Below are 72,089 nucleotides of genomic sequence, written 5' to 3' on the forward strand. Positions count from 1 at the left end.
CGTAGCCTCATGCTGTGCTCACCAATGGATACCTCCAGTCCCTTCCCTTGTTGCGATTGCAGCCAATATTGTGGTTGCGTGGCTGACAAAATGTGGAGCGTCGAAGGCCGTAGTTTATCAATGGCTTTTTGTGACCTCGTAGTCAAGGGGTTCCTTGTCAGTGGCTGCAGCCATCACTGCTCACCTCCCAGCCGCGCGTTAATTAGTGTTACACATCATCCAGCCTCCACAAACTATTTTACGGTATATGGCGGACGGTTCTTTGGGTAAAACTTTTCTTCGCTCTCCCCCCTACCTGGTCTAATGTCAAATGGCGCCTGGGAAGAATGATTGTTGGCAAGCCTATGACTTATCTCAGTTTTCTCTGATTTCGTAGTAGTCATTTCATGAGGCGTATGGAGAGGGCGGAGGGGGAAGATAGGGTGATAAATTTGTCCGACTCTTACCGGAACCTGTTCTCTAGGAATTTCCGTAGTAAACGATCCCAGAGCACAAACGCATCGCTCTTGTTGGATTCTCTCTATCGATTCTGTTAATCAGACATGGTAATACTTAAGAATCGGCCTAACAGATGTACTGTCAGACACTTTTTTCGTGGAGAAATTGCATTACCTTAAGATTCTCCCACCAAATCTCAGCCTGGCATATGCTTACTCTAGATCGCTCCGGATGGTTAGCGGTAGGTTCGTTTCGGGAGTTATGGTTTTCTAGTGATTTGTCGCCAATAGTGTAATCCACCAGCATTGGATTTGTTTGTCTTTCTTTTGAGTCATCAGTCATCCGACTGGTTTGATGCAGCAAGCCACGATTTCCCCTCCTTTCCCAACCATGTTATCTCAGAGAAGCGGTTGCACCCTACGTCCTCAATTATTTGCTGGATACCCTCTACGCTCCTTACAGTACCATGGAAGTTATCTCCTGGTGCCTTAAAAGATGAACTATCATTCTGTCCTTTCTTCTTGACAGTGTTTTCCATATGCTCCTCTCCTCTCCTACACTGCGGAGAAGCTCCTCATTCCTTACCTTTCAGTCCACTTAATTTTCAACATTCTTCTGTAGTGCCACATCTCAAAGGCTTTGGTTTTCTTCTGTTCTGGTTTTCCCACGGTCCATGTCTCTCTACCATCCGGTGCTGTGCTCGGAACGTACATTCTCAGGAATTTATTCCTCAAGTTAAGACTTATGTATCATACTAGAAGCCTTTATTTGTCCAGGAATGCCTTTTCGATAGTGCTACTCTGCTTCTTACGTCGTCCTTGCACTGTCTGTCATACATTATTTCGCTGCCTATGTAGCAGAATCCCTTAACTTCGTCTACTTCATGATCTCCAATTGTAATGTTAAGCTTCTCGCTGTTCTCGTTTCTGCTCCTTCTCATTACTTTCGATATACTCTCAATCCATATTTGTACTCATTATACTGTTAATTCCGTTCAGCATATCTTGCAATCCTTCTTCAGATCCACCTATGATAACAATATCAACAGCAAATCTTATGACTGATATACTTTCACCCTGAATTTTAATGTCACTCTTGAACCTTTCTTTCGTTTCCATCATTGCTTTTTCGATGTACAGATCGAACGTTAGGTGTAAAAGACAACATTCCCCTATTACGCCATTAGAATCCGAGCACTTTGTTCTTGATCCTCCAGTCCTATTGTTCCCTCTCGGTTCTTGTATATATTGTATATTAACCATCTTTCTCTAACGTCTTGTACCGTTCCACATGCCGCACGCTTTTTCCAGATCGACAAATCCTACGAACGAGTCTTTATTTTTCTTCTGTCTTGCTTCCACTATCAACAGTAACGACAGAATTGCCTCTCTGGCGCCTTTACCCTTTCTAACGCCAAACTGATCGTGATCTAACACATCCTCAATGTTCTTTTCCGTTCTTCTGTATATTGTTCTTGTCAGCAACTTGGATACATGAGCAGCTAAGCTGATTGTGCGATAATTCTAGCACTTACCAACTTTTACAGTCTTCGGAATTGTGTGGATGATTTTTTGTCGAAAGTCAGCCTTCATACATTCTAGACACCAACACGAATAAGCGTTTTGTAGCCACTCCTCGCAATGATTTTAGAAATTCCGGTGGAATCTTATCTATTCTTTCTGCCTTATTTGATCTTAAGCCAGGGGATCATGATGATCTCTCTACTGGCAAAAGTTTCTGAAATAGTCCCCCATTCGGATCTCTGAGAGGGGACTGCCAAGGGGGTGTTGACGATGAGAAAGAGATTGAATAAACGACGGAAGGATAACGTTCTATCAGTCGGGGAGTGGAATGTCAGAAGCTTGAACCTGGTAGAGAAGCTAGAAAATTTGAAAATAGAAATGTGAAGACTCGTTCTAGATATAGTAGAGGTCAGTGAAGTGAAATGGAAAGAAGACAAGGATTTCTGCTCTGATGAGTATAGGGTAATATTAACAGCAGCAGCAAAAGTGAGTTACTGTGAATAATTCAGTGAGATAGTTGTTCTGAACAGAACCGACAGCAAACCAACACCGAAAACGATAGTACAAGCATACGTACCGAAGTCACAAGTTGAAGATGAAGAAAGAGAGAAAGTATTTGAGGATACTGAAAGCGTAATACAGTACATAAAAGGATATGAAAATTTAATAGTCATGGGGGATTATAATGCAGTTGAAGGGGAAGGAGTAGAGGAAAGAGGAAAGGGACATAGGAGAATATGGGCTTGGGACAAGGAACTGGAGAGGAGAAAGATTAATTGAGTTTTGTAATAGCGTATACTCTGTTCAAGAATCACAAGAGGGGGAGGTATATTTTGAAAAGAAGTGATGACACAAGAAGATTTTAAGTTAGATTACGTCATGGTCAGGCAGAGATTCCGAAATCAAATGCTGGATTGTAAAGCATATCCAAGAGCAGATATAGATCCAAATCATAATTTAGTAGTGATGAAGAGTAGGTTGAAGTTAAAACATTTTTCAGGGAAAATCAATGTGGAAAGAAGAGGGATACGGAAGTATTAAGGAATGATGAGACACACCTGAAGTTGTCAAAGGCTGTAGATAGAGCAATGAGGAATAGCTCAGAAGGAAGTACAGTTGAAGAGGAATGAACATCTCTAAAAAGGGCAGTCACAGACGTTGGAAAGAAAAACTTAGATACAAGAAAGGTAATTGCTATGAAATCATGAGTTACAGCAGAAATACTTCAGTGGATCGATGAAAGAAGGAAGTACAAAAGTGTTCAGGGAAATTCATGGGTAAAGAGATAGAAGTCTCTGAGTGGAATGAGAAGTCTAATGAATACAAAATAGAATTGAGAGTAAATCGTAGAAAGTCGAAAGTAATGAGAAGTAGCAGAAATGAGCACAGCGAGAAACTTAACGTTAGGATTAGTGGTCATGAAGTATATGAAGTTACGGAATTCTACTAGTTAAACAGGAAAATAACCAGGAGGCAGGAGGACTTCAAAAACAGACTAGCACTGGCAAGAAGGGTGTTCCTCGCCAAGAGTATCTAACATAAGCATTAATTTGAGGAAGAAATTTCTGAGAATGTACGTCTGGAGCACAGCATTGTATGTAGCGAAACATGGAAAGTGAGAAAACCGGAACAGAAGAGAATCGAAGCATTTGAGTTGTTGTGCGACAGAAGAATGTTGAAAATTACATAGACTGGTAAGGTAAGGAATGAGGAGGTTCTGCGGAGAATCGGAGAGGAAAGGAATATATGGAAAATACTGACAAGATGAAAGGATAGGATGATAGGAATCCTTTAATACGTTAGGGAATGACTTCCATGGTACTAGAGGGAGATGTAGAGGGCAAAAACTGTAGAGGAAGACAAACATTAGAATACATCCTGTAAATAATTGAGAAGATAAGTTGCAAGTGATACTCTCAGATGAAGAGGTTGGCTAAGGAGAGGAATTTGTGGCAAAGCAGACAGAAGATTGATAACTCAAAAAAAAGTCTTCCAAAGCTCTTATAAATTAAGATTCTAATACTGGACTTCCTATCTCTTACCTGTCGACTACTGTTTCTTCTTCTATCATGTCATCAGACAAGTCTTATCCTTCATAGAGGCCTTCAATGTACTCTCTCTAAGTATTTGCTCTTTCCTCTGCATTTATTTGTGTATTTACGACCAGTATATCACATTTATTTACGTTGAACGTTAAGTTCCAGTTCCTGCAGCAACCACTGATTATCTACAAGTCCTCCCGCAATTCATAACAGACGTCTGGCACTCCCATCTTCTAATAGTCAACTGCATTGTCTTCGACGAACCTGACGCAACATACGACGTTATTTACCATATATGTAAACCAGGGCCACCCAAGATTTCGTGGTGCTGGCCTTGAGCAGGCACGAGTGCCTCAGTACTCAGCCTTGCAGCACATTTCCTCCCCCCTCCCCCCCACCCACACACACCATGCTGTCAGAGCACAAGGAGGGGAAAGGGGAAAACTGCGAATGCACCACAATTAAATGGCAGTGCAGTGCACAGTATATGGCTTGGTTTTATATATCACATTTATCAACAATAAATGTTATACAAAAAACAATTTTTCAGTATTGTTTAATCAGATTTGAAGTGCTGAAGACATTATATATGTAACTACAAAAGGCGGGGTTTGGCACAATAGTTCAATTTTTGGGACACCTTCGGATTCGCCAAAAACTGAGCCATTTCCCCAAAACCCGCCTTTTTTTTAGATACTACAATATATATTTTCAGTTCAAATTCACTACATTTTTTTAAAAGGAGAATTTTTTATGAAATGTGAACATAAGAAAATAAGTTTGATATAATTTCTTATAAAAGGGGAATGTAAGAGAATAAATAAAATGAAATATGGCAATGCATTCCTTACCTAAAATTTTCCTAATTCTTTCTTATTCAGCAGCGATAAGATTATAAAAAGTTTATAAAAAACTGCTGGTTTTTTATGTTGTTTGAGTGATTTCTTGAATACAGTTCTATCACAATCACAAGTAACTCTAATTTTCTTATACTGTCTACTATATTCTATAGACTTTCTACAAGACCCACCTTTTCTACGTTTATCTTTGTAAAATTCACTAACATTCTTTTTATCTGCATTTATATCACATTGCTTTAGCTGTTCCATTTCAAGAATATAAAATTCAATAGGAAGAAAATAAAATCAATGAAAATAAATTCATTGCCAAAAAATACAAAACCTTTGGCGCCATTTGAAGTAAATCCTGGAGGGTTTTTTTCTTCTTGTTGGTACCCTCTTCACTTCATTTTCACCATCCAGGTTTTTTTTGCTGGAAGTCGCTATTGTTTTGTGACTAGTTGCTTCATCGCCCATCCATCATCATCTTTTCTTCTTGCTGCACCTTGTCATATATCTCTGGAATAGATGGAACAGCTGCTGATGACTGATATTGCTATCTTCTTCTTCTTGATGGGCTCGAGCAGTGAAAGACGATAGCAAATTACGACAGAATGTGGCCAGCTGAACCAATTTCTATAGTAATTCACCTTTTTGCTGCACAGGGAAAAGCAATTTTGTGTAAAAATTGTATATATAGTTGGTATTCAAGTGACAATGCATGATCTAAAAGCGCCATTTTTAATCAACTAATTTTTGAGTAAAACGTGAATTATTTTGTCAAAACATACTTTTATTTGAAGAGTCGAATTTGTAAATAAAATGTAACGATAGTTAAGATACTCAAATTATCATTAGAAAAAAACGTTATCAAATTTAAGGCCAAGAATGTTCCCTATTAATTTAAATGAAACAAACAGGGCTGCCTTCTGTTAACAGAATTTTGTCCTAAATTTAACTTATACTGAATACTGTGAGTCACTGTACTAGCACAGCAGAATGACTAAAGAGGTTGTGTGCTTCTAAAATCACTTCCTCATGCTGGCTAATTGCCTAGTCGCTAGAGAGCAAAAGTTGGAATTCGTTCTTGAGATAATACTTGTTGCACATTGAGTGAGGTCAGTTATATTTATTACAGGTCAGAGGCAGAGGGTGGAATCAGAAACAGCTAAAGCAATCTTAGTCAGACTCGTATCCAGAACTCGACACATTCACGAGCCACTGAGAGCTTCATTTATGCAGAAGATTGCAAGTTAATTTCTCAATGAAATATTAACCGATTTTAAAAATTCAAAATGTAATGCAATCTACATCAAAAGAACTATCTGGAAAATAAATAATCAAAAATCTTTCAGTTAATATTAAGCGATATATATCGTGGATATACAAGTGGATAGAGTAGTTTTTAAAAATTCAAATGGCTAACAAAGAGCTATTCAAAAATTTTCATGAAGTATTCTGTGTTTTGAATCATATGTAACGTTATTCATCGTATACATTACTATATATGTGCTAAAGTGTCTGCAGGAATTTTATCATTAAAAGTTTCATGAAGTTCCACAGTTGTTTTCTATGAAGATACAAAATTTTTTCTTCAAATCATGTCAACCACATTAAACGGATAATTTGTTATGAAACTAAATGGACTGATATCTACATCTACTTTCAGTAGAGTAAATCTTTTAAAATCGAGAAATGCATCATATGATTTGAGAAAATTGTCTGGAGGATAAATATTCCACGTCTCCTATGCGAAAATTTTGTATACCTATATTTCAAATATATATTCTGCAGTTTAACATGCTCAGTCAATTAGCTGATTAATTTTAAGATTTGCCTGAAATATGTTGTTGTTGTTGTGGTCTTCAGTCCTGAGACTGGTTTGATGCAGCTCTCCATGCTACACTATCCTGTGCAAGCTTCTTCATCTCCCAGTACCCACTGCAACCCACATCCTTCTGAATATGCTTAGTGTAGTCATCTCTTGGTCTCCCTTTACGATTTTTACCCTCCACACTCCCCTCAAATACTAAATTGGTGATCCCTTGATGCCTCAGAACATGTCCTACCAACCGATCGCTTCTGGTCAAGTTGTACCGCAAACTTCTCTTCTCCCCAATCCTATACTTCCTCATTAGTTATGTGATCTACCCATCTAATCTTCAGCATTCTTCTGTAGCATCACATTTCGAAAGCTTCTATTCTATTCTTGCCCAAACTATTTATCGTCCATGTTTCAGTTCCATACATGGCTATCCTCCATACAAATACTTTCAGAAACGACTTCCTTCTTCTAAAACGCTTTCCTTGCGATTGCCAGTCTACATTTTATATACTCTCTACTTCGACCATCATCAGTTATTTTGCTCCCCAAATAGCAAACTATCTTCACTACTTTAAGTGTCTCATTTCCTAATATAATTTCCTCAGAATCACCCGACTTAATTCGACTACATTCCATTATCCTCGTTTTACTTTTGTTGATGTTCATCTTATACCCTCCTTTCAAGACACTGTCCATTCCGTTCAACTGCTCTTCCAAGTCCTTTGCTGTCTCTGACAGAATTACGATGTCATCGGCGAACCTCAATGTTTTAATTTCTTTTCCATGGATTTTAATACCTACTCCGAATTTTTCTTTTGTTTCCTTTACTGCTTGCTCAATATACAGATTGAATAACATCAGGGAGAGGCTACAATCCTGTCTCACTCCCTTCCCAACCACTGCATCGCTTTCATGCCCTTCAACTCTTATAACTGCCATCTGGTTTCTGTACAAACTGTAAATAGCCTTTCGTTCCCTGTATTTTTCCCCTTCCATCTACAGAATTTGAAAGAGAGTATTCCAGTCAACATTGTCAAAAGCTTTCTCTAAGGCTACAAGTGCTTGAAACGTAGGTTTGCCCATCCTTAATCTAGTTTCTAACATACGTCGTAGGGTCAGTATTGCCTCACGTGTTCCAACATTTCTACAGAATCCTAACTGTCTTCCCCGAGGTCGGCTTCTACTAGTTTTTCCATTCGTCTGTAAAGAATTTGCGTTAGTATTTTGCAGCAATGTCTTATTAAACTGATAGTTCGGTAATTTTCACATCTGTCAACAGCTGCTTTCTTTGGGATTGGAATTATTATATTCTTCTTGAAGTCTGAGTGTATTTCACGTGTCTCATACATCTTGCTCACCAGATGGTAGAGTTTTGTCAGGACTGGCTCTCCCAAGGCCGTCAGTAGTTCCAATGGATCGTTGTCTTCTCCGGGGGCCTTCTTTCAACTCAGGTGTTTCAGTGCTCTGTCAAACTCTACATACAGTATCGTATCTCCTATTTCATCTTCATCTACATCCACTTACATTTCCATAATTTTGTCCTCAAGTACATCGCCCTTGTATAGACCCTCTATATGCTCCTTTCACCTTTCTGCTTTCTCTTCTTTGCTTAGAACTGGGTTTCTATCTGTGCTCTTGATGTTCATGCAAGTGGTTTTCTTATCTTCAAAGGTCTCTTTAAGTTTCCTGTAGGCAGTATCTATCTTACCCCTAGTGAGATAAGCCCCTACATCCTCACATTTGTCCCCTAGCCATCCCTGCTTAGCCATTTTGCACTTCCTGTCTATCTCATTTTGAAGACATCTGTATTACTTTTTGCCTGCTTCACTTCCTGCATTTTTATATTTTCTCCCTTCATCAATTAAATTCAATATTTCTTCTGTTACCCAAGGATTTCTAGCAGCCCTCTTCTTTTTACCTACTTGATCCTCTGCTGCCTTCACTACTTCATCCCTCAAAGACACCCATTTTTTTCTACTGTATTTCTTTCCCCATTCCTGTCAATTGCTCCCTTATGCTCTCCCTGAAACTCTGTACAACCTCTGGTTCTTTTAGTTTATTCATGTCCCATCTCCTTAAATTCCCACCTTTTTGCAGTTTCTTCAGTTTTAATTTACAGGTCATAACCTAGAATTGTGGTCAGAGTCCACATCTGGAAATGTCTTACAATTTAAAACCTGGTTCCTAAATCTTTGTCTTACCATTATGTAATCTATCTGGTACCTTTTAGTATCTCCAGGGTTCTTCCACGTATACAACCTTCTTTCATGATTCTTAAACCAAGTGTTAGCTATGATTAAGTTGCGCTCTGTGCAAAATTCTACTAGTCGGCTTCCTCTTTCATTTCTTATCCCCAATCCATATTCACCTACTACGTTTCCTTCTCTCCGTTTTCCTACTACCGAATTCCAGTCACCCATGACTATTAAATTTTCATCTCCCTTCACTACCTTAATAATTTCTTTTATTTCATCATACATTTCTTCAATTTCTTCGTCATCTGAAGAGCTAGTTGGCATATAAACTTGTACTACTGTAGTAGGTGTGGGCTTCGTATCTATCTTGGCCACAATAATGTGTTCACTATGCTGTTTGTAATAGCTTACCTGCATTCCGATTTTCCTATTCATTATTAAACCTACTCCTGCATTACCCTTATTTGATTTTGTTTCTATAACCTTGTAGTCACCTGACCAGAAGTCTTGTTCGCCCTGCCACCGAACTTCACTAATTCTCACTATATCTAACTTTAACCTATCCATTTCCCTTCTTAATTTTTCTAACCTACCTGCCCGATTCATGGATCTGATATTCCACGCTCCGATCTGTAGAACACCAGTTTTCTTTCTCCTGATAACGACATCCTCTTGAGTAGTCCCCACCCGGAGATCCGAATGAGGGACTATTTTATCTCCGGAATATTTTACCTAAGAGGATGCCATCATCATTTAATCATACAGTGAAGCTGCATACCCTTGGGAAAAATTACGGTCATAGTTTCCCCTTGCTTTCAGCCGTTCGTAGTACCAGCACAGCAAGGCCGTTTTGGTTATTGTTACAAGGCCAGATCAGTCAATCATTCAGACTGTTGCCCCTGCAACTACTGAAAAGGCTGCTGCCCCTCTTCAGGAACCACACGTTTTTCTGGCCTCTCAACAGATAACCCTCCATTGTGGTTGCACCTATGGTAAGCCTATCTGTATCACTGAGGCACGCATGCCTCCCTACCTACGGCAAGGTCCATGGTTCATGGGGGGGGGGGCTGAAATATAAGAAATATGAAATACAGCATGTCCAATTCCACAGAGTAATAGCAATTCGTGATAACTAACTCTAAATTTTTCTTGCTAGTTGATCAGGAACTTCTACAGTCTGTGGTTCATAAAAAGGTGTCGGAATTTTTGAATTTTTCAAAATATTTTCTCATTGTTCTAACTCATAATTTGAATTTCCATCGATTCTATGACAATTTTTCCTTCTTAAGGAAGAATGTCTTTTATTTCAAATCCAGTGTCATTATAATCAGACCATTGAAGAATTATATCTCCAGAACTTGATGACCTTGCAAAAAGTACTGTTAAATCTCCTTCCCACATAATTTCCTTATAATCTTTGAAAAATCTACCAAGCATTAGTAATGGAGAAAGTACTTCATTTCTCTTACTCCTTATTTTTCCATTACTAAGAATATTTTGGCAGCATAATTTCAATGCTACCTAATTTTTCAAATGATTTAATTTATTTTTGTTTAACATGATCTTTAATTGCATACCTAGGATGTACAGATCCTAGATCAGCAACTAGATTTGCATAAAACCATGGATTATTTTTTCATCAATAATCATAACCTCTTGATTATTATTATAAGTTTGCTTGTTGTTTATTAGACCTACAATCAACTCCATTTGAAAGAAATAGTTTTTATTAGGTTTGAAAAAAATAAGTAAATTTATTTCATTTGTGATTTTCAGTGTATGCAGGATTATAATGTTTAAGTATTTTTACTGAATTCCTTTTATTACCATTAATATTTTCAGCTAGAATGCTCATACCACATGAAATTCTATTTAATTTTATTGTTTACTTCAGGCTCTTTGAGCATAGGATCTGAAATTCCATAATGAATAAAATATTGTGACCTGGATGGTTCAAAAAATTATATTAATTCTGACACAGTCAAAGATGGTCTTAGCTGTCATTGATGAAGCATATTAATATCATTAATCAACTGTTCTTGAGTATAGTTATTCAAAGTATTGAAATAGTTGAGATGACAGACAATCCTAAAATTTTCTTTCATTCTTATTGAGCTTGAGCCTTTGTCCCACAGACGAAATCAGTGTAACCCAGCTATCTACATCTAGTGTAAACATGAAATAGTACGAACATGTTTCAAGTGTCTGCAAGTCATGTAACTGAGGAGGGACGTGGGAAAAAGCCCGGTATTCACCTAGTGGGATGTGGGAAACCACCTAAAAACCACATCTAGGCTGGGCAGCACACCGGTCCTCATCATCAAGCTGCCAAGTGGATTCGATCCGGGGCCGGTGCGCCAATCTAAGTCCCGGACGCAGCGCATTAGCACTCTCGACTAACCTGGCACATTCTCAAATTTTCTTTCATTCTTTCATATAAATTAATTCGATTAGAACCGTACTGAAGTCTCAACATTTCTTCACAATTTGGATATCTGTCTACAATTCCATATAACTGTCTTTGCAAATTTCTTCTTTCTATTCTAGTTGACATAAAAATCATATACACATTCATCAATGAATAATTTTAAAAGAACAAACATGTATCTCAATTTAAAACTTCAGCTGGTGTAACTACATGTGTTTGTATTTCTCTTATTAATTCATCCTTCTGACTGATTTGTGGTCTTAAGTTTTGAAAATCTTCTCTTCTTTCCTTTAGGACTCACATCACCATTTCCTTATCAATATGTAAATCTTCAATCTGTACTTATAAATTTTCAATTGTTGATTGTAGTTTATATTCACCATGTATTCTGATTGAAGGTAAAACCTCATGTGCTATCCATTTTTGAAATTGTTTAGCTGCTGGTAATTTTGAACCTGTAACTTTGAAATGCCATAATGAATAAAGCACAAAACTCATTTGTTATCAAAACTTTTTTTATTGAACAAAGTCATAGACTTGAAGGTCAGCTTTTTCTTATTCAAGGAAAACAGCGACAGCTAAAGCAGTCTTAGACTCTGTCAAACGTCTTTGAACCATGATGATCACATTGTATTTTTATGTTTGGAATGTCATTATTTTTAACAAACTCAACATAATTAATATTTTTTATTTAAGGTCTGCAGCAATTAAATTTTTAATCCCTGGAATTCCAACAGAATTAGGTGATCGATTTATTCGATCACTGACCTTATTATAGAAAATCTGCACAGGGATAATACTGTTATCATGGAATTCCATATAGTATATTACACTCCTGGAAATTGAAATAAGAACACCGTGAATTCGTTGTCCCAGGAAGGGGAAACTTTATTGACACATTCCTGGGGTCAGATACATCACATGATCACACTGACAGAACCACAGGCACATAGACACAGGCAACAGAGCATGCACAATGTCGGCACTAGTACAGTGTATATCCACCTTTCGCAGCAATGCAGGCTGCTATTCTCCCATGGAAACGATCGTAGAGATGCTGGATGTAGTCCTGTGGAATGGCTTGCCATGCCATTTCCACCTGGCACCTCAGTTGGACCAGTGTTCGTGCTGGACGTGCAGACCGCGTGAGACGACGCTTCATCCAGTCCCAAAAATGCTCAATGGGGGACAGATCCGGAGATCTTGCTGGCCAGGGTAGTTGACTTACACCTTCTAGAGGACGTTGGGTGGCACGGGATGCATGCGGACGTGCATTGTCCTGTTGGAACACCAAGTTCCATTGCTGGTGTAGGAATGGTAGAACGATGGGTTCGATGACGGTTTGGATGTACCGTGCACTATTCAGTGTCCCCTCGACGATCACCAGAGGTGTACGGCCAGTGTAGGAGATCGCTCCCCACACCATGATGTCGGGTGTTGGCCCTGTGTGCCTCGGTCGTATGCAGTCCTGATTGTGGCGCTCACCTGCACGGCGCCAAACACGCATACGACCATCATTGGCACCAATGCAGAAGCGACCCTCATCGCTGAAGACGACACGTCTCCATTCGTCCCTCCATTCACGCCTGTCGCGACACCACTGGAGGAGGGCTGCACGATGTTAGGGAGTGAGCGGAAGACTGCCTAACGGTGTGCGGGACCGTAGCCCAGCTTCATGGAGACGGTTGCGAACGGTCCTCGCCGATACCCCAGGAGCAACAGTGTCCCTAATTTGCTGGGAAGTGGCGGTGCGGTCCCCTACGGCACTGCGTAGGATCCTACGGTCTTGGCGTGCATCCGTGCGTCGCTGCGGTCCAGTCCCAGGTCGACGGGCACGTGCACCTTCCGCCGACCACTGGCGACAACATCGATGTACCGTGGAGACCTCACGCCCCACGTGTTGAGCAATTCGGCGGTACGTCCACCCGGCCTCCCGCATGCCCACTATACACCCTCGCTCATAGTCCGTCAGCTGCACATACGGTTCACGTCCACGCTGTCGCAGCATGCTACCAGCGTTAAAGACTGTGATGGAGCTCCGTATGCCACGGCAAACTGCCTGACACTGACGGCGGCGGTGCACAAATGGTGCGCAGCTAGCGCCATTCGACGGCCAACACCGCGGTTCTTGGTGTGTCCGCTGTGCCGTGCGTGTTATCATCTCTTGTACAGCCCTCTCGCAGTGTCCGGGGCAAGTATGGTGGGTCTGACACACCGGTGTCAATGTGTTCTTTTTTCCATTTCCAGGAGTGTATTTGTAATTCTTTTACAAAACTAACATAATATTTCTAAGAAATGGCGACCCTAAATAATCTCAACATCTGCAAACTGAGATGTAGAGCAAAAGAATTAGGAGTTCAGGGTTATTCTAAAATGACAAAACAACAACTTATTAATCATCTTTGTTCACAAAGAACTAGGTCACTTTTGGTGAATGATCTCATTAATAATCATAATATTATTATTATGATTATTAATGAGATCTTTTTAATGGAAAAGGAAATATATTAGATCATGCATTTTTCAAATTAAGAATAATGATCCAATAGAGATAGATATGGATGATGATGAGTTATGGTACCTATAAACTGACACAAATACACCAAAACATTTGACAAATTTACTTTAAGTTTTGGTTCACAAATTAGTCTCTCATTAGATTTATATCATTCAGATGTTTATGAATCAATAACGTATTCATACTATAATCTATTCAAATTTTCTAGGGTATAAGATAATATCACAAACAACTGTACCAGTTCAGCTGCCATCAACAAACCTTCTATACCAAATGAACCAATTGAGTCATTATGTCAAATGGAAAAGTTCAATCATTTATTTATTGTAAATGAGGTTTTATATATTTTTCATAAAACTTGTGTTACAATAGGTGATAGTAAGCCACAATGGATAACCAGTTGGTTAACATTTTTACCCCAAAAGTTCAATAAAATAGTTTGGATTATATCAAAGACCAAATGGCGAAGATTTATTATTTGTTGACAATATGATATATTTAGCAAATTTACAAACATTGTAATTAATTTCAGGACACAGAAAAGCGATCTCTGTTACACGATTATGCAAAAACTTTTTATTAAATGGTGAAGTTAACTCTTATTCAGGTGGAACATTTTTATTCTTTAATGATCTTCGTATGCAGAGTTAGATGAATGTAACTTTGCATATAAATCATGAGGAGCTATAAATAGAGAATTTCCAGGATTGACAACTAAATGAATTCTGCGTTTAGGTACATGGATTGTTATATTTTTTCATGAATGATAATTTCTATGAATATAATGAATTCACATAAAAGTTGTTAGAGTTTGAGCAAGTATGTTGTCTTTATTTGGTATTGACTGTAGAAAGTTCCTAAGGTAATGAATATATTGAAAGGTACATTAGAGAAATCACAATAAATTGAGTTTCTCACGAAAATTAATAAATTTTTTCTACATAAATGGAACAGCTTCAACAACAACTAGAGCAGTCCTCTGTGAAATCAAAATTTTGTAAATATTGTAAGTCAATTGATAGTTTTACTATTCAGAAACTTATAATAATCGTAATAGAACGATGTGTAGACAGTGTGTAAATAATTATCTTGTAAAAATTATAGTGAATATCGAATTACTTGTGTCTGTGTGGAAGATACTGCTAAATATTATAAAGATCATTTACAACCAATTCCAAGTAAGGGAATTGCGAAAATATTGTTGTCGATGAATAATGTTGAATCTGTCACTAATTCATTTACAAAGAATGTAAATATTGTCAATAAATTAAGGGAAGCTCTTTTTCTGTAAATCCTTCACATGTAGATAAACGTGTCAGTAAATGGAAAAAAAGTACTTGACAATATATGTAATTTAAAAAATTAGAAAAATCTTGTACTTAACTTTCAAATATCTATTAAATAAGTAATCAGAAGTCTTGAAATTTTGAACCTCATTTTTTTAGGAAGTAATACTTATTTCCTACAAATAGAAGGACCAAATGGAGCACACTCATGCTAAAGACTGCTTTGGCAGTCGCCAATTCACAGTTGATTAACTTTGTCATTAATGTGAAAGAAATAATTTGTAAGGTTATAGTAAATTAATTAAAACTGATCTAATTAGATTTATTAAAACATCTAAATCACACACTGAAAATGGGTTCTGCCCTAAAGAGCAAGCTTTGGAAAAAGTTACCTTATCATAAAATTGAATTTGATGATGATGTTTTCGAAACTAAAGAAGGTAAAGCAGTGGAAAAATATTTCCATTCTCTACCAATGTGTTCATGAAAACAGAAACAAGAACTAATAATAAAAAATTATTTCTGTTTTACACTGATTTATTTTAAAAAGCAAGAAACAGAAATAAAGTTAGAGATTATCTAGTTGATACAGCATTTACAAACTGATTACAAACTATAAATTAGGAAATAGTATAAACTCAGTTGAACCTAATCAATTCTCGACTGCAGTGAAACCGAAAACTATGAAAATTGTGAAAGATAATCTAAAAATGATTCGTGGACTGAAAATAAATTTTAAACTTTTTTTTGAGCACCAAATGCATACCAACAGAAATATTATGGAATTCCAGATACAAACATATAGAACCAAAAATATGAAAAAGTGATAATAAAAAAAATATATTGGTAAACAATATATTTTATCAAGAAGGGGTGATTTTCAAGACCGTGGATCAGGATAGGTAGTAAATATAATTATTGAATTACAGATGGCAATGAATAGCTATGTTCCACTGAAAGGATCGTCTTACATTGAATTACCAGATAAAATAATAATGTGGAAAAGCTTGTGTTAATGTCAAAAATAAAGATCAAAATTGTTTCCTGTGAGCAATGAATCAGTATTATATCCTATAGGTAAAAATTCAGAAAGAGTAACAAAATATAAAAAAGTTGGTCTTGATCTTGATGAGAAACTTGAAAATTTTTAATTTCCTATAGTGGTAAATCATATTCCAAAATCTTAGAATAGAATTGATGTATCTAACAATGTTTATTCGTTTGACGAAAAATATCAAGTGTATTCATTAAAAATTACAAAAAGTAGCAAAGCAAAACATGTAAATCTCCTTTATTTCAAAAATGAAAATACTTCACGCTATTGTTATATAAAAAATTATCTAGACTTGTTTCTAGCCAGATAATAAAGGATAAAGAATCCAAATTTATTTTCAATTTGTGTCTACTCCATCTCAATAGTAAAAAAAAATTATATCATCACACAAAGAATTGTTTAGTTAACAAACCTTTGAAAGTAGAAATGCCAAAGAATGGTTTAGAACTTCGTTTTAAGAATTATAAATGTACACAAAGAGTTACATCTGTAATCTATGCCGATTTTGAAAGTTGGTTATTAAAAATGGATAACTGTCAACCAAATCCAGAAAGCTCATCTACAGTGAAACATCAAAAACATGAACCAAGTGGATTCTGTTATTATATTAAATATTTAATGGATCTTATAAAGATCCTTTTGTTTATAAAGTACCATATTGCCATAAAAATTTATTGAATATATAAAAAAAGGAAGTCGAAGGAACTGTAATATTTTATTCTCAGATTGAAGAAATGAGTCCTGTAACTTCTGAAGAGCAATCAAGACACACTAAATCTAAAATTTGTACACTGTGTGGATGTCGTTATACAAGAAATAATAAAAAGGTTCATAATCATGATCATGTGACTGGAAAATACATCAATCCACTGTGTAGTAATTGTAATTTTGTTCCAATTTATTCACATAATTTATCTAGATCTGATTCTCATTTATTTGTAAACGAACTTGTTTATGATAGTAAAGACATAGAATTAATACTAAACAATGAAGAGATATATATCAGTTTTGGAAAGAAGACAGAATCATTGAAGATGAAATTTATTGACACATTTAACTTTATGGTATCTTCACTTGACTAACGTACACCAAATCTGAAAAAGAATCAAATTAAAAACATTAGTAGATTTTAATCAGAAGAGTTATTCAATCTACTGATTAGAAAAGACATATATCCACATGAGTACATGGATTCTTAGGAAAAATTTGTAAAGGTACAATTACCAGAAAAAGATGAATTTTACAATAAACTGAATGACTGCAAAATAAGTGATAAAGATTATAAACATGCAAAATGAGTTTGGAAAAAGGTAATATTGAAAATCTTGGTGAATATCGTGACTTATATCTTGAAAATGATGTAGTGTTGTTGTCTGATTTGGCTGAAAATTTTAGAAAAACTTGTATTAAAGCTTATGATTTAGATCTGTTTTGGTGTACAAAATAACCTGGTTTATCTTTTGATGCAATGCTTAAAAATTCTTAACAACCACTTGATTTATTACATGATTATGATATGATTTTTATGGTTGAAAAAGGAATAAGAGAAGGAATACCCCAATATTGCAACTGATAAATAAAAGCAAATAATAAATACTTGAAAGATTTTGTTGATAAAAAATACCGAATTATTTAGCATATTTAGAAGCAACCAGATTATATGGTTATGCTTTGGGTCAATATTTACCATTTGGTGGATTTGACTGGGATGAACCAAACAATTCTGATTAGTCTGAAGACCTGAGTTTGAAGTGTGATTGTACAACAATAAGTGAAACTTCAGATTCTGCTAAAATTGGATCTATTTTTGAAGTAGATTTAGGACATCCAAAACATTTACATGATTTGCATAAAGATTTACTACTCACTCCTGAAAATAAAATTGTGCCAACAACTAAAGAAAGCAAATTGTTAACTACTTTAGAAAACAAAATAATTATTTAGTTCACTACAGAAATCTTAAACAGTATGTATCTCTAGGAATGAAGCTGACAAGAATACGCCGAGTTTTATAATTCAGTGAAACAGATTGGTTGAAGAAATATAGAGATCTGAAAACTGAAATGAGGACCAAGGTTACAAATGACTTTGAGAAAGATTTCTATCAATTGATCAATAAGTCAGTGTTTGGAAAGACAATGGAAAAATATTGGAAACAGAGTAGATGTAAATTTAGCTCCAGGTAGAGAAAAATGTGGTAAACTTATAGCAAAGCCAAACTTTAAAGGAAGAACTATATTTAATGAAACCAATATGAACAAGACATAAATCATATTTAATAACGTTACCTAAGCTGAAATGCGTATACTCTATTTAACTAAACAATTAATAAGTGATTTTACTATAGAATAACGAAACCAAAATATGGAGAAACTATTGAGTTGTGTTCTCAAGATATAGACAGTTACATTTACAATATTGAAACTGAAGATTTTTATGAGGACATGAAATCAGTGACTAATTATATTCATGCAAGTGATTACCAGACAAATACTATTTATGGATTTTCAACAAGTTTGAGGAATAATGAAAGATGAATGTAATGGGAAAATAATGGAAGAATTTTGTGGCTCAAGAGAAAAAAATGTATGCTAATAAAGTTGGTGATAAAATAGAAAAAGGCTGAAATAGAATAAGTATAGTATATTATAAAGATTGTTGGTTTAACAGCAGAGAACAGTACAGAAAAGTAATATGATTCGAAATGAAAAGCACGCAATATGCACAGTTGAAATAAACAAGATAGCATTGAGCTCTCGTGATAATAAAAGATATGCTTTGGAAAGCAAAATAGATGCATTACCATATGGACATTACTCATTATTATTATCTTCATAATAATCAGGATAATCTTCATATTCATGATCATCTTCTTCTTCTTTAGAAACTAAGGAAATTAATTCAGATGTATTATATATCATTTCTACTATCTGTTCAATAGTATAAACCATTGTAGGATTATTGTCATTGTTTTCTGAGACCATTTATAAAGGATAAAATTTAATACAAAAAATTAAAAATAATAATTTCACTATAATATTTTTTCTGTATCACTGGAGACTCTAATCAAGAAGCTCAACAATGCAAGTGTCTCAGAAGAATTTAAAAAAATAAGCAAGTTAGAGATAAATGTTTCATATATTGTTACTGGATGCGAATATTTAAATACTAGATATGGAGAAAAAATTTGCATGGAGCTTGATAATGAGCTTAAGATTATTTTATGAGATAGATTTTCTAAATTAATTACTAGTTGGGATTTTGAATTGACTGAAAATGAACAGATGAAATTGAGATATTTGAGGATGGAGAAATTTAAAAATTAAAATAGTGAATTTCATGATTCGGCATTATTGATACTGTGAATTTTTTAATTTTTATTTAATTTAAAATGTTTAAATGGACTATACCATACAGCTAAAGCAATGCAGTCAAAGTATGGATGTAAAAAATGTGACTGAATTTTATAAAGGTATACATCCAAATGATTAAAGTTACATGTGAATGTGGTAAAGCTGTAAACAACCCTTATTTAAAAAGACATTTACGAACTGCTGTTCATAAAAATGGATTGGCACTAGTGAATAATTTTCATTAACAAATTCATTCCATTTATTTTCTACATGCACATTTTATAAGAAAATATATTAAATTTATTTTCTTACATTCACATTTTATAAACAATTTTTTAAATTTATTTTCTTACATTCACCTTTTAAAAATATAGTGAATTTGAGCTGAAAATATATATTTTAGTAGCTAAAAAATGTGGGTTTTGGGGAAATGTCTCAGTGTTTGGTGAATCCGAAGGTGAGCCAAAAATTGAGTTATTGAGCTAGAACCCGCAATTTTTTAGCTACTTATATAATTTTCATCTGGTACAAACAGCCAGCATACAGACAGAGCTGACAATTTCACTGTTTTCATAGTGAAGTTGCCACATAAGCATAACTGATTTAGTTTCGTAATCGACTAATGGTCTTTCACACAGATATGCTGATCTAGATATTGTAGTACTTCTGCAACGTAATTATGGTGGAACTCTACCTGAGGAATGTAATGTAGATGTCCTGGACAGTTTTAACGTAAAAGGATTAGTCGTTAGAACAGGAATTACATTCCAGGTCATTCAGGGCTTTCAACTGAATCAGCAAACGGTTTTGCAAATAGCCCAAGTACAGGTGTAAGACTGACAGTGTCGTCAGAGAATTTAGCAGACTATTCTTGTAATTCTTTCAAGGTCGCAATGAATTCTTCAAAGCTCTTGTTTTTTTTTTTAATTGACACTCAGCTTAGGAAACTGAGCTGTGTTTGTTAGAATGTGTCACTTGCATAATGCGATTTCGTTCTTAAATGCATCCCCGTCAAACTAGGAAGAAGTTGTTTTTCACTTTGCAATATCTTACTGCGGTCAGTGTGCAGTCACACAGAATGAGAGGTCTGCAATCCATTTTGGATGTTCGCATTGTCGTTTCCGCAGTCCTGTTTAGCTCTTAAATTCAACAATAGCAAGTTTTAAAACGAATAATCTTTCACGACATGCCCGTGACTTAAGCAACGTAGTTTGGAGTAAATCATTAAGTCCCCATACTCCGCGTCCAATTTCATAGAAGACTGTTGCAATTGGCAATAGAATAGCTCCTGCGACTTCGTTAATTCTACTATTCATGCCACCAATTTCTCCACGTGCTGCATGACTGCATATTAAGCGAAAGGGCTTATTGATGTACTGAACAATGAAATCTGTCTGTCGATCGTTGCAATTCATTGCTGTTTCATTGTCAATTAAATCTTTAAATTCTTTATGCGTGCTATTATAACATAGTTTCATAGCAAATATGTTGTGCCCGTCATTTATGTGACTGCTTGATAGATACTGACAATTCTCATTCCTGTCTTCTGTCACTCCCTTTCATTTTTGAAAGCTTGTTACTATAGATTGCCAGACTATATCTTTTTGTGCAAACATCCACTGAACCTGTGAATGTCCATTATACCACGACCAGCGAATGGCGCCACGATTCCGCCAAACTGAATAGAGTTGTGCCGACCGAAAAATGCCACATCGCGATACTAAATCAGGTATCGTGCTGAACCAAATACCTACAAAGCAGTAATGGCCTGTCACACTTACCTTGGGGACCACTTAGAATATCATCTCATGTGTCGTTTTTGTTCTGTTAACTGGTACATGTGCCGTTCTGTCTGCAAGGACGCCATGAATGCAATCACGAATCTGGTCCAATGCACGGTAAGCTCGAAGTTTGTTTACTAAACGATAGTGCGAAGCCGTGTGAAAAGCCATTGTGAAGTCAAGAAATTCGACATCAATCTGGGCGCCCTTGACTAAGTTATTCCGGATCTCATGGACGAATAGAGCGAGTTGAATTTCGCATGATCTATATTTAGAGATTTCACACTGCTTTTGATAGAGGAGATGTCTCCAGAAAGTTTACAATACGTGAGCACAGGCATACATTCCATAATTCTACAACAGACTCACTTCAGCGATATAGACCCATAAATATGAGCATCTGTTCTGTGGCTCTTCTTGAAAACAGGAATGATCTGTGCTTTATCCAGTCGCTAGGTACGCTTTCTTGCTCCATCTACGTACGGTAAACTACTGCTAGAAGCAGACGCCAAAATTACAATGCTCCAGCCAATTGGACAATTCAAATAAACAAACATCAATGGATACGCGCTAAGCTGCTTCTAAATGTCAACGAGGTTTGTTTACTTAACTTGTTACTTGCATTATGAAATTGAACTCTTTTACAGTGTTAAACTGTTAGAGTACCAATGAGACGTTTCGTCAAAATTGTGTTGGGGTTCGTCCGCAGCTCGTGGACGTGCGGTAGCGTTCTAGCTTCCCACGCCCGGGTTTCCGGGTTCGGTTCCCGGCGGGGTCAGGGATTTTCTCTGCCTCTTGATCACTTGGTGCTGCCCTTAGGTTAGTTAGGTTCAAGTAGTTCTAAGTTCTAGGGAACTGATGACCATAGGTGTGAAGTCCCATAGTGCTCAGGGCCATTTGAACAATTTTTGTGCTGGGGTTCGGCAGTTATGTGTGGTATCTGCCTACCTCACTTACGACTTCAGCATCGAAATGCCAGACGAGAGAGTTCAATGCCCTTTATGCATTAATTTAAAAAATAGTCAATATTTCCAAAGCGTGGTCATTTGTATTACCACGGAAATACGGTCACAGTGAGACTGCAGATTAGATATCCAAAAACTAACTATATTTATTATTTACAGTTCGTCAAGTTAGGATTAGTTGTAGGACAATCGAGTTTTTAGTTGTAAGGCAAGAACGTATTGAACAATATCGGCTTACTGTGAACAAAGTTCTTCGTGAAGCAAAGAAAAACACTATTAAACAGCTGATGCCGTGAGAGTAATCAGTTCTCTGAACATTAACGGCAAACAATGGATCACTGGAAGCTTATTTGTATCTTAATCCCCCCCCCCCCCTAACGCTTTTGGAGGATACGTCAAATATAATTGGGAAAGTGCTTGGGAAGTGCACCAAACTACCGTAATGTGCACGGCTCGCTAATCGAGTGCAAGACTGGCGAAATAAGACAACTAATCAAGCAGCCCAAGGAACGCTGTAAATTATGAACTGCTCAGATGACGTACAGAACTAATTGTGAAATGTAAAACTTACTTTTACCTCAGTGAACTTGCGCCCCAGCGCACAAGTCAGCACCGAAAGCAAAATGGTCCAGATGGCGGCCTATAATACGGCCTATATTAGCTGCCACCGACGTCAGCTTCACAAGACCTCTCCACGCCGGGTTCCGAAACGGATTCCACGTCTTCTCCTAACTTCCTCGAAAAATTCGATCTAGAAGGTAGGATCTCTAGGAATTGCCACAATGACTAGCGAAAACTTCGCTTTCTTATCCAGAACACAGAGCAATTCTACACAAATTTTTCTTGGTTCACCGAAAGCATTTCAGTATGCAGAAGTTTGATATAAACTCCTAGTCAGGTTTTACTCACTGGTCGAGTCCTTCACTCCAAAGTACGGTATCGGTGAAGATTCACATGACTCGTTAACCAGATACTGGAGGGAAAGCAACAAGTTTTGCCACCGTAGACTAGCGGCGGAATGTCGTTGTTCCCTTCTGCGTTCTGTGTACCGGAAGTTGAAGTGGTCACACATGGCAATTCTCTGAGGGCTAGTCCTTTCAAAGGAGAAAACTGTATTCGTAGCAAAAGCGGATGGCCATAGTCTTACTGGGACCGCTGAACGACCAATCAGACCTCTAACTTTACACCATGGCTAACAGAAGCATTCCTTCTCAAACATAATCAAAATGAGCAAATAAAAAGATAAACTTCTCATAACGACTAGGAATTGCAATGTCACAATGAATACAAGTATAAAGTTGTAACTTTTTGCAACTTATAGAGTTGCAAATAAAACACCTTTCAGCAGTCTGGATTTCCAAATTTTAATTTTATTGGGTTAGCAGTTCCGGCTGTTCAAAGATCTAGCGGTACCAGTCACTGAATGCTGTTCCCTATTTTGACGAGATCAGAGGCTGGAATCTCACTACACTTCTGTCAGGGGGTCTGAAGATGCCATAATATATCACCGAAACTGACAGCCCAATAAAGTAACAATTTTGAAATTTAGACGGCTGAAATATGTTGATTTGACATTCTATACTAAACAACCGAGGACCCACAAAAGATGGACATACATAGGCTTTTAGCACGATAGTATTTCTTTGTAGTAATAATGTTTGCAAAACAACTAATGCATTAACTGACATCTATTCTCCATGGTAGATGGCATGGTGCTGCTGAAACTTTACTGGTTTGTAGCTTTCAGCTTATTTACTAAAATGCTATAATGAAAATTTTCATAGATTTAATCTGTACATGAAAATTATTATTCATACACAAGAGGTCGTGCGTCACCATGCACTATGTAAGTGCTTGGATGCTTTCGTTAATTAGTAAACGTTTTCTTTTTACAGACGTTTGTGGTTACTTCTCATAGCTAGACATGCATATCTGAAATAAAATCTCAGCCTGTCAGTAGAGAGACTGTGATGCCATACCGTCGAGGGACGTTGATAAAACGTTAGAATTGATAACAATAAGGAAAATGAAGTGCTGGAGATTGAAAGTTAATTCAGAAACTCCAGTAATTCTCAAGTTGGCAGGATAGGATATTAGTATCATGTGTGATGTGAGGACGGCTGTGAGATGACTAATATATAGTGATGATACATAAGCACATAGATATTTTCCCCTGATTTTTTGGATTTGGCAGCTAGTAGCATTAAAAAATATTAATAAACACTAAATGACATTTCCTTGAAAATCAAGTCTTTCTAGGAACTTGAATGCTTCCACGACCAGGAAAGTGAAGATGGCTGTAACGAGACCGCAGTGCCTGGCTACTTAACGTTGCAGAATGGTCCAGTTAGAATTACTACAAAAGACACAATTTGGTTGGCTATAGAAAGTAGTGCGACTTTAATCTGTTATCTGTTCTGTGTGGGAGGTAAAGTCTCAAACAGCACTCAAAGGCAGCAGTGGATCTCTGTTTTGGGATTGCCGTGAAGAAGTGAGAACGAGTTGCTGTGATAGGCACAGGCAGTCTGCGGGCCACGTGTATGAACAGTTCAGGCACCATGCTGTAGCAGTATTTGTGACTGTTGAAACCCCGTACGTTTAGAGAAGACTGCTGGATTTCGATATTATTATGACAGCTTGAAAGTACGACTGCAGTCAAACACTGCAGTCATTCATGCTGCTGCTCAGGACACTCTAAAAGATACTATCATTTGATGCAACATATCTATCGCTTGCCTTCATTTACTGGTACAAGGGGCGAACATTAATAAAACCCACAAACTGCAGGGACGGATTCCTGATTGGAAATGAGTAAAAAAAAGATGTTATTCATATATGTACGTAAATCCATCGTTGCCACGGTAGATGACGCTGACGAATGAAAGTTCCTCTGACAACGTGCCTTCTGTTCCTTGTGTGTTGCACGTTGTGCGATTGACGCAGCGTACTGTAAGAAGAAGAACGGTCCGGTGTTTATTTCGGGAACAAGCCGAGATGGTGTTTGTGTACAGCCAAGCAGATGGCAAAGGACGAGAGGTAGCACGGCTATACCAAAACAAGTACCCTCACAGAGACCAACCACATCACACAAAATTTCAAGCCCTTTCTTGGCGTTTGTGTGATCGTCTTCTTTTTTAGACTGACGAACGTAGAGGGATGTGGCGGACTGAACGTACAACAACTTGGGAGGACTGATTTTTACAGCATATTGAGACGAACGCCAGTGCAGCTCCAAGCTGACACTTCGGTTCTGTGGATGGGGATCGAGGACTTTCAATCCATCCTCTTGGATGGACGTCCCAGATCACGTAAGAAACAGATTGCCCGATCGCATGGTCTAGCAGGTAACCATTGTCAGGGAACAGCCACCAGGCGGCAACAGCGTCACACCCTTACTTGTGGAATCAACCACTAGATGGCACCCCGTTCTGTGAATTATGTGGCAACATCGGCCGAACGCGGGCGGCTCTCCACTATTCGGCGTCTGGCTAGGCGCAAATTGAGACGCGTATAGCGCGTGTGGCGCGACGCAGCGCAGCGCAGCGCAGCGCGCTTTTTTGTAACATCACAGGTTCAAATGGGACAGCGCAAATTGCGACGCGACATGCGCCTGCGCCTGGTCGCGCGGCTTTGTGGTTGCGGCACAGTTTCTCGCGTCGCGTCTGCCTCGCTAGCACCGTGGGAAATTTGAGGCGGGGAGCGGGAAAGTAGCCCGACCAGTAGGAATATCCTAAACGAATGTTATGATTAGACATATATAATTTGTTGAAATGTACTGCTGACAAAGGCAGACCTACTTTCATGACAATGTTTTTCGAACTTCAACTCACAAGGCACACATGGCTAGTTTGTGCATTCCTGTTGCGCGCATTATCGTCCGCTGCTGACAATACACTGACCATTGTGTTGTGCGACAGATCAATTGTTTATTTTTCTCAATAACAACTATTTTATTCGCGATCACACATTGTCAGTTTGGCAAGCCGTAGGTGCGTAACCAGTATCTGGGATGTGCCTATCATTTCGCCTGAAGGAACGATCGTCATTATTTTAATACTGCTCAGATCACGACAAGGAATAAAATCCTTTGGTAAGTTTCCATCCCAATCGCTCAGTGTTAAAAATACGATGGGTTACTGGGATTCCACCAAAATTCCAACATAATTAGCAATGTATTTTTGTGTGTGTTGTTAGCCTTTTCTCATTCTAAGAAGCATCACCGTTTGTGAGTAACAGCCACATTTCTCTTGGTGACTGGTTTAATTGTACTTCCTTTGTCGTAGTGTAATTTGCCAAACTCATTTCACAGCAGCTATTGAGACAGAGTCCGAAACGATTGCCTCATTAAACAAGTAATTGGCAATCACAGAGCTCAATAAGTTACGAGAAACCTCATAGTAACATAAAAGAAGAAATTTCGTGTTTATTTTCATACTAGGAAGCTCTTGTTTCACTAGCTGTCGATAACTCTGAAAAAATTATTCACTGGAGTGAAATAAATAAAAAGCGAAGTATAAGTACTGATATATTGCTGTAGATAAGAAGCTCAAATGGCTCTGAGCACTATGGGATTCAACGGTTGTGGTCATTAGTCCCCTAGAACTTGGAACTACTTAAACCTAACTAACCTAAGGACATCACACACATCCATGCCCGAGGCAGGATTCGAACCTGCGACCGTAGTAGTCGCACGGTTCCCGACTGCGCGCCTAGAACCGCGAGACCACCGCGACCGGCTAGATAAGAAGGTTCCGTGTGTTTAAGAGTTGGCAAAACACTCTCCTCCTTGTGTGCTATCATTCGCCAAACTTTTCTTTCGATGTCTCAAGCCGTTTAGGAGATATGAGAGATGTTGCGAGTATTTCATTCTCGTGGGCGTGAGATCGGAAGAGAGTGCGTTACGTGGGATCCATTTTCTCGAGATCGGAGGCAGATACAGACCTCCTCCCAAGTCTAAACAAAAATTCAGAATATTAGCTAAATTTGATACGGAGCAACATATGGTGTAATACGCACCAAAGGAAAAATCATAGCAACCCCTAATTTTCGTTGTAAACTTTTTGAGTTTTGCGTAGTGTCTTACTAAAATGTGAACATCACTATAAGAATGGTCATTAGCGAGGTGATGTGCACTTCGCCACGAAGATGACATTAAACGCTACAAGTAAGCAAAAATCATATTTCCAGTCAATAGTTTCCGTAAAATCATTTGAGGAAGATAAGAGGTTGCTCGCGCTTCGGTTCTGTCAGCGCAGAGCGTCGCCAGTCGGCGCGTGCTAAGTGTGGTGTACGCGTCGCAATATGTGCTGCACCCGCGCGACCCGTGCAGCACGTCCGTGTCGCGCTGTAGTGTCGTGTCTCGTCACACGTGCTGTACGCGTCTCAATTTGCGCTTATCCAGCTGTGAAGTACAGCTGTTTCTGACATACCGGTGGTAGTGGATCGAGTCGTGATGCCGAGGGCCTGCGAGCATATCAATTGTGTAAGGAGTAGACGAACAAATCCTGAACTAAAAATGTTCAGATTTCCCGTGAAAGATAAAGAAAGGTTACGCGAGTGGATTTTAAATTCAGGTAAATCAATAAATTAGTTACCAGTAAGAATTAATAAAGAGCCCTAAGCATTCTATCCTATCTAAATTTTGTCGATCTTATATTCTGATATAACGTGGCAGCCCTTCCTGTACATGAATCATACCATATAATTTTTAAATGAAATCTTTGCTGGGATTTGGACTTTTTTAAACTGTTTATTCACTTCACTATCGTAATTTTGGCTGTAGAGGCATTTTTGTGTACAGTGTGAAAACTGAAACCAATATAAGGTATGGATAACAAAATGCAAAGCATAGTGTGGTAACATTTGGTAGACAATTTAAGAAGCATTACCTAACAAGACCTTTCCCTTTGTACTTTAAAATGGCTTTAGAGCTGAACTCGCAAAAGTGAAATAAATGAATAATAGCTATCATCTAACTGCTAGGTCATCGGTCCCTCTAAATCGTGGGATATACTAGAGCGAACGAAGTGAACGAATGTAAAGCCTCGTTTACACTGCTGCAAATGAGTATTCATAGATAATTCGCCAATGTTCACTGCCATGCGTTTATACGTGGGAACAAGCGTTTATACTGGAATGAAGGGAAGAGCATAAAAGAAAACGAGCATAGCTTGCAAACTACAGACGCTGCCTATTTTAATTTTTTTTTATCTGTGCGCTAATAATCCTCACACAGCTTTCACTTGAAAACAACGCTACTCATAGTAACAGGTCTGCGCGAGTGCGGATATCCCCAGTAGTAAATGTGTTGCAGATAAAAGCGTACGTCTGTTGCGAATATTTGCGTTTTATCTTTAAACTGTACAAAGTAAATTTGTAACATAATTATGGTTTGCCCTCTGTGGCTCTTCAAAGTTGACACCGCCAAAATAAGCTCGAAAAACACGCTTTCATTTGCATATTACCGCGTTTGCAGCCCCCTTTTAACAACAATCCAAAATTCATCGTTTTGCGCTACTATTATGTCATTTAAGATAAGTTACATGCAAAGTAAAAGAATTTAAATTTGAAATGACGGTCTCTGACATATGTCCAGCCTTAATTCGCATCACAACCGAGTGCGGACATCAGCAGACAAAAATTCAGGCCAGGCACAAGTCTCTTTTCAGAGCAGTGGTGGGTTAAACTTCGTTACAACGTTAATATCTCAGAATGCGGATAAGCAACTTGGCACATGTGGATAATGATGTTGTGGATGCGGTGCACATACGGACGGCGGCATTTTTCCTGTCCGCGCAGACTTCTAGTTACAGCTACGATGTAAATCTTTGATATTGAGATAAGATTATTTTGCCCGCTGGTTTTGAAAAAGCAAACAAAGTGGCGTAGGAAAATAAATATGTTGGTGGCTTAATCTGTTACGCAGATGTGAAACGCTCGGAAGTAGTGCCAGTGCACTTAACACTGAATTGCAGCTCCAGCCTTCTTTAGATTTATTCCAGAATTTTGCACATACTGTATGTCGGTTGACGCCTTTCGCTGGCTCCTCATTACACCTGACGAGGAAATCTACTAGCAGCAACATAAAGCAGTTCGCAAGAAGACGAGTACTCTCCGTGCTGGTAACGCACAAGGGGGAGAAGAGGCAAACTTCTTTTGATGCTTTGCTTAGAAGCCGACAGCCAGCTGAACACTAACGAACACTACCGAATGCGTACCGAAAAAGACTGAATGTTATTGTCTTGCAGTGGTGAATGGAATTAACACTACAGAATCAGCATTTCATCACGAAAACACTTGCAAACATTGATGTTATGCTTTCGCTACTTAATTGTTTCTCACTGTGAAAAGCTAAGCACTAAAGGGGAAACAACATTATAGGCAATGTTTGTTTTAATTACGAAGCAAGTAATTCGCTCAGTGTTGACCAAGCTTAAAACGCCATAGGACCACATTCCCACAATTAATCATAATATTTAAAGTCCAAAAAAGGTTGCACACAAAGATCTCTCTTAGCAAATACTTAATGAATGATTCCTTCCTATCATGCTAATGTAGACGGATTACTGAATGTTTTAATGGTATATACATATATGTATTTTTCTGATAGATAGTTATTGTTACAGGCAATGTCAAATTGCTGGATATGGACCCAGAAAAACTGCAGAATAGACTGCTGTGTGATGTCCATTTTGATGAAAAGTCATTCATAAACAGTATGAAACAACGGCTTATACACATAGCCGTTCCTGTAGTATTTACATCTGACACTGGTTCTTCAGCAGTATATGAGGGAACTAGTCATAAGAATAGTTTGTCATCACCTGAAATGAAAGTGAACACACCAAGGAGAACATACAGTGCAGCTAGTCACCTTCTGGTAGAAACAAATGCAACACCACAAAAGTGTGAACCATTTCCACACCTGAAAGAAATCATAGAAATGCCTGCGAGAAAAGTTAAAAGAAAACTCTGTATGCTACGTCATGATGATGCGGATGCTCCTAGAAAGCAAAAACTCAAACAGAAAATACATAATATGAACAGATCAATGAAAAACAAAACTTCCTACTCGTCAAAAGTTAAGAGTAGCTTATTGCATTGTAGGAGCTCAAATAATATTGCCCATGTGTTAAGCAGTTTCTGCTTCCCATCTGATTACTCCAGGGCACTGGCTGCAATGCAGTGCAAGAGCAAAAAACGTTCGTGATCTTCTATCGAGAAAAATCTCTCTCTGATGTTGTTTCACAAATCTCCTGCAGCATATAAATTGTTATGAAAATTGGGTATAGTATTTATTACCTGGACTGCCCACAATTAGACGATGGATTGGCGTCACAACATTTCTACCAGGGTTTAACAAAAACCTTTTTAGTCAACTTAGCAAGACATTTGAGGCACAAACTTATTTAGAAAAGGCATGTGTAGTATCGTTTGATGAGATGTCGATAATGCGTCATCTGGAATATGCAAAAAATCTCGATTTAGTAGAAGGTCTAGAAGATTTTGATGATAGGGGAAGGAAACCACTTCCTGCAAATTATGCACTTGTTTTTATGATTAGAGGCATCTACAGTAACTGGAACTGTTTCATATTTTTTGTCTAATTCAGGAGTAAAACATGCGGATTTATTGGCACTCTTACAGTAACTAATTATTTTATTTGCAAAATGCAAACCTGGAGGAAAAGTTAGTCGTTTGTGATCAGGGAGCTAGTAATCGAAGTGTTGTGAAGCATTTACATGTTACGCCTGAAAAACGTTATTTTATTGTAAATGGACAGAAGTTGGTTTATATTTATGATGTCCCACATTTATTCAAAAGCATACGAAACAATCTGCTTATTGGCGACTTCATTTTCAACAATGCTGTTGTTTCATTCGAAGATGTCAGGAAAACATATGACATTGATAAGAAGAACAAAAAAAGCAGAATGTTGGTAAAACTCACTGACAGTCATTTGCAACCTGATTCATTCCAGAAAATGAATGTAATATGGCTGTCCAGGTCCTCAGCCACTCTGTTGCTGCAGCTATCAGAACTTTTGTAGCGACTAAAGAATTGCAGAGTGATACAGCAGAGAGCACAGATACTTTTATAGAATTTATGAACAATTTGTTTGACGTTTTGAACAGCAGGACAACATTTTCCTCTAATCCATATAGGTGTGCATTACCAGAACAATGCTCAGTATTAATGGAAACGCTACAGAATGCAAAGGAAGTCTTAAGTACCATAAATAAAATTGAAGAAAAGACTGGTATAATAACGACACCACCATGCATTACGGGTTTAATCCAGACTGAATGCTACTGCTCAGTTTTTTCTTGAGGAACAAACTGTCGGCATTAAATTTTTACTGACCAGCTGATTGAATCAAGATGCTCTTGAGAATTTATTTTCTGTGTACCGTCAGAAAGGAAGCTACAACCTTAATCCAACAGTTAGAACACTAAGGTGCTTGTTCCGAACAAGCACTATTAACTCACTAATGAAGCCTTCAGACGCTTCAAATTGTGAGAATGACACTGACAAGATGCTGTTACTGAACAACTGTGTGTTGCAAAACGAAGGTGATGAATCTCAACTGTTGGAGAGCTCTGGAAACGTCGGAATTCCGAACACCCCTGGTTCCTCTACGGATGAAGAAGGGAGTACCACCGAGGCCGACGAGTATTTGTCTTCCTCACAGCAAGACCTTTCCTCTGAACAGTGTTCAGTAGCATACTTTGCTGGCTACTTGGCACACATGTGCATCGAAAGGTATGTTTGTTTGAGACGTAAGGAGACACTTACATGTAGCAGTGAGCTTCAAGAGAAGAGGGAATTATTTATTCTCCATAAAAAATACACAACTGAGAATTTGTGTCATTCTTCAGTGGGACTCAGCGCTCCAAGTGTTGAGTTTAGCAACATTATTGAAATGTCTTTACAGGCATATGAGTCCTGTTTTTTACAGTTTATTTGTAAGAGAAATAGAAAGTTTAGGATTGTTAATTACATCAAATCAAAACTTGAAAACTTTCACTGGTTGGACGATGTGGAATGTGGAGAACACAGACTTTTCATTTTGAATCACCTTGTGAAATGCAAATTGTATTACACTTGCAGAACTATGTTCAAAGACAAGTGTAGTAGAATTGTCTCAAAACTGAAAATTATAAAAAATATGTAGTTTATTCATATTGTGTTTAAGTACCAAATAAACAATTCTCCATTAGGCTGCACAAATAAGTTTCGTTGCCTTTCCTTGACCACTCTACCACGTCTAACTAGAAAGAAGTAATGTGTTAAATCTGAGCAAAACAGTACTGCTTGTGACAATAGTAGATGTGCTGACCGCAAAGTTAAGATGTTTACCATCACAGAATTTTTTTCACTCGCTTATTTAAAGTTTCACAATATTTATTTGTTTGGAGAATATCGTTGTTAAGTGCGTAAATGAAACTATATTCGTTTACAACTAACAGTAATCAAATGCAAAATGTGGTTATACTTAAGAACGCTTACAGAAATATTCAGAAAGGAAGCAAAATCTGTTTCTTAAACTTATTTACAGTCTCAATGTGAAAAATATATTGTCGTTATAACTCACCTAATCCCTATACATACTCTATGCAAAATAAATAATTATGCCGGTAATGTCAGGACGCGAAACCCACTGCTCAGTGCAATATTTGTCAGTAAATTAACGGATTATATTTAAAAGACGTTGAGAAGATTTTGAAAATTTTCTGCACGTGGAGATCTTTTTTACCACCGTAATCCGTATCAGAAGAGCTGTATATCAAAGAGGAAATAGACGGCATGGAAGGCGAGTGTAAAACCTATTCGACTGCAATACAGTCTGCATTTAAACAGTAACTCACAAGAAATATTTGTGTGTTCCTTTTCATTTATTTCATTTCGCATATGATTGTGAGAAGTATCCCTACAGTAGAAATAAACTTGGTTTGTAGAATTACAGTAGCTAATCTACATTCTTCGATTGAAAACTCGGGAAAAACCATAGTCGATCATGGTCTACAGTCAGCTGTGTGACGAATGCAATTCGCGCGCAGCGCTCTAGCGAAACACAAATCAGCGCCACCGAAGATACAGCGTTGCCAATTCCGCGACATGGACAGGTCAGCATTGTAGCATCGCCTGCGACATCTCTTGACCGACGGGAAAACAATTTTTACGGTTGCCTGTTCCGCCGTGAGGTCGGTCAATTTGTTTCTTACGTGATCTGGGATGGACGCTAATACAGCTCAGCGCCGGCCAACTCCGGCTCCGGTAAGAACGCTTTGCAGCAACACCGTGACAGGGATGGGCAAGCATGTTAGCCCACTGACTTTATGAAAGTAATGATTCCACGGTCGGTCCCTTTGCCTCGGTAATATGCTTTCCCTGACTTACGCCATCCTCTCGTCTTGCTATAACTGCCTACTTGTTTAACTTCGTGATACGATAACGATGATGGGAAATCGTCGTAATCAAACTGCTGCAGTAATCCACCAAAAACCTTGGCAATAATTACAGTCATTAGTTTGGCCAGCTATGTACTACTTGAATCAGAACTGTTTATGATGAAAGTTTAATTTCTTTAACATTCAAGATGCCAGTTTTGGAATAAATTATGAATATGTTTTATTCCTTGCTTTTCCTTTTCTAGTTAATGAAACCCATATAAACAGGAAGAATTAATAGAAAATCAACTGAGACCCAATCACAGTGCTTAACGCTCACAACTTCTGTTCTTTAAATTCCACTGCAAATCTTAATCAGGCAGCAGTGTCTACGGAGAAATGCTATCTTTTCATAGCAGCATCAGTCATACCATCAAGGTAAATACTTGACAAGCTCGTTCACTCAAATAAACTAAATAACAGTAACATCTAAAGTAAATGCGCCACAATGCCAGCTCAAACAGCTATTAACTGAATCGCCAGAAACTGTATTTATCTGGATGACCTTAAATTTACAGTAGACCAAACATTTCACCCTTTTACGTTAAGCAAGCACAGGTGTTTCCTGCTGTAATCTTTCGACATGCAAACTGATATTTTAGAGGCGTAAAATTCGTGCGGTCCAAGAGCCGGTGTAACGCAGCCATTTCTCAACGAGTTTTTGCTGATATACGTAGGCTGAATATCATTGTTACGCTTTTCTGACTTCAAGTGTTTACTGTCTTCCTGTTTTTAGCGTAAGGCGTGAGAATGAAAGTGTGTTTCGAAATGTGAAAATGGAGAACAAAATTCGTTCTTGTGAGACAGCCAGTGGAACTGTAAATTTCCATAAAGTATAAAAAAAACTATCTTCAGTATCTTATGATGAACTTGGAGCAGTGTATAGCAACGAAACCTCTGCGGCAGAAATAAAATGAGTCGTATCTCTTTCACGGTAATTCTCTCAGACCCCTTGGTTCACCAGCCATGCATACATAATTCAGCAGATTTCTTGCTCATCGGGCGCTCCGCCAGAACCAACAGATAGCGGCAGGGCGGGAAACGCTATAGTGGTCTCTGCTCCTGTACAGGGTGTCCCAGGGAGTGTTCAGGGATATCACAGGAACGATCATTAGAAGCAAAAATCTTCATATGGACGTGTCCCTGTGCTGGATGGGTTACGAAATAGAACGCATAGTTTCTAGCACTCACGTACATATCTTAACCACCCAACATCTTTGACGTTTTATTCTGGTCCACACTATCTCGTTCTTTCGACTTCTTTGTTCGGGAGGTCTTTTTTCCATTAAACTAGCATGCTGAACGTCCAGTTGCTCGTGTTTTGCAACTGAGGTAGTGGGAAGGTGTAACCTCCCCCTCACTTATTGACCTCAATGACAGTGAAAAATTAAACCACGTGTACCTAATAGAAATTTGGGAAAAGCAATCGTCACTGAAGTTAATTTCTCGGTAAAGAGGGAGGAAAGGGTTACATCTAAATGAAAGGACAAATGCAAATGAAATTGGTGGAAATTAATTTTGAGAAAAGGGTAAAATTAATAAAGAAAGTAAATGTGCGGTCGTTATGTTAACAATTAATTGGCGTTAATTAGATATTTGAGATTTGGGGAAAATTACGGTCGCCAAGCCTATGGACAACTACTACTATAACTGAAAATGAAAGTTTAATGCACATATAATTAGCACTAAAAGCGTGGCAACTGAAGGTTGACGCGTGTTGTGTGAAAACTGAATGTTTGTCAGAAGTAATAAATTTCGCTACACTCTGACTTAATTTAGTAAAAGAATTAATAAAACCGGAAAATTGAAAGTTAATTTAGTGACTGAAATTAATAGTGAACTTTGTTTCTGAAGCATTACGAAATTCAATAAAATAAGATTATTCTTGGGCTACCTCAACAATAATTTCAAAAGCTACTTGAATCTACGCAATTTAGAAATTAGTGATTTAGCTTTGAACTTGAATTAAATGATTCTGAACAATTAACAATAGTAAAATTTTGTGCGTACCAAGCTGAGCTGCAGTCACAGGTAAGCTAAAATATGGTAAGAAAACTCGCACTCTTAATTTGTGCTTGTGTAATCTAAGTATTGTAGCCAGCTATGAATACTTTAACTGAGCTTTAGAATTAAAGTAGTGAAATGGAATGATATTACTTTAATGCTGGCGTTTGAATTTCAACAACACTCGTGTTCATTCCAGAAAGGAAGGGACCCTACTTGATAATGCAATTGGGACAATGAGCAACAATGGTTCATGCTAAGTTGCTGTATTTTTGTGATTTGAACAGTTTGAAAAGCTGAGGTCTGCCATACAGTTCTAAAACGTGCTTCCAGTCTTCCTTGTTGGTTGATTGAAGGTTTGAAGTCGTCGATCGAGGAGGTGGCGACAGTCACTCATTGTCCACTGTTGCTGTTGCAGAAGCTGGATGTTGGCGCGCCTTCTTCTCGACACGGTCTCCAGCCGAAACGGGCCCTTGATGTGCGCCAGCTAACGCTTCCCGTCCGCGACACCGTGTCAGAAACTAACATAGCAAGTCGAGAGCAATTACATGCTCCCAAACCCCGAAAGCGTGGCAACTCGCGGGAGCGTCACACAACACACCTCTCCACCGCCCTACTCTAGCCAGATCCTTCTGCCCGCGCTCCATGCGGCAGAGTTAACACTACCAACGATACTAAACACTTTGGTTCTTCACATGACCTATCGATGTAATCGTTCGGTAGCATAGTTTTCCCTAGGCCAGACCCAGCGTAAAAATACAAATAATATTTACAAAACAAACCAATTATACATTGACATAAATGCATATATATATATATATATATATATATATATATATATATATATATATATATATATATATAATAGTAAAACAATTACAATATATAAAGGAAAGAAATGTTATATCTTCAGGTAACAAAATAAGGAACAAATTTATAGTACAACAGATGGAAATAGGAGGATATGCATTTCTGGCGTTACAAAGGGATAAATAGAGTATTATACAGAAGCATCGGTTAACTGTGTTCGTGCACGCGCTAGCTAAAATACGCAGATACGGTGTATGTTTACGGCGTTCGTGTTGGTAGCGTTCCTGCTGCTGTCGGAGAATATCTTCGACACTTCCCGACATGGAGAAATCCGGCTCGTAGAAAGTTTACCAGAGTTATCAGCACATTGCATGAAACAGGTATTTTTCCAAGTTTCACGTTTTCTTATAAATGTGTAGTTAAACAACCTGTGCTGGAACATCAACATATTGTAGAAATGGTGCCGCATAGTCTTATTATCAGCATACGCAAAGCTCGGCACACATTAGTATCTAGTGTATATGAGTATGGCGAACATTACATGCGGAAAACTAGTATCCGTTTACATATAGCGTCTCCACAATTTTCACCCTGGTGACATTGAATATTGTGACTTGTTAAATGACAGTCATTTTGCTTCCATTAATACTATTCAATGATGAAGCCACGTTTACACAAACTGGATTCTACAACACACGGAATAAACATCGATGGTCGCAGAACAATCTATACGCTACAGTGGAAGCAAATTTCCAAGTTCTTTTTGCGACCAGTTGAAACTTATTTATTAAGTTTTTACGTAAATTGAAATCACTGAGAGGGTGAAACTTCTACATTATTTAATTTTGAAACTGATGGGTGTAACTGAGCCTAACTGAGCTTACCTTCTCTTTACGTATTCTTATCATTTCAACACTGACCCACAATATCCTAGTGCAACGCAGTCCGACTACTCAAAAATGATAATGTGACTTCAAATAATTAATACAAAAGAATAGCCATGAATTAGAGGAAATCCTAACAATAACCTTCACATTTCGTAAGTCACTTACCTCACAAAAATCTTCATTCCACGAACTACTGCAATACAGCAGGCCCCAATACAGCCAGCTACATAAAAGATTCTCACTACTGAAGGTTCTAACTACTAATAACCATGTGGTCAGCAAAGGAAAGATTTTGTTGCAAACAATGTATTTACCTTAAGAATGTGACAACCAGTTCAAAGATTATATAATCATTGGTAATAAGTCTGAGTGATGGATGTACATTCAGACCATCCACTCATGCTAATACTGCAAACATCTAACACTGCTAAGTGTTAACCTTTAACCTCCATCACTACTGACTACTCACTCCCAACTTCCACCAGTGCTGGCTGTTCACCTCCAACTGTCATCACCGCTGACTGTTAACTTCCAACTGCTAGTCTGACCAGCCATAGAGGCTCCACATAGTGCACACAGCACTGTCAGAGTTATTAATGCAGAGCGCTACATAGCGCTGCCAATATACAAGCACATAAACAGCCTACTTATGTAGACACCCTGCTCCTCTCAAAAAAAAATTTTAGAAAATAGTTTGGGCAGTGGCCGAGACTAATTTGTTAAAAATTTTAATATACTATTGGTCAAGAAATAAAAAATTCACCTCACAGTCCCTAAAGACAGTCCTAATTATTTATCAGAAGAGTAGTCTATGACAGTTTTATGCACAAAGTCTGAGCAGTAAAAGAAAATGCACACGTAAGTAGTGGGCCTCCATGCAATCTTCAAGAAGTAGAGTTGTCCTCCCAATGGAAACACAGTGCTGACTCTTGACATGAAGATTGGTAATGGGCCACAACAGAGTAAACCCACAGCAGAGTCAGTCTAAGTCCTGATGAATATTGGTAGGTAGGCCACCACAGAGAGCAGACCCACAGTATTTCTTGTAGAGATTATGGTAGTAATGGGCCACCAAAGGTGTGGACACATTGTAGTCCTTGTAGAGATTATGGTGGTAGTGGGCCACCAAAGTTGCAGACCCACTGCGGGTGCACAGTCACAATTGAAGAGTCTTGCAGATAATATGGCAAGTCCATAAACCATCACTTGTGCATTCACTAACCTTTTTTTTTACAATATCCTTAGAACCAGCAATGCTGTTAACTAGTCTCTTGCTGGATTATCAACACATGTGCAAGAACTAACACTGTCATATAACCTCCAACATTTTGTTAATATAGTATGACCAACAGAAATGTGTGCAGTAAAATGAATCCCCATTATTTACTTAACTTGAAGAACTGGTGTCTATACAATTGCAATTTTTAAAACATAAGAATACAACTACAAATGTAAAGAAAACATTATTATAGCCAAGAACATGATAATACAAATAACATTTGCAGTAATAAAGGCTTTACAAAAGGAATAGAAATATACATATACATGAGTATTATAGGAATTATGACGTAAGTAAATAAATTAAAAATGAGAATATCCTTGGGAATATCAACTTGACACATGAGCATTAAAGAAAACATAACAGAATAAATAATGTCCAAACAGCTTTACATGGTAAAGAAAATGTTACAAAACCAGATTAGATTTAACGATAACAGTATTCCTCATCATAGTGAATGCAGCTTAAAAGTAGAAGGAAAAAAGCTCTACCAAATTTATCTTGACAAGTAAACACACAGACACAGGAAGAACACACACACACAAGGGTACACATAAACACATAGTGGAAAAAAACAAAAGGAAAGGACAAGGTTTGTTTTCAATGTAACATTTGGTACTGCAGTCTAACTAAAATTTCATTAAATTCCCACAGATATTTCTACTTATTTCAACATTTGTTCCCTCAAAAAAGTCCTATCTAAGCATGATTTCCGGGTTTATATGTTCAAATGTGTGTGAAATCTTATGGGACATAACTGCTAAGACCATCAGTCCCTAAGCTTACACACTACTTAACTTAAATTATCCTAAGGACAAACACACACCCATGCCCGAGGGAGGACTCGAACCTCTACCAGGATCAGCTGCACAGTCCATGACTGCAGTGCCTCAGACCGCTCGGCTACTCCCACGCGGCTTTCTGGGTTTATACTTTTACATATTTCTTACCTCATCATTCTTTTCCATGGAAATCCTACTTAAAGCTGTTAGCTGTTGTCATTATTCCTTACATACATCTATTCTTTTCCTCTTTCAAAATAATAATAAACCTTTCCCATATAGCTTCTCAATGTATTTCTTCCCAACTCAACATAACTCATTTTCTTGCGTAGCATAGCCACTCCTAAACTAACTAAAATCTACTGAGCTCAGATACATAAACTAGAGAATGAGGCAATGGAGCATTACAAAACAATTAACACAAACAGCAATGACAAAAAATGCAAATTGGCAAAGCAGGTAGCAGTATATTTAAATTAGCGAAGCAAATTCAACATTACAACTAACAGAAGGCAATATGCAGCAAACAAGAAATATTAATCATTGGTAAAACTGGCTTAATACTACGTAAAATTCAGTAGGGCAATGCCTGACAAATAGCAGCAGCAAATGCAATAACGTATACCTAAACATGACAAAGCATAAGCAAAAAAAAAAAAAAAAATTACAGTAAAGACAGCCAAGGAAATGCCTATTCACATCTTAATGTCTATGTCACATCTTATCGCTAGAGTAGTGCACTTATTCTCCCAAAAAATTATCAACTCGTTGAAAAGAAAATTATGTATGCAGTTTCAGTTACTGGTCTCTTCTCCTTGTTATTTTTTTTCTTTCCAAGTGCTTCCCTTTTCTTAGGAATGTGGATCATAAAATTATTATTTAATGGATCTGTAGACAGAAAGTGTTTACATTAGCATATGTATTGAATTTATTTTATAAAACCAATGCTACAGCACAGCTAGAAACTACATATCGAATAAAATAAGCAAATATGTACAAACCAAAGAATAAAAACATCATTCACCAGCCATATGGCATTTCATAAGTCAGTAAAAATTCTCTCAACTTTCGTAGAAAGGTACTTGTCATAATCAGGTGTGTAAACATTAGAATATTTCTCATCACTTCATAAGCATTTAGTGCAATAAGCTTCAAAGTTGCTGAAGCGGCACGAGGAAAGTTAAAAGTCCACACAACAATGGGTATATTTCAAAGCGGCTAGCGCGCAGCGGAGCATTATGTCAAGGTCACATACACTTTTTACAAACATATTTACGACAGCAATTTCCGCTACAGTGATAGTTTCATACAAATAAAAAATTTCACAGGTTGAATATTTACATTAGAAGTGTGTAGAAAAGAAATCTTATGAACAACAGTGTCCAAAAAATTTCCGTTAGCATTGTGGTGCTGATATTCACATATATACTCACCTTTCATAATTCTTAAAGTACGATTCTTAGTTTCCAACATTCTTTTTCACAAAACAGAGTCCCTAACCCCTACTCATTATTTTACCTCGTTACACATATACATATTCTTCAATGCTTCTTCAATATTTCATCATAAGCATGTAGCATACTCTTATCCGCATATAGCATCATCTTACTGATCCTAAACATATCTCTACATCATAATACACATCGTCGTCGTAATAACATCATAACAGATCAATAAAATTTCAAAATCGTTATAGCTTCCTTCAATAATCTCAAAACCTTAAAAAAATTCTCTCTGCTCATTTCAACACTGTCATCTACCTCAAACGTACTTCAAAAATCATGATCCCATGCAAAATACATCACTCAAAGTTCTCACAGTAATACCGAAGCGGTCACGCGGTTCCAGACTGTAGCGCCTAGAACCGCTCGGCCACTCCGGCAGGCCTCGTTTCTCTCATTAAAATGACCAGACAGCTGTGTAATTCTGTGTGGTACCGATGTGTAAAATTGTATAAGCAAATACCATATTAGCTAAGACTCCTTGCGTTTGCACACGCATGGTACAAAAAGTAGGCGTACCCCCATGAGGGTTGATGCAATTATACCCTCAGATGTTACAGATTAAAACTGCAGAATAAAATGTATTGCCGAAAACCTTCTCTGTATCATAGTAGTTCAAAAATATTTCTTAAAAATGTTCCAAGTACAAAAATTAGTCACTCAAATGCAGGTCTTGTAGCGCTAAACTGTGCTTCTTGCTGTAAGATAATTTCTGTCATTGGCTAACGGTACAAAATGTACCAAGTGTCGTAGTTATCGTCGCTCATAAGCAGAGTTCTCCAAAAATCAATGTTCTTACCTTTTTCATGTACAAAATTAAAGTGCTATGCGTAGAAATGTCATAATTATTGCGTTCATTGCCCTGACCTTGAAAGTACTGTACTGTAACGTATTGTTGTGTTACGAAACATACCTGCCTCATTGTAGCTATGACACAAAAGTCACTACTAAAACATGTTCTACTTTTCAGAAGAAAGCAGAAAAACTGTGCAAGCATAAACACATAGAGCGTAAAAAAAAAATTAAGATTGTGTCAGTCATTAGTAATGTCGTAATATAATCTCTCAAACAAACCGAATGCTGTGTCATCTGCAATCTGTCAGAAAGTATTTTATATAAAAATGTCTTTTCAAGTAAACCACAATGTCGCAGTAAAATCTCATCAGCAGTATATGTACCAAGTATGTAAGCCACATAGTCGTTACGTAATTGTGCAGCCAACAAGTAAAACTGTACACACAATAAGACTATATCGTCTGTTCCCCATAATACTGGTCTCGTGAAATTACTGTATTAATTGATATTCATGCCAGCTACGCAGTCAGTTTCATACGTTCTTGATTAGATAGTTGACTTCAAAACATCGCTGCATGCGAAATGTGACAAAGCGTAATAGTGACCTGAAGTGAAAAATTTAATGGCAAAGACTAAGTCAGAAAGCAAATTGTTTTACACGAGAAATTTGGTATAATCATTTGTAATGATTTTTTATTTATTTTTATTATATTATTATTATTGCTCTAATAACCAGTTACGAGGAAAGCAATAAGAAAACTGATGAAACTAAGCCTTTGGATGTATATCATTACTAGAATTCTTGTATGTTCTTAATTTACGCGTTGTGATGAAGAACTTATAGTGAAAGTCATCTAGTCGCCGTGTCGCAAAGCTGTCACTCTTACGTCGTGTCCACGGCTCCTTCTCAAGGTTTGCTGCATCTTGCCGGCTCCTTTCAGGATCTCCGGAGTACCACGTATTATTGCTTTGTAACCTTTCCATATTTCTAAATAGTTCTTCTCGTATCGGAGCTCGAGTATCCTCTGAAATGGGTAGTTCTTATACCACGTGTGCCAACTGGTCTTGTACCTCCTCATTTCTCTTTTGTACTGTGTATTAAATTGATTCTGATGTTGTTTAAATTTCCTAAAATCTTTCTACTCTTAAGTGTCAGTGAAAGCTACCGGTCTTGTTAACATTCGAATCATTATCTACCTTCGTAGATAAATTTGTTAGCTGATCAGAAAGTTCGACTACTTTTTCCGATAATGAGCTTATTTCCTCCGTGTGTTTTTCTGAACCAAATTTTAGAGTGTCCATTTGTGTTGTAATGGTATCTACTGTTCCTTTTAAGTTTTCCTGATCTTATAGAGGTTGCGTAACCGTGTCGGTAGATGCAAGAGAGTCAGTTTTAGCTGTGTGATTTTCGTGAACAATAGGTGGCAATTCTTTTGTGGCTGCTTCATGATTCTGTCATACGCTGAAAATGCCCACAAATTTGCGTTTTACCATCTTTACAAACTTTTTGACATTTAGATTCGATTTTAAGTAACTCACGTGTTTGTTCAAGCATTGTGTCTAACATTTGAGGACTTTGTCCCATTTTGTCCAACTTTTGAAGATTTTGTTCCACTGTGTCTAACGTCTGAAGGTTTTGTCCCATTTGTTGCATTAATTGTAATAACAAGACATTAGCGTCTGGAACATGTTCCTTTGTGATTTTCGGCAGTGCACTTGCACTGGTAACATTCATAAGCAGAAAACGTTTTTTGATTTAAATGAGGAAAATGTGATGACGCAAAACCTGAATCTACAGTATTTGCAAGATTTCGTTTTGTCATTTCTCATTTCTGAGGCGACCCATTGGTCGACAATACTTCTGTATTCACTAGTTGTTTATATTTATACACCATTATTTACTGTCTGATCCATGTCCCTATGCACAATTATCAAATTACTGTCTTAAATATGTGTCAGTTCGTTACAAGGTGATGGTAACAGGCTACTTTCATCCTCGCTGTAAATTATCAATTTACTTACAGCAAAATGTTACACGTGTCACACGCCATAGTTGCCACACTGTTTCACACAATAACACAAAAAAACACAATTTGAATAGCAAAAAGAAAGAAGACAAATTAAAATAGTACTGAAAGTAATAAATATCTAATTAATTACAAAAGCGACTGCGAGATGCTTAGTGAAAACCACATGCATACCACAAGTGTTTTTTCTCATTACAATACTGTACAACAATAAAAAACCGCAATTACAAAGGAAATGCTCTATACAATTACGAGTTAGCATTAAACAATAACTAATTTCTAATCATGCATTAATCATTCAAACTACAAGAAAATCATAAGATTCCAGTGAGGTATCCTCGGCTAAGTGTTGACAGATGAAACTTCTTTATTAAGTTTTTACTTAAATTGGAATCACTGAGAGGGTGAAAATTCTACATTATTTAATTCTGTAACTGCTGAGTGGAACTGAACCTAACTGAGCCTACTTTCTCTTTACTTATTCTTATCGTTTCAACACTGGCCCACAATGCCCTAGCGAAAAGCAAACTGCCTGCTCAAAAATGATAATCTGACTTCAAATAATTAACACAAAAGAATGGCAATGAATTAGAGCAAATCCTAAAATAACATATACATTTCGTAAGCCACTTACCTCACAAAAATCTTCATTACACGAACTCCTGCAATACAGCAAGCGCCAATACAGCCAGCTAAATAAAAGATTCTAACTACTGAAGGCTCAAACTACTAATAGGCATGCGGTTAGCAAAGGAAAGATTTTGTTGCAGAGCAAACAATGTATTTACCTTAAGAATGTGACAACCAGTTCAAAAATTACACAATCATCAGTAATAAATCTTAATGATGGATGTACATTCAGACCGTCCGCTCGTGCTAATACTGCAAACCTCCAACACTGCTAATTATTAACCTCTAACCTCCATCACTACTGACTACTCACTCCCGACTTCTACCACTGCTGGCTGTTCACCTCCAACTGCCATCACCACTGCCTGTTAACTTCCAACTACTATTGGTACCAGCCACAGAGTTTCTTACAGAATGCGCACAGCGCTGTCAGAGTTATTAATGCAGAGTGTTAAGTAGCGCTGCCAATATACAAACGCAGAAACAGCCTACTTACAGAGCGTTTGGTGCAGCATGATCATAAACTGCCTACTTACACAACGGATGGTGAGGCATGATCAGTAACATTTTGTCAGGTCCAGTCATTTTAGAAGACAGAATGACGGGACAGAATTGCTCGATATTTTTTGTAAAATTCGACTGCTGAACACTTTTAAGACGTTCCCTTGTCCATGCGGGCTGCAGTGTCCTGTACTTCCAGCATGACGGAGTCTCTCCACATTTTACCAGAAGTGTGAAGGAACATCTAAACAGCACTTACTCTAGTCGCTGGATTTACCGTAGCAGCATAGCGAGTAGAAGAAAAAGTGTGCTGTCTCCGCTAGTTCACAGGTTCGGCCGCGAGATGTCAGCTGCTCCGCTTGTGACCCACGCATATACATGTTATTACGCCAAACGATGCACACGAACTGATTCATTCATAAAATTTATCTAATAATATGAAAAGTAGATGGATATAATTAACTTACCTCAGCAGACATCAGCTGTCAGCTAGTTTCGATAGTTTCTGGGCAGTCTTGGAAGTTTTTGAAGGCTTCAACTCCTTCCGAATTTGTTTAATGCCAGTGAAAAACCGGCATTTCATATACTGAAGAATCAGCTTGGGAACGATGTCCATCACATGATCTTCGCAGCATCCAACGTTAGATACTTCAAGATTTATGTGGTCCAAGCCATTGAGGGAATCATAAAAAATGTCGCCCCATAAACTGTCGTCACGGGTTTTTCCACCTGCATAAGAACATTGCAGACGCCTTTTGACGGATATGTGAGCAATGTCTTTTCTGTAGAAGAGCCGTTGTCTGTAATAGATGTAAGTAAAGAGAATGAGATGTCAGACGAATTTCCACTTAGAAGGCACGAACACTTATGGCATTTTACGGCTTTTCTTGCTTGATACACCACTTAACCTGCCAGATGACAAACTAAACATTCCTTTCCTGTGGTGCTTTCAAGACTCTCCGGTATATGTTGTGGATTGGGAAGAGCCTCTGTGAAGTTTTGTGGAACACACAGCGTTTTCTTAATTACGTCTTCCATTTCCAGAATTCTGTCTCTGTTCTTCTGCTGCAAATGTCTGTCTAACGTCCGCATTTGGCATACACATGAAGTCAATGAAAATTCACAATTATGTTCGCAGTATCCGCCGGAAGATAGGGCTAGTTTTACAGTAAACGCACTGTAACATGTGCAAGCTCAAGAAGTCTATTACTGACGGGTGACCATTGCAACTCAGAGACCTTGCGATACCAAAATGACGTTCAAGTTGGTCATGATTACATTTTGCAGTCAAGACATAGCTGAAACCTTTTCCCCACAAGTATTCAAATATCTCCAATGTACTTTAAATGGTTACTCTTAGAGACTGGAGAGTTCTTTCGGAAGCAAAGCTGTTATTTTTATCGGCGAGAATGCTTTTTCATTACATTAATGCTCTGTGAGCCCCTGAGTTTTTGTACAATGCATCCTTAGGAAGCGAAGAATTAAGTGCGTCCACTACGTTGTTCATACATCTAGTGAATGATTCCGTTGAGTCACTGCCTACCAATCCTGTTGCTTTAATTTCCCTGAAGAATTTTATGCCGTTGGCTCTTGAGTTACTGAATGACTGTAGGGCTAATCCTACATTCATCCGTTGAAATGACATCGGGTTCAAGTGGGTGGAAGTTAACTTGGGGTAAACTTTTAATCCGGCAAATCCTGGGAAATTATCTTCTTCATAGACTCTGTGATAAAAATTATAGTTGACGATCTCACCGTTAAAAATTACTTCAGTTTTATCACAGAAATTATTTCTTACACACTTTATTGCGTGAACAGCGCCTGAAAATGCCCAAACCCTTCTGGTTTCGACAACAGGATTTGATATAGAGCAAGTTACTTTATTTTTTTGCCACTAATTCCAAGACATAGTCAGACCTTTTTATTCGGTTGACTGCCATCACAAGTGAATGCCATAATTCTTGTTCCGGCTTGTTCCAGCTGGACAATCACTTGAATTAATATCTTCAAGACGACGTCGCCGGAGCTGCATTGCGACTTGCACACAGAGCAACAGGTAGGATCCAGTTGTGCAACAGGGCAACAGGGGAGGAAACACGAACACGAGAACATGATTGGCAAGTTTATTCTTACAGTCGTCCGGAGTATACTCTCCTAAATCGACGAAACCATCAACTTTCAGGGAATTGTTATTAAACTGCAATTCTTCTTGGAGCTTAATTTCATAAGAAATCAGCACACCTGTTTTCATCTTGTTCTTCCAGAAAATAATTCTTAATGTTCTCCAGAGCGTTTGCATTGATTCCATATGAGCATTTGAGACCCTTTACTAAATTTTGAAGATGTGTTTCAGAAGGAAGTGGCAACACACCATGCTTCAAACAATGCCTGTATCCTTTGGGCGACTTAATTTTTAAGAGCACGCTGCCCAGAAGAAACTCGTCATCATATCGCATTCCCTTAGTCCTTTTTAATTGGCATTTGTTTATCATAGTGTCTACTATCATTTTCTGTTTCTTAGTTCGAAATGTTCTAGGAGATTTGATTAGGCTGTCTTACGCTTTTTGTCCGAGAGCTGCTTTCGCAGTAGATGGATTTCTGCATTCGCTGTTCTTAGTTTATTACGTAACCGCACAACTTCCAGCTTCTTACACTTTAATATTCTCTTTAGTGAAATGAGCGCTGCTCCTGGTACCTTTCGTACATTTTCCTCGACAGATGAAACACTGGGAAACATCGGAACTTCTTGTTAAACGTTTCCTTTACAGCAGCTACTCTTTAGTGAGTGTTTTACTGGCGGTGGTTTTCTTCTGTGTAATATTTTCGATAGATATTTCGGTACATTTTGAAATAAATGAGGGACTGCCCCTTATTTTAGAGACCACCTTCGTCTTGAAATTTTAACTTGTTTATCCTCAATGATAAACACGTAAGCTTTTATAATAAGTTCCTTACAGAAATGTGAATCATACACGAAACAATTGTGAGTTAGAATTCTGTCTTTCCGAGGAATTGCTCTGTCCCATTTTACAAATTCTACGTCTTCTTTTGGAGGCCTAAAAATGTTTACCTTTACTTTCTCGGTAGCCAGATCTGCACGTTGGAATGAAACAAGTCGGCATTTTTTATCCACCTTCAGATACGAGTAACTATATCCCTGAACACCACTTATTCACCACAGACTTCAACTCGTCAACGTTCACTAACAACACCATAAATACCCTCACAAAATAAGCACAGACAATAGCGAAACACACCTTCGGATAAAACAAAACCTCGCGAACTTGAGTCTAGGACACTCCTCAGAGACATTCACTGGACTGATGTTTACAGTGCTCATGGCATGAATGAAAAACATAACACTTTTGCTAATAAAGTGCTTACCTTATTCGAACACTGTTTTCCCCCAAATCTCACCAATGTTAGAGCAAAGTCTACAAAGAAGCCATGGATTACTCAAGGAATAGGGGTACCTTGTAAAACAAAAAGAGAACTGTATCTGTCAATCCGAAACAGTTCCGATGTTGATGCTATAGCACATTACAAGAAATACTGCAAAATATTGAAGACTGTAATATGGACGTCAAAGCAAATACATTACAAGGAAAAGATAGTCATATCAGATAACAAAATAAAGACAATATGGGATATAGTGAAGGAGGAGACCGGTAGAACCAGACAAGAAGAGGAAAAAATAGCATTAAGAGTAAATGATAAATTGGTGACAGATGTGTACAGTGTTGCAGAATTTTTTAACAACCATTTTATAATTGTTACTGCAAAGATGGTGTTGTCAGGTTTGATAGATGCTGCTATGGAATACCTCAGACCAGACATTTCAAGTAACTTCCATAATATGAATTTGACCCTCACTACCCCAACAGAAATAATGTCCATTATAAAATCTTTAAAATCAAAAACATCTAGTGGGTATGATGAAATATCAGCAAAGTTAATTAAACAATGTGATTTTGAGCTAAGTAATATATTTAGCTATCTGTGTAACCAGTCCTTTGCCAGCAGAATATTTCCTGAATGGTTGAAGTATGCTGAAGTTAAGCCACTGTTTAAGAAGGGAGATAAAGAAATAGCATCAAATTTCCGTCCAAATTCACTGTTGCCAGCATTCTCAAACATTTTAGAAAAAGTAATGTACAGTCGGCTTTATAACCGTCTTATCTCAAATAACATACTGTCAAAGTCACAGTTTGCCTTTCTAAAAGGTTCTGATATTGAGAAGGATATCTAAACTTACAGTGAAAATGTGCTTAATTCATTAGACAAAAATTGCAGGCAACTGGTATATTTTGTGATCTGTCAAAGGCATTTGACTCTGTACGTCACAATATCCTTTTAAGTAAATTAGAATATTATAGTGTAACAGGAAATGCTGCAAAATGGTTCAAATCTTATATCTCTGGCAGGAAACAAAGGGTGTTATTAGAAAAGAGACATGTATCAAGCTATCAGGCATCATCCAACTGGGAACTAATTACTTGTAGGGTCCCACAAGGTTCCATTTTGGGGCCCTTAATTTTTCTTGTGTATATCAATGACCTTACATCAGTAACATTACCAGATACCAAGTTTGTTTTGTTTGCCAATGATACAAACATTGCAATAAATAGCAAAACAAATGTAGTCTTAGAAAGATCAACTAATAAAATATTTGTGGACATTACTCACTGGTTCCTAGCCAATCTTTGTCACTAAACTTTGAAAAAACACAGTACATGCAATTCAGAACTTCTAAGGGGTGTCCCACGAGTATATGTCTAACATACGATGACAACAAGATAGAAGAAGTGGACTGTGTTAAATTCTTGAGATTACAGCTAGATCATAAATTCAACTGGGAGGAGCACACCACAGAACTGCTGAATCGTCTTAACAAATCTCTGCAATGCGAATTTTGTCAGACGCAGGGGATATAAAAATGAAAAAGCTGGCGTATTATGCTTACTTTCATTCCATAATGTCATATGGGATTATTTTTTGGGGTAATTCATCAAGCCAAGCTAAAGTTTTCCGGGCACAAAAACGTACAGTAAGAGTTATATGTGGTGTGAACTCAAGAACATCCTGCAGAAGCCTGTTTAGGGAACTAGGAATACTAATTACTGCTTCTCAATATATTTATTCCTTAATGAAATTTGTCATTAAAAATATATCACTTTTTCAAACCAATAGCTCAATTCATGGAATCAATACTAGAAATAAGAATAATCTTCACAAGGATTGAAAGTCACTTAGTCTTGTACAAAAAGGTGTGCATTATTCAGGAACACACATTTCAATAACTTGCCAGCAGCCATAAATAGCTTAACAACCAATGACATTCACTTTAAGAGAAGCCTAAAGTATTTCTTGGTGGCCAACTCCTTCTACTCCATTGATGAATTCCTCAGTAAAACCAATATATAACTTCTGCACAATGTCAGTGCAGTAATGTGTTCATTGTAAATATGTGTGTGTGTGTGTGTGTGTGTGTGTGTGTGTGTGTCTAAGTACAATCTAACTTCTGGACCATTTCAGTGCAGAATGTGTTCACTGTAAATAAGTATTATAGTAGTTGTATTACATGTTTATTATCTCGTAAATGATTAAAAAACTTTTAAATTTTAAATTCAGTGCATTGGTAGTTGTAAAATGACTTTTCATATAGTGTCCATTAAAAATGACAATCATTCCACTTGGGAGCTGTGAAATGGTACACTAGCTTATTTGTTTTAGTTGTAAATATTTGCCATGTATTGTTGTTTTTCTGACATGTTCCACATCCTGGAAGACCCCCTCACTACGGATAAATTGGAATGAAAGTAAATCTAATCTAATCTAATCTAAAGCGACAGTGCTGTTCGTAGTTCGCAGGCACGCCACCCGTCCTACGCTGCTTGTGTTAACGGGCGGGGAGTCAGCACACTTTCTCTTCTACTCGTTATGGAAGTAGCAAAACTAACTGGCTACCGAGATCGCCGACCTTGCGCCATTATATTTTTGTTTATGTGGTTGGCTGAAGTCTGAGTGGTACAATCGAAAGGTGAATACGCGAGATGAACTGCTTAAACGCATCATGGACATTGCTACCCTCATTAAGGAACGTGTAGAACCACTCAGATAAGCAACACAGCATGTTCTGCCAAAGGGTGCACAAATTTACTCAAGCTGAAGTAGGACTGTTTGAATATTTATTGTGACCTGTACAATAGCTGTAGTGTGATGTGTACGATAATGGTTAGCAGTAAATGTACTAAAAATACGTATTTTTCAATTGGTACTTTGTAAAACGCATGTTGTAATGTTTACTAATCGTTGTGTATGCGTAAACCTGACAATGTAATGAGTAAAATAGAAATTAAATAACAATGTACAGCGTGTCCAACGTGTTCATAAATAAAGATCCAGTTTTAAAATGGTGTAGAAAGAAGAAAACTATTGCTCAGAATGACGTCAAATTTGAACAGAACATTACTGACGCAGTGGGAAACATCATGGAATATTGTCTGCGTGTCAACATGTTCTTGAACTTAGAGACAGAAATGGGCTTCGTCTGTCTACGGGATGTTTCATGGCCATTCATACGAGCAAGAAATTTCAGAGCGAACGTTCGTCTTGCTGGCAGGTCAGCATGAACTGGATTTTGAACTGATAGCAATGCAGGATGTTTCGTAGGATTTTATGCTTCGTGCTTGCAGGCATGACCAGCGCTCGGACAATACCCCATGCACGGCATGTTTGCGCACCACCTCTCGACCGCTCCTGCAATGCTGTGGCCACATTTTCGACAGACGTCTGATTAACTGCTTTACTCCCTCTGCCACACTGCTCTTCAAAAGTGGTTCAAATTTGACGACATTCTGAGGAAGGGTCAATTTCTACAGCGTTTTGAGACTGGAATTTTGACTAAGGGCGCTCTGTACCTTAAGTGTTTGCTATTTCGGAAACCACTCGGAACAGGACATATATCCATACGATTCCATTCCGTTCAGCCGGTCACAGCAGCGCGCATTCTGAATTTCTCCTCCCCGAACGTGCCTGCAAAACATAAAAAAATACATTATAACTGCTCTGTTACTTTGCGCGATTGCCGTTAAGTTTGGCAGCAGCTACCGGAAGAAAAATACAGAAGCCGTTTCATTTATGGAAACATTATTCTTCCGTCGAGAGCGGAAATAGCGGGGAAAGGAGGTTCTTGAAACAGATTTTCGACGCTCACACAATATGGAGATGTTTGATTCAGTGCAAGAGCGGTGCCGAAAATTTGCATGGGTGACTTATGAAAACATAGCTGGAGAGAGAAAATGTAACGATAGGTCCAAGTGATCAAGGCTTCTCACGCAAAAAATTCTCAGTTTAAGAAAACTCTGCTACATTATCAAGAAACTGTCTCATATTCTACGTCTACATCTACATATATACTATGCAAACCCCGGTGAGGTGCACGGCAGAGAATGCGTCCCATTCTACAAGTTATTTGGCTTTTCTCCTGTTTCATTCACGTATGGAGCTTGGGAAGAACGGTTGTTTGGATACCTCTGTGCGTGTGGTCATTGTTATATTCTAATCCTCACGATCCCTGTATGACCTACACGTATAGGGTTGTAGAAGACCCTAGGACCCTAGAGCAATCATTTAAAGCTAGTTCTTGAAACTTTGTTAATAGAATTTGTCGACATAGTTTACATCTGTCTTCAAGTGTCTGTCAGTTTAATTCCTTCAATATCTCTGTGACACTCTTCCAAAGGATTTAACAAACCTGTGACCATTCGTACGGCTCTTCTCTGTATACGTTCAATATCCCTGTTAGTCTTATCTGGTACGAGTCCCACAGACTTGAGAAATGTTTTAGAACCGGTCACATGAGTGATTTGTAAGCAATCTCTTTTGTAGACTGATTGTACTTCCCCAGTATTCTACCAATAAATCGAAGTCTACCACTTGCTTTACCCACGACTGATCCTTTGTGATCATTCCATTTCATATTCCTACAAAGTGTTACATCCAGGTATTTGTATGAGTTGGCCGATTCCAACAGTGGCTCATTGATATTATAGTCGTAGGGTACTATGTTTCTTCGTTTTGTGAAGTGCCAAATATAACGTTTCTGAACATTTAAGCAGTTTGCCAATCTCCGCACCACGTTGAAACCTTACCAAGATCTAACAGCTTCTCTCAAATAGTATTTCATTACAGATAACTGCACCGCGCGGCATTAGCCGAGCGGTCTAAGGCGCTGCAGTCATGGACAGTGCAGCTGGTCCCGGCGAAGTTTCGAGGCCTCCCTCGGGCATGGGTGTATGTGTTTGTCCTTAGGATAATTTAGGTTAAGTAGTGTGTAAACTTAGGGACGGATGACCTTAGCAGTTAAGTCCCATAAGATTTCACACACATTCCATTTCAGAGATAACTGCATCATCTGCAGAAAGCCTTATTTTATTATTAGTATTGTCTATAGCACATGAACAGCAAGGGTCCCTGGGCACACCCGAAGTTGCTTCTACATAGGACGATGACTCTCCATCGAAGATGACATGATGTGTCCTCCCTACGACAAAGTCCTCAATCCAGTCACAAATTTCACTTGATACCCCATAAGATCTTACTTTTGACAATAAGCATATGTGCGGTACTGAGTCAAACGCTTTTCGGAAATCAAGAAATGCTGCAACTACCTGGTTACGTCCATCCAAATCTGTCACCATGTCACGCGAGAAAAGAGCGAGTTGGGTTTCTCATGATCGATGTATTCTAAATCCATGCTGGTTGGTATAGAGGAGGTCATTATGTTCAAGATACCTCATTATGTTTGCGCTCAGAGTATGTTCTAAGCTTCTACAATAACTCGATGCCAGGGATATTGGACGCTAGTTTTGTGGATCACTTCTACCTGCCCTCTGGTAGGCGATTGTGACCCGTGCCTTTTTCCAAGAACGGGACACGGGTTTTTGTTCAGGTGATTTACTACAGATTGTAGTTAGAAGAGGGGCAAACTCAGCCGCAATTTCCGTATAAAATCTGACATGAATTCCATTGGGCCCTACGAGGATTAAACAGGGACAGTTCTCCGAGGTTTCCTTTGAAAAGGAACATTTGAAAATTGAGTTAAGCATTTCAGCTTTTGCTTTGCTACCCTCAATTTCAGTTCCTGATCCACTCTCTAGGGACTGGATACTAACTTTGGTACCAGTAACAGCCTTTACATACGACCAGGATTCCTTAGGTTCTGCGAAAGATTACTTGGCAATATTCTGATCCGGTAGTCTTTGTAGGCCTCACGCATAACTGTCTTGACAGCCAAAAGCGCTTCATTGAGCATCTCTCTATCTATAGCCTAACCTTTTCTTTTTCACCTACTATGCAGTTTCTTTAGAAGTTTCGTTACAGTGACTGTATGGTGGTTCCCTCCAATTATGAACTGTTCTACTGGATACATACTATACAGTGAGTGGTCAACTATTCTTTGAAACTCGAGCGAGAGTTTCTCTACATTCTCCTGACCTGTGCTGAAAGTTTCAAGTTCCTCATCGGGATATGACACTACAGATTTTTTTTATCTAGTTCACTGAACATACATATCTTTCTATTTGTTTTAGTTGTCCTTTGTACTTTGGTAATCATTATTGCCACAACTGCTTCAACGTCAGTAATACCAGTTTCGATGGAGGACATCCTCAAAGAGGTTCAGATACATTTGTTGCAGTTAGATACAACATATTTCCATCATGAGTAGGGTTCCCAACTATCTGTCTAGGTAGTTTTCAGAGAAGGTATTTACTAAAGTTTCACAGGATGTTAGAAAAGCGAAGTAGATGAAGTTAAGGTGCTCTGCTACCTAGGCAGCACAATAACCAATGACAGACGGCGCAAGGGGGACATAAAAAGCAGACTAACATTGGCAAACAGGGCATTCCTGGAGAAGAGAAATTAACTAGTATCAATCATTGGCGTCAATTTGAGGAAGAAGTTTCTGAGAATGAACGTTTGGAACACAGCATTGTATGGTAGTAAATATTATATTCTCAGAAAAACCGAATCTGAAGAGAATCGAAGAGAGATGTGATGCTACAGTACAAAGTTGAAAATTTGGTGGACTGACAGGGTAAGGAATGAGAAGATTCTCCGTAGAATCTTTGAGAAAATGCATATATGGAAAACACTGACAAGAAGAATGGACAAGATCATACGACATCTTTTAAGACATCATGACTAACGCCCTTTGTAATAGAGGCGGTAAAAACGCGAACCCACGCGAATTGTAAATGATTGCGAAAACACTCTTGATCTCTTAGCCACAAACAATCCAGAGCTAATAGAGAGCATCATGACTGATACAGGGATTAGTGATCACAAGATCGTTGTAGCTAGGCTCAATACCGTTTCTTCCAAATCCACCAGAAACAAACGCAAAATAATTTTATTTAAAAAAGCGGATAAAGTGTCACTAGAAGCCATCCTAATAGGCAATCTCCATTGCTTCCGAACTGACTATGCGAATGTAGACGAGATGGGGGTCAAATTCAAAGATATAGTAGCAACAGCAATTGAGAGATTCATCCCTCATAAATTGGTAAGAGATGGAACTGATCCCCCATGGTACACAAAACAGGTCCGAACGCTGTTGCAGAGGCAACGTAAAAGCATGCGAAGTTCAGAAGAACACGAAATCCTGAAGATTGGCTAAAATTTACAGATGCGCGAAGTTTGGCACGGACTGCAATGCGAGATGCCTTTAATAGGTTCCATGACGAAACATTGTCTCGAAATTTGGTAGAAAATCCGAAGAAATTCTGGTCGTATGTAACGTACACAAGCGGCAAGACGCAGTCAATACATTCGCTGCGCAGTGACGATGGTACTGTTACCGACGACTGTGCCGCTAAAGCGTAGTTATTGAACGCAGTTTTCCGAAATCCCTTCACCAGGGAAGGCGAATGGAATATTCCAGAATTTGAAACCGAACAGCTGCTAGCATGAGTTTCTTAGAAGTAGATACCTTAGGGGTTGCGTAGCAACTCAAATCGCTTGATACGGGCAAGTCTTCAGGTCCAGATTTATACCGATTAGGTTCCTTTCAGATTACGCTGATACAATACCACCCTACTTAGCAATCATATACAACCGCTCTCTCACCGACAGATCTATTCCTACAGATTCGAAAATTGCGCAGGTAGCACCAGTGTTTAAGAAGGGTAGTATGAGTAATCCATCGAACTACAGACCTATATCATTAACGTCCGTTTGCAGTAGGGTTTTGGAGCATTTACTGTATTCAAACATTATGAATCGCCTCGAAGGGAACGATCTATTGATACATAATCAGCATGGTTTCAGAAAACATCTTTCTTATGCAACGCAACTAGCTCTTTATTCGCACGAAGTAATGGCCGATATCGACAGGGGATATCAAGTTGCTTCTGTATTTCTAGATTTCCGGAAAGCTTTTGACACCGTTCCTCACAAGCGACTTCTAATCAAGCTGCGGGCCTATGGGGTAGCGTCTCAGTTGTGGGACTGGATTCGTGATTCCCTGTCAGGAAGGTTGCAGTTCGTAGAAATAGACAGCATCGAGTAAAATTGAAGTGATATCAGGTGTTCCCCAGGGAAGCGTCCTGGGAACTCTGCTGTTCCTGATCTATATAAATGACCTGGGTGACAATCTGAGCAGTTCTCTTAGGTTGTTCGCAGATGATGCTGTAATTTACCGTCTAGTAAGGTCATCCGAAGACCAGTGTCAGTTGCAAAGCGATTTATAAAATATTCTCTTAGGTTGTTTGCAGATGATGCTGTAATTTACCGTGTAGTAAGGTCATCCGAAGACCAGTGTCAGTTGCAAAGCGATTTAGAAAAGATTGCTGTATGGTGTAACAGGTGGCAGTTGACGCTAAATAACGAAAAGTGTGAGGTGGTCCACATGAGTTCCAAAAGAAATCCGTTGGAATTCGATTACTCGATAAATAGTACAGTTCTCAAGGCTGTTAATTCAACTAAGTACCTGGGTGTTAAAATTACAAACAACGTCAATTGGAAAGACCACATAATATAGCGGGGAAGACGAGCCAAAGGTTGTGTTTCATTGGCAGGACACTTAGAAGATGCAACAAGTCCACTACAGAGACAGCTTACACTACACTCGTTCGTCCTCTGTTAGAAATTGCTGTGTGGTGTGGGATCCTTACCAGGTGGGATTGACGGAGGACATCGAAAGGGTGAAAAAAAGGGCAGCTCGTTTTGTATTATCACGTAATAGGGGAGAGAGTGTGGCAGATATGATACGCGAGTTGGGATGGAAGTCATTAAAGCTAAGACGTTTTTCGTCGTGGCGAGATCTATTTACGTAATTTTAGTCACCAACTTTCTCTTCCGAATAGGAAAATATTTTGTTGAGCCCAACCTACATAGGTAGGAACGATCATCAAAATAAAATAAGAGAAATCAGAGCTCGAACAGAAAGGTTTAGGTGTTCGTTTTTCCCGCGCGATATTCGAGAGTGAAATGGTGGAGAGATAGTATGATTGTGGTTCGATGAACCCTCTGCCAAGCACTTAAATGTGAATTGCAGGGTAATCATGCAGATGTTGATGTAGATGAACGGTAGAGGAAGGCATGATTGGAATACATCCAGCAAATAATTGAGGACGTGGAAGAATTTGAAGATACTGCACGTAGGACTTCTTCTCTTAGCCCCACATGTTTTTTGAGATACATGGATGATATTCTGATCGTTTGGCCATGTGGAATGGAAGCTCTTCATCGGTTTTTAGATCGTTTTAACTGCCTTCATTCACGCATCAAATTTTCGATGGCAATTGAAAAAGATGGTATATTACCTTTTTTGGATGTTATAATACGCGAAAGGACCGCTACTTCCATACTACCAGTTGTCATCCGTCGCATCAACGCATGGGAGTTTTACGTATTCTGGTTTTAGAGCTTATGCGGTTTCGAATTTTGATAATTTGACGCAGGAACTGAATTACCTTAAGGTTGTTTTCAGGAAAATTGGATATGTTGATCACGATATTGTTCGTGTTTCTCAATTTGGACCACCATGTGAGCCAACAATGGACACTTCTAAATCAGTTGCTTCTTTACCCTTTGCGGGAGTTTCTTCGAAAATGTCAAGAATCCTCAGAAAATGCGGTCTTAAAAGTGTCCTTTTGCTTTCACCAACACTAGGGTCCTTTTGGATATGTTGAAGATGATTTGGAATTGAGGAAGCGTGTAGTATAAAAAATTCCCTCTCCTTGCGGGAAGGCTTATATTGGACAGAGTATTCGTACGGTTCATGACCGACGTGTGGTACATGAACGTCACATGCGTTTGCTCCAGCCTGAAAAACCTGCCGTCGCTGAGCATTGTCTCAATGAAGGACGTAGTACGTCATTTAAAGAGACGCAAATTATTGCTCCGGCCTCCAGTTGCTGGGTTTATGTACTTAAGGAATCCATCGAAACACGATTAGCCAATGACATTGTTAACAGAGATGGTCTTCCTTTAAGCAGGATGTGGCATCCTGTTTTATCAGATAAAAAAAAACTAACGGTCTGGTTTTCGACTGACTGTATCTTAATTTACGTTTCGTTGGTTTCTACCGTCGCCGGCAGTGCAATTCTTCGCTTCAGAGAGGGCAGTTCTTTCGCTTCTGGCGCACGCCCAACGCCCTGTCCCCGAGATATAAAGGAACCACCGTATCTGATGTTACCTCAGTTCCGGCGTGATTGGGCACCTGTAATCGCTCCTGAACATGGCAGCCGTTGGACCGTCAAGACGATGAAATCCGGCCGCATACTTGTGAAGTGCATCAACAGGTGAAACTCTTAATTTCAAGTAATAATTTACAGTGTACCAGTCCAACCAAGTAATTACTTCCAGAAACTTATTAATTTTATAACAGGTACCACATAGGTCACGAAGCACACAGAAACCTATTAAACACGAACGCGGAACACGAAAAATTTCTGTGGCTGCTGAAAGAGGACTTCTTTCTACAGTTGAAAGCGTCTGCTGGATCACAGATATGTGAACATCTGAATATAATGTAAGCTACGTAGCTGTTGTAGCACATGTAATAACAGTTTGTTCACAGACGTTTTGAATCATAATGTTTGAGAAATTTCGTACTATGCATTATGTTTTCGTCTCTTATGGAAAAATACGCTACCAATAATTAAATTTAGGCTTTTATTCCTTTTTGACAACCACGCGCAACTGGACACCAGATTTATTGAAAAATCTCTATATTTATCTTTCCTGTAATTTATCTCATTTCCATAACACAGAAGTTCACGACTACAGTCAAGGATGGAAATACTCTTAGTGCTCTAAACGTGTCACTGCTTCTGTGTCAGCACTATGCCACTGCTTGCGTAGTACACTCTGCATTTGGCAGAGTTCACCTGTACCGAAGGGACGAATACGTTACAGCCAAAAGCATCATTTAGCCCAGCTGGAGCTATTTCCGAGGCATCACTGCAATTTAACGCCCACGATTCAACGTTCCGAAGTACTGAAGATGTTTCAGACGTGCGAGAAAAATGGATGGGTGGCTAACATATTAATGAGCCACGGCTGCAGCGCGGAAGGACTGCAAGGGAACGTTCTTAAAGACCGAGTACATTGGAGGCTCGCAAATAACACGATGACCGCACAGAGCTACGGGCGTTGAACGAAATGTGGAAACTACGCGAGAAATGCGTGCTTCAACGTAACTTCAGACGCTGGTCAACCCTGCGAGTTGCGCTGTTGTGTTCGACCACGAACATTGCGGTCGTGGTGCCGGCGTGAATGCCGGCACTACCACAAGTTCCCTGCTGCTATGCTTTCCAGCTTGGTTGACAGCAGCTGAAAATCGACCTGACTACTGTGAAGCAACTGGCAACTACTTCAAAACGGTGTGTTGGAAGAGCTCAAGAGAGTCGTGCACCTGTGATGCCTCTTCCAGAGGTACCTCAAATACTATCTTCTCCTTTGATACTGTCTCCTCTGCAGGAAGTACGGGATCAGTCATTACACGTCAATTTCACTGCGAGTGGTGTGTCAGTGGTACATCTAGGCGTCCTGTACAGGGTGGACAGGGACAAGAGGGGACTCGGGCGTTGTAGAGGACCCTATAACCAAGAAGTTTGAGGTGCTGTCTTTCACTGAAACTAAGCCAGTTGGACTCACTTCACCTATTTTTGGGAAACCTGTTTTGTCCAGTGTCAAGAAGAGACAAAAGTAAAAGGGTAGGGGTATATTAATCGTCGGCTGTTCAAGCATTCAGCAAATGATGGTTCCCCTTTGAGAAATGGCAGCAAGGGACAGGAAAGGACTCCAGGTACATTCAGTGTGTATGGCTGTGGGCCTTATTCAACATGTTGAAGAGGTTATTCCGGCAGCCATTGCCGGAACAAGGAGGATCCAGCTGCAGATTGTGGCGCATATTGGAACAAATGACCCCTGCCGTATGGGCTCTGAGGTCATTCTTGGGTCATTCCACCGAATGGCAGAGAAGGCTGAAAAGACGAGCTTTGCGAGTGGAGTTTCAACGAAGCTCACAATTTGCAGCATTATCTCCATAACTGATCGTGGCCTTCTCGTTCTGAGGCGAGTGGAAGGACTGAACCAGGTACGTCGAAGGTTCTGTGACAATCTAGGCTACTATATCACTTCCTGGGCTTGCGACGTAGGGTTGAGAACTGTAGGGTCCCCCTAAATAGGTCAGGTGTGCACTACACATCAGAGCCTGCTACTCAGGTAGCTTCCTGTGTGTGGGTTGTACCAAGGGTTTTTAGATTAGACGACTCTCCATCCAATCAAGATAACGATAGCCGTAGAAAACCAGAAGCGTCAGTGTAAGATCGAAATAAATGCCTCCCACAGATGAGGGTATTACAGTCCTAATGGTAAACTGCCAAAGCATTCCCAACGAAGTGCCAGAGCTTGAAGCCCTCCTGAAAAGCAGTGAAGCTCTCATAATACGAGGTTCAGAAAGCTGGTTGAAACTTGAAGTTGATAGCAGTGAAATTGTTCGGCAAAATTTAAATGTATATAGATAGGATAAAAATTTCCAAATGTGTGCTTTTCTATTCGTGAGTGGAACGTAATACATGCCCCACTCGAAAGTGGCCCCATAAACGTGTGTAGTAATGCCGCTGAAAATGCAACGTGTAAGCTGTGACGTGGCATAACTACACTCTGCAGTGTCGTTTAAAGCCGCGTACACACTGCCACTGGAAACACTTTTCTATGGGAAACATTGTTTTCTTCGATGTTTCGCAAATGTTTCCAACTTTGTTTCTGCTCTCTGTTTCCGTCCACACTTGCGGCAAACATTTCTCGTTGCGTGTTCACGCAGTCTGCATTGCTCCTTGTGTTGTTGTATTCGTATCGCCTGCTGCTGCGTTATGTCTACTGTCGAAGAAACAATAATGATATGTGGTGCTGCATCATTAATACTAGAAGGTTTACACAAACAAAATGAAAGGCGTCCTCGTCGGTGGTGGAGAAAAATATTCTATAGAAGAACTGGCGGAAATAACTTGCTACGTGAGCTGAGTATGGAAGACGGCTCTGGCTTCCGTAACTTTACTCGGATATCATCTACCGATTTTGAATATCTGGCAAATATGATTTCATCATTTGTTTAAAAAACAAAAAAGACACGAATTTCAGGAAAGCGATTTCAGTCAACCAAAGGCTTGCACTTACTCATCGTTTTCTGACAACAGGAGATTCATTTCAGACCCTTGCTTATTTATTTCAATTTTCGAAGCAAGTAATATCTCAAATAGAACCTGAAGTATGTTTAGCTCTGGTGGAAGTACTGAAGAATTATGTAAAGGTAAGTAAATGAAAAACATCGTTAAATAAGCATATTTTCGAAATGGTATTATTTCTCAATTACATTACATATCTCATCAAACACAATTTCAATTGTGTTGTCACTGTCTTCATAACTCCTAAATGTAACAAGGGAATTATTACTTGATGATGATGATGGCCCTGCCACATTCATACCCACTGTCGACTGCTGTTTCATTAGCACTTCATTAAGCAAAGCCACTGTTTTTGCTCTTTCCGTAAAACTGATGCCACAATGTACTACATTCATCGTTCTTGTTCTCTTCTTGTCTTTGCAGCACTTTAGTTAATAATTGAGACGCAGTCTTCCAGGGTTGCTACATATCATTTTTCTTGGCAATCCTAATTTTTCGTGGTGGAGGACTGGAAGGTCCAGCCGCAACCTCTTTATCTTCATTCGTGCCCTCTGGCGAATGTACTTAAACCTGAAATCAAATTTATTTCTTTCAGATATCTGCGACTGAAAACGACTGGCCTGAAACAGTATGTTTGTTTTCACAGACTCTTCAGTTCCCCCACTGTTTCGGAGCAATTGATGGGAAAGATATCGTGCTACAGTGCCGTGTTGGTAGTGGAAGTGAATATTGTAATTATAAAGGTTCACTCAGCATCGTGTGCTTGCTGTCGTCGACGCCAGCTACAACTTTTTGTACGCAGAAATCTGCTGCCAGGGCAGAATATCAGATGGTGGTGTGTTCAAAAACGCGAGCATAAGTGAGTTAATTAACAAAAAGAGACTTAAGTTGCCACAATCTGAATGCTTAACAGGTGGCACAAAGGCCCTACCATATGCTTTTGTAGCAGCTGATGCTGTTCCCTTACGGGAAAACATTATGAAACCCTACCCGGGAAAACATGTTACCGGTTCAAAAGAGAGAATTTTTAATTACAGACTTTCTAGGGCAGAATGGTCGTTGAGAACACTTTCGGCATTATGGCTTTAGTTTTTCGTGTGTTTAAAAAACCTATGTTGCTACAATCGGTGAAGGCAGAAACTGTCACACTTACAGCTGTATCTCTCCACAATTTTTAGGGTGAAATGCTGAGGCAAGGAACCAGTACACCCCACATGGAAGCTTTGATTCCTACGATTTACAAACAGGTGAGATGAGTACAGGCACATGGAGACGAGATGATACTGCATCAGTTTTCATTGCAGCACACAATATACCAAGGAAAGCTGCTTAAACGAATAAACAAATTCGAGACGAGTTTGCTAACTATTTTTTAAGCCCACAAGGAAGTATACCGTGCCAAAATAACTATGGGTAAATGTGACTGTATACCATTAAATACAAATAAAGACAAACAAGCATAATTTTCGCACTTCATTTTTCGCGGTATCTGTTGTCTCCTTCGGCACATGAACTTCGTCCAAGAAGTGCAGCAGCCGATAGTCGAACCAGTTGGAATCATATGCAGTGTGTGCACCACTACCAGATGGTCTGCTGGAAATAAATTTTCTTTTCTCACGCCTGTAACTAACCACGAGCTATCGTATCTTTTTTTCTACACTCTCCTTGTCCGTGCCAAAAGCTGCTGCAATTTTTGCAAGTGCATCGTGTTATTTAACAGTGATTTTATATTCCTTGCTCCGGACGTTCCATAGGCAATCCTCCCTCTGGTACATGGCTACATGATAATTAAATCAACAATTTGTTGCCTTGGCCATTCCATTATTTTAGAAAAAGAAAGCGGAAAAGACTATAGTAAACACAACACCACTTAACAGTTGACGACATATACACACACACGCTAGCGCCGTGCAGCGGTGACAAGAGGTAGCTAGCCTGAAAGATTGTTTCCTGTGATCTGTACCGACACTGCTACGGATAGATCTTTGTATACTTCGAAACATGTTTCCAAATGGTGTCCACATCAAACACCCGGAAACATTTTTTGCAAACAAGTTGCAGGCCCAGTGTGTACACGGCTTAACGCAACAGTGTGTTTCCACGCGTCACTGTGGCTGGAGCTCGGTGTTGAGTGTTTAGTGACAATGCAACTGTATTCTGTCGAAGACGGCGTGTTCCTTGTGGTTGGAGAGCAGTGGAACGCGTTGTATCTTCATGGCGAGGACCGACCGCCATTATAGGAAGAAAAAGTGACTGATTGAAACAATGGTTGTTGGCCTCTCCTGCAAAGTCCGTTCGGTGTTTATCTTTGGAATTTGGAATGTCAGGGAGCATATGTCACAGGGTTGCGAAGAAAGTGGGCATGTACCCATGCAGGTTTACAGTTGTTGAGCAACTGAATGTCAATGAAAAAGACAAACGCATTACATTTTGCCATTGGTTTCAGCAAATTATTGCTCAGAAGCCAGGAATATTGCAGTACACATGGTTCAGTGATGAGGCGTAGTGCCGCCTCTCTGGCTATGTAAACTCTCAGCCTAATGAAAATCCACATGCACTGTCGAACAACCCCTGTATCCAAACACGACTGGCGGGTTCTGTGCAATATCACAGTGTCGCATCATCGGACCAATTTGTTTGGAGTCCATTGTGCAAGTGCAGTTTACATCGAAATGTTTCGACAGTTTGTGAACCAGTTGGACAATGAATAATTTACTCTAGGCAGGTACCAGAAGGATGGCTCCGCATGCCACAAGTATCGAGTGACCATGGCTGAGTCAGCCGTTGTGGCCGAGAGGTTCTAGGCGCTTCAGTCTGGAATCGCGCTGCTGCTATGGTCGCAGGTTTGAATCCTGCCTCGGGCATCGATGTGTGGGATGTCATTAGGAAAGGTAGGTTTAAGTAGTTCTAAGTCTAGGGGACTGATGACCTCAGATCAGAATTCATTTAGTCCTTAGAGCCATTAGAATCATGGTTGAGTTCGAATCATTTTTCCCTGGTAGAGTGATTTCGAAAGGACAATGGCCCCCAAGGGCACCTCGTTTAACAGCACCTGACTTTTTCTCTCGGGTGACTTAAAAGGCAAGGTCTATAGGAACAAACCACACAACCTGGAAGATTTACGAGAGAACATGATCCGCAAAATCCAGTGACACCAGAGTTATTGGCACAACATTCGGGAATCTGCAGCGTCGTCTTCAACTTTGTTTACAAGTATAGGGCGATCACTTCCAGCACCTTTTGTAATTCACATATGTTTCCCCACGAACAAGGTAAGAGATGTTCATTTCACTTCCTAACTGTATGCAAAGCCTTTAAGTGTAATTTCAGCAAATGTTTGTTTGTGGGGCCCGTTTCGAGTGGACCGAGCGAGGTGGCGCAGTGCTTAGCACACTGGACTCGCATTCGGGGAGATCCGCCTCCGGTAATCCTGATTTAGGTTTTCCGTCACTTCCTCAGATCGCTTCAGTCAGATGTCGGGATAGTTCCTTTGAACTTTTCTAATCCGAGCTTCTGTTCCGTCTCTAATGTCCTCTTTGTCGACCCTCCTCCTCCTTTCGAGTCTGACCTCCTGTATTTGTTTAATAGGCAGAACTCTGGAACAGGTTTATTTTAATAGCTACGCTGAGTATCGCCAATCCAATTTAAAAAGTGGTGTTTAAGTCGGTGGCACCTTCCCCCATTTTTTTCCCCTTGGCACTACTTCAGAAGCATGGCCTATGTGTATCACCCCGTAACTCCTTCGTCCTGTCACTCTAAAAACAATCAGTACGGTCGTCTACACTAACGAGTTAAACTGCAGGCACAACTCACACACTTCATGTAGGGGAGATGTGCTCAAAGAAAGAAAATATTTACAACTAAGGGGCTCTGCCTTTCGGGCTCAACAGGCTAGCAATGGTATACGAATCTACTGTTATGCAATCGCTTACACTATTTCATTTCATATTCATAGCAGAAGTACACGTTGAGTTACCTGTTAGATGTGTGACGTTCGCGTAACATCATCGTGGAAGAAAATGACTACCTGAAATTAAATCTTCAACACATCAAGCGGATTACATATCAAGGCTACCACCGAGCTGGAGACGCAAGAAATCTTCATCAACTCTGGTATTGATTTTAAACATTATAATATAGGAAACGTTACTATTAATTGAACTTATCGTCGTTTACCATAGAAGACATCAGTAGAGTAAATCCATGTGTGAATACAAAACCAGCTCTGAAGACACGAGTAGTGGGACTGTACCAGTACAAGCACCAAGGCCCCACTTTTCTCCTCATGTAAACAAATCGGCCACTTGGCCAAGCGTCCTTATGTGGACAAACCAGTGAAGTTTATGACCTTAATATAAACAAACTGGCTGCACATGGACTTAACTATGTTTACACAGGTCTACTTTATGACCAAATGCTTTTTAGCCTAACCTTAATCACCATAATTGATGACCCACTATAGTGACTGTCACATGCTTTGAACATTATCTTAATTCCCATAATTTACAACACAAAAAATGACCACTTCACCTTTCGCACTCATCTAGTCCAGGAGCATTATCCTATTGATTGGATCTGACTCCCACCACCAGTCTGGGTACAGCAACCCTCATCACGAGCTGTACTTGCCATTCATGCTCTGTATGTCGGTCGATCACCATGCTATCAACACTCCAGCTTCCATTGCTATTTAAAATTTTAGTGGAATTTGTGACAATTTTTGGCCAATTTTCTCCCAGTATTTCATCCAAAGATGCACACAAATATAGACTTTTAATCTTTAACAGTTACCACAGTTATTTAAGAAACAGATCCTGGAGATTGCTACAGTAGAAGATATTCAACAAATACAAATATATTATGATTTTTAGCGATGTGTTTGCACCCGCCATCAATGCCTGTAATATTTTTAAAATTTTTAAGCGAATGTTACACAGTCAACAGAGCATAGGACTTGTGAAAAGAATCCACTTACCTCAGATTTAAATGGCATATTTCGCTGATTCGGACTCAGACACACGGATCATCAGCGCTTGAAGTATGATAGAAATAGTGAGTGGCTATTCAGTTTTATCTTTACTAAAAGACTCCCACACATCCCATGCTGTGAACACCACTACTACCTCCAGCCAGATATGGCTGACTGCACTCAGCAGTAATTGACCTGCTTCTGATGAAGGGATGGTAGCAAGCTGAGTCCTGTGGCTTCCCAATGTTGACACCCATTGGGAGATCAAAGAGACTGTTCATTCATTGATTAAACACCGTGTCGATACTTATATACCTATTTACTGCCACCAGCTCCATGCGCGTAAAATATCTCTGCTTTTTTCAATGATGTACGGCAGTCAGCATACAACATGCAAACCCTCATTCAGTTAGTCTCTAAACTGTGTTCTATTTCAGTTAGAATGATATGTGGACTATCCATAGTAGGTAACTGTAGTTCATTCAGTAAGGTAATTGCACTAAAATAGAGTGGCTACATTACTACACCTGACTGGGTAAGCTATAACAACTGTGCAATTTCATATGAAAAAATATGTGTAATCCACACAGAAGGAAATTATTTTACTTTCTCCGTTTTACAGCTTTCACAGCACCAAGTAATAGGAGGAGATTCTTCACCTTGTCATTCTTCACCCAACTGGAAATGCTTAGAACAATAGTTGTGCTTAGAAACAAATGCATCACTCTGGAACACTCGAGATAGCATGTGAAATTTCTGTACATTGTCACATGAAATGGGCATCAATTGTTAGGAAACAAATAATAGTCAATTTTGTTCAAATTGTGGCACTTATCCATAACTGTTTAATAAATTTGAAGAAGAAATACAACTATTTAGATTGAAGCCACTTGAACTTGTAATGCGTGTCAACATTCTCCTCAGTCTTCTCATTCAACCCATAGTCTTCCAGTTGCAGCACTCTCACATATTCTGGAATAATTTGTTCCAGAATATTTAGGAAGTTTGCACATAGATTTCTTGAAAACACCAATGTGCGGTTGTAGGCATTCCCTCTAGCAGCGACTTCACTGATGACTTTCAAGTACTGAATGATGCTTCAGTGTTCATAAGTTGATGTGAACACTCATTACCATCATTTAAATTAAAAACTAATACTATGACTCTGCATTTATCACATATAGCGTCTAGTATCATAAACGTATTCATTTGTTTTCGAGGCAGCATATACGTGAGTGACACCAATGAAACTGATTGTGAAGCTCTGTGCATACTTCTTCTTTTATACCTAGAAAGGAAGATGATATACAATAATGTTTTTCGTCTTTAGAGTTAAATACTCTGCTGTTAACAGAGGGTGAAAAATCGTTATCCCAACTGGGTAAGAGCTTTTAAATAATGGATGTGTCGAAATGTGCAACACAGCTCTCCTCCTCCTCATCTCAGTGCAGATGGCAAGCAAGTATTTGTGGTTATGGTCGTAATGTTCATTGAATAAAATAGTTGTCTTTTTTGTGCAGGAGAGGGAAAGCCATCATAGCAACCTCACACGAAAATAATAGTGTTTAACTCAGTCTACAGTTTAAACAGCAGTGACAGCAAATACGTCAGTGTGGGAATGACATCTGATCATTAGTGTCTTTTGAGCATCGTTGATATTTGGATATAAAAGTTATATTATCCCTTAATGAGTCTACTCGCCTTTGTGATACTTCACTGTAAAATTACTGCCATGTTCCACTGAAGTGCTGAAGCTCCCTCAGTGCTACTAGGCGATCATACAGTCTCCACAGGGACTGCCCATGAACATTTCAGTTATGCACTCCAGCATGCTCTGCCGGACGGTGTGGCCGTGCGGTTGTAGGCGTTTCAGTCTGGAACCGCGTGACCGCTACGGTCGCAGGTTCGAATCCTGCCTCGGGCATGAATGTGTGTGGTGTCTTTAGGTTAGTTAGGTTTAAGTAGTTCTAAGTTCTCGGGGACTGATGACCATAGATGTTAAGTACCACAGTGCTCAGAGCCATTTGAATCGTTTTGAACCAGCATGCTCTAGACAATCAACTAAGCTGGCAGCCACTTTTGTACAGATTCTGCAAGAAAATGTGGACCAATGAGATGGAGTTAGTGAGCCAAATTATTCATCCATTATAACAAATCATCGCTGAGGTCTATGATGCGTGCTGTGTATCAGTACTTGGAAATATGTGTGAATCTGCTGTGTCTGATATGGGCTCTGAAATACGTTCTTATTTAAGCATTTACATACATCCAACAATATCTAAGACTTTATAAACAAAATATCACGTTCACCCATACGTGCAGTTTGTTTTTCCTCACCACAATGGCATCTACCTGCAGGATCTTATAAAATGTCACACAACAAACAGTGTTCACCCATGGTGCAAAGAGCTCCAGGATGAGTTTACCATACTCCCCTGGCCACCAAATCCCTATTGCAATTCTGTGGGACTACCTTGATCCAGCTGTTTGCGCCATCCTTCCTCAACCAGGAAACCTAGCACAGCTGACCATGCCACTGGGGTCAGCATGGCTCCACAACTCTGTTGGTACTTTCCAGAAACTCTCTGACTCTTTTCCTGCACACGTCGTGCTGCAAAAGGTGGTTATTCAGGCTTTTGGTAGGTGGTCACATTAGTGCGACTGGACAATGTGTATTATGATGATCCCAACAGTATGATAAAATGGTTGCGACTGCTCACAGTATCAGCTGCAGTAGGGAAAATGGCCTGCTTGAACGAAATCATATCAGTCATTTAAGAGCTTTGAGAAACTGGCCTTACTGAATAGTAACTATTTAGACAGTTCGAGAATGGCACGAAACTGCATACAAAATATTCTCGCACAGGCGCATGATAGTTCAAAGTTTGGATGATTTATGGTAGATCTCTTGGGTATGAGATGATTATTCCTAAGGAAATAAATGATTCAAATATATTTTAATAGTCCTTGTTATGTACGCAAAATTTGTCTTGGTTCTACCAGTAAAAGCAAAGACTGGGAAGGATATTAAACTTCCTGGCAGATTAAAACTGTGTGCTGGACCTAGTTCTGCAAGGTTCGCAGGAGAGCTTCTGTAAAGTTTGGAAGGTAGGAGACTAGGAACTGGCAGGAGTAAAGCTGTGAGGACGGAGCGAGAGTCGTGCTTGGGTAGCTCAGTTGGTAGAGCACTTGCCTGCGAAAGGCAAAGGTCCCGAGTTCGAGCCTCGGTCCGGCACACAGTTTTAATCTGTCAGGAAGTTTCATATCAGCGCACACTCCGCTGCAGAGTGAAAATCTCATTCTGGGAAGGATATTGCCTGGGTGTTTCAACTATTTCTTCAAATGAGGGAAAATCGACGTCCCAAAAGTGTTCAAAGCGACCATGGTGGCAAGTTTTATAATAGATATTTCAAATCAGTAATCAGTCATTATGAAATACGCCACTACACAACTTTCTCCCAGTTGAATGCAAGTATCGTGGGACATCAGAAGCGAACAATAAAAACTACTCTCTGGATACATTTTAATTTTTATATTTCTTACAAATTGACATATAGTCTAAGACAAATAATTGGGCAATTTAACTGGAACGCACATGAAACAATAACAAATTCAATACCCAATCCCATTAAAATGCTGTATCCATGTGAGTAGATATTTAATGTATATGTTTTAGTACGTATTTCGAAATAAAAGCGGGCATTTGAGAAAACCCACCTACCGAAACGCCCAACAGAGATATTTACAGTTCCCAAAATGCAGAGAAAAAATCTTGGAACTTATTTCTTAAAGGATGACAATGGTGGTGAGACAGAGGGTTGTTTATAAGCAGAATAACTGAAGAACAGCAATAAACCAGGGCCGTTTCTCAGAGAGTGTGTTATAAGGCGATGGTGGAATAAGGCCCTGGTTAAATGACTTGGCTTCCCTTCACACAAGAGCTGAGTGGATGCCTAAGATAATAAAGTGTGCAAAGTCTCCAACTGTACAGTAGTATAATGCGTCTTGTAGGAAGCACATCGTACATGGTAGTGGCTCTGTTCTCAAGCTACAGGTTGATTGGCGCCTTCACTTATATACCTACTGTGGGTTGGAAATGAAGCCGGAAAAGCAGCTTTGTACGATGTGGTAAGGCAATTAATGTGTACGACATTGGGTGCGGGGAGCATGATAACGCTCGTACAGAAAATAAAGGTTTGGCAGAACATCACGTTGCAGACAGAATTTCAGGTGATAAAGCCAAGCAAATACCTGGAAGAAGGAACATCACTGTAGGACAACATATTGTGTCATTTGCGTTTGATAATGCAATGTGCACAAACTTAATTGGCTGTCGATATAAATTTCCATTGTGTTATGAGCAGCACTCGACGCCCATTTTAGTACTGGAAGAAAATCCAATGAGTTTAAAAAATTGCATAGAATCATTATTGTTAGCAAGTAAAAGTGTTCTTAATCAGAAGGAAGTAAGAAGAAGAGCAACATGTGTTAAAGCGCCTCAGGTTCTACAAATGCGAAAGATATTAGTTAGAATAATCCCATGTCTAATCATTCAGTTATTGAATCATTACCAGAGGAGCATCCTCCACAGCCTAAAAAGCAAAAAATGTACAAATTTCACAAGAGCAACTTGAGTTGTCGAAAAGACTCAGCGCTCTTTGTAAAGAAAAGTTCATAGCTATACTACCTGATGAATCACTTACAAATACAGATCTGCATAAATGGGTGTAAAAATTCCACATTCCAAGATGTCGTGGAGCGTTTATGTGGAGCAGAAGCGTAAGTCAATGTGGAAACTTACGGAATCTGGGACAGTAAATTCAGATGTTGCAGGAGGATCCAGATCTCGCCAGTTTGCATATGTTTAAAAAACGGGTATAACATCTACTACTTTGACTTATTCAGCGACTTACACTCACCTGAAGACTTAGGCAGTTACCTTACCGACACCCATGTTTCCTACAAATGTTGACCCCACTAATACTTTCAAACATATCTGTGTAGACGTTTTTGCCTCATGTTTCTCCTGTTGACTGCATAAAAGCAAGGAACAAGCACATCACTGTATCAGTTAAGGTTAAAGAACAATCCTCAGTTATGCTCACAAACTACTTTCCATCAATTGAGCTAAGCAAGGTGTAATGGAGAAACGCACTGATTTGTTTGGAAACGTACTGCAGCATTTCTAATGCCACTCAGGCAAACATCTAGAAGTGGTAAATTTGTGGAAATACCCCCAGGCTCATACGACAATGACGATTAAATTCACTCATAAAACAATCTGATGAATGATTTGAGCTACATGAAAACGCTAATACATTAAAAAAGAGATAAAATCAACAAAACAGACAATAGTCCTTAGCATGGAACGATCAATAGGACCACTACTGGGTTGCTCAAAGAATCGCATTTCGGAGAAGAGCACTGACAAATTTTACAAATCATGCATATATTACCAGTTAGCAAGCTTCATATGAAATTTAGTATTGCAACAAATTCGTATCTAAAT

This window comes from Schistocerca gregaria, chromosome 6, assembly GCF_023897955.1.
Source record: "Schistocerca gregaria isolate iqSchGreg1 chromosome 6, iqSchGreg1.2, whole genome shotgun sequence".
Lineage (NCBI taxonomy): Eukaryota > Metazoa > Arthropoda > Insecta > Orthoptera > Acrididae > Schistocerca > Schistocerca gregaria.